This window comes from Centroberyx gerrardi, chromosome 23 (genome assembly GCF_048128805.1).
Source record: "Centroberyx gerrardi isolate f3 chromosome 23, fCenGer3.hap1.cur.20231027, whole genome shotgun sequence".
NCBI classification, from domain to species: Eukaryota; Metazoa; Chordata; class Actinopteri; order Beryciformes; family Berycidae; genus Centroberyx; species Centroberyx gerrardi.
This window is the reverse complement of record NC_136019.1, coordinates 11,138,853-11,201,017: the sequence shown is the minus strand read 5'-3', so window position 1 is coordinate 11,201,017 and position 62,165 is coordinate 11,138,853. Positions and strand designations below refer to the sequence as shown.

The 62,165-nt window shown below is 42.0% G+C and overlaps 6 protein-coding genes across 8 annotated transcripts in view; 3 read left to right on the top strand and 3 right to left on the bottom strand.

Annotated features, from left to right (window-relative positions):
- Positions 1-13,201, bottom strand: part of LOC139911466 (solute carrier family 2, facilitated glucose transporter member 4-like) — a 17,327-nt gene extending 4,126 nt beyond the window's left edge. The window contains exons 1-8 of the mRNA XM_071899001.2: positions 12,950-13,201; positions 9,656-9,751; positions 6,960-7,120; positions 3,841-3,965; positions 3,245-3,360; positions 2,744-2,906; positions 1,731-1,918; positions 998-1,102 (exon numbers count right to left, since the gene is read on the bottom strand). Of these exons, the coding sequence (XP_071755102.2) occupies positions 998-1,102; positions 1,731-1,918; positions 2,744-2,906; positions 3,245-3,360; positions 3,841-3,965; positions 6,960-7,120; positions 9,656-9,751; positions 12,950-12,982 (987 nt within the window). The 5' untranslated portion in view covers positions 12,983-13,201. The remainder of the gene's footprint in view (positions 1-997; positions 1,103-1,730; positions 1,919-2,743; positions 2,907-3,244; positions 3,361-3,840; positions 3,966-6,959; positions 7,121-9,655; positions 9,752-12,949) is intronic.
- Positions 13,202-17,720: 4,519 nt separating this feature from the next.
- tp53 (tumor protein p53) lies at positions 17,721-28,430 on the top strand. The gene is made up of 13 exons (XM_078291777.1): positions 17,721-17,843; positions 18,737-18,907; positions 19,011-19,080; positions 19,249-19,437; positions 20,825-20,999; positions 21,149-21,261; positions 21,924-22,033; positions 22,174-22,298; positions 22,386-22,477; positions 22,595-22,665; positions 23,085-26,204; positions 27,306-27,394; positions 28,323-28,430. Exons 2-11 carry the CDS (start codon positions 18,813-18,815, stop codon positions 23,176-23,178), a joined length of 1,134 nt encoding a protein of 377 aa, XP_078147903.1. The 5' UTR covers positions 17,721-17,843; positions 18,737-18,812; the 3' UTR covers positions 23,179-26,204; positions 27,306-27,394; positions 28,323-28,430.
- A 5,406-nt stretch (positions 28,431-33,836) lies between these two features.
- LOC144537872 (fibronectin-like) lies at positions 33,837-35,447 on the top strand. Of its 2 annotated transcripts, none has more exons than XM_078281743.1 (4): positions 33,837-33,946; positions 34,063-34,332; positions 34,651-34,742; positions 35,008-35,447. In XM_078281743.1, exons 1-4 carry the CDS (start codon positions 33,850-33,852, stop codon positions 35,065-35,067), a joined length of 519 nt encoding a protein of 172 aa, XP_078137869.1. In that variant the 5' UTR covers positions 33,837-33,849; the 3' UTR covers positions 35,068-35,447. The 2 variants fall into 2 exon arrangements, with proteins under 2 accessions (XP_078137869.1, XP_078137868.1); XM_078281742.1 differs by having other exon boundaries at positions 34,645-34,742.
- Positions 35,448-36,258: 811 nt separating this feature from the next.
- LOC139919681 (natural killer cells antigen CD94-like) lies at positions 36,259-40,309 on the top strand. 2 transcript variants are annotated; one of them, XR_013503901.1, is made up of 7 exons: positions 36,259-36,372; positions 37,137-37,232; positions 37,437-37,565; positions 38,227-38,387; positions 38,798-38,922; positions 39,498-39,948; positions 40,035-40,309. XR_013503901.1 is itself a non-coding variant. In XM_071909478.2 (6 exons), the coding sequence occupies exons 1-6, from the start codon at positions 36,276-36,278 to the stop codon at positions 39,613-39,615; spliced, it is 726 nt and encodes a 241-aa protein (XP_071765579.2). In that variant the 5' UTR covers positions 36,259-36,275; the 3' UTR covers positions 39,616-40,309. The 2 variants fall into 2 exon arrangements, 1 of the variants encoding a protein (XP_071765579.2); XM_071909478.2 differs by having other exon boundaries at positions 39,498-40,309.
- A 1,408-nt stretch (positions 40,310-41,717) lies between these two features.
- LOC139919676 (uncharacterized) lies at positions 41,718-46,863 on the bottom strand. Its single transcript, XM_071909472.2, has 9 exons — positions 46,827-46,863; positions 46,244-46,380; positions 45,723-45,821; positions 44,533-44,664; positions 44,005-44,130; positions 43,552-43,680; positions 42,501-42,579; positions 42,349-42,375; positions 41,718-42,241 (listed from the first exon to the last, which is right to left on the bottom strand). The coding sequence occupies exons 1-9, from the start codon at positions 46,861-46,863 to the stop codon at positions 41,718-41,720; spliced, it is 1,290 nt and encodes a 429-aa protein (XP_071765573.2).
- Positions 46,864-49,955: 3,092 nt separating this feature from the next.
- On the bottom strand, positions 49,956-61,836 carry capgb (capping protein (actin filament), gelsolin-like b). Its single transcript, XM_071909456.2, has 9 exons — positions 61,716-61,836; positions 56,216-56,409; positions 54,363-54,517; positions 53,415-53,573; positions 52,687-52,836; positions 52,226-52,312; positions 51,954-52,086; positions 51,226-51,317; positions 49,956-50,977 (listed from the first exon to the last, which is right to left on the bottom strand). Exons 2-9 carry the CDS (start codon positions 56,406-56,408, stop codon positions 50,912-50,914), a joined length of 1,035 nt encoding a protein of 344 aa, XP_071765557.2. The 5' UTR covers position 56,409; positions 61,716-61,836; the 3' UTR covers positions 49,956-50,911.
- Between the last annotated feature and the right edge of the window lie 329 nt (positions 61,837-62,165).

Below are 62,165 nucleotides of genomic sequence, written 5' to 3'. Positions count from 1 at the left end.
ACTGTACAGAACTCAGCTGCCAGGCTTCTAACCAGAACTAAGAGGCACGATCACATCACACCTGTTTTAGCCTCTTTACATTGGCTCCCTGTTTGTTTTAGGATTGATTTTAAGATCTTATTGATTACCTTTAAGGCTCTTCATGACCTGGCTCCAGATTATATTTTAGACCTTTTAATCCCTTATGAACCTTTGCGTAGTTTGAGATCCTCGGGCAGAGGTCTTCTGTCCCTTCCAGTGTCCAGGCTGAAAACTAAAGGGGACAGAGCCTTTGCCATGGGGGCCCCGAGGCTCTGGGACGACCTGCCCGAGGAAATAAGGCTGTCCAAGTCAGTGTCTTCTTTCAAGTCTCTTCTTAAAACGTACTTTTATCAGAAAGCATTTCCTGATTTTACCTGAGCTGCCTCCTTATTGTACTTGATTTTTATTTGTTTTTAATTTCATGTCTATTATTTTAATTTTTTAATTTAGTGTTTTTACTCCCTTTGTGTTTATAATGTGTCTATTTTTATGGCTTTTAGTTCATTCTAATCTCTCTGTGCTTCTAATGTGTTCTGTTTTTATTGTAAAGCACTTTGTAACCGTGTTTTGAAAGGTGCTATATAAATAAAGTTTATTATTATTATTATTATAATTATAAATCCAAGGGTGAAGCTTCGTACCATCTTGACCCAATCAGTGACATTGAAACATCTCGACCTGACAAACCAAACTCGGCCTGTTTGGACGCAGAACTATTCGAGAGGTGGGCGACCCGGAAAGGGCGACCGATATCCCCCGTTATCTTGTTTGCTCTTTGATAACTATGTTAAACAGTAATAGAGGCAGACATGGGTATAAAACAGTGCTGTACACTCTAGCATGCAATATACAAAAGACTGAACCCTCTTGAGAATTGAAGTTCTTTTGTAAAAATGGAGCACATCAAAAATCCCAGATGTGTAAACTGTAGCCACAAAGCTTTCGAGGCACGATGGCGGTCGGTTTGATTACTGACCGAGACGACAGTGAAGGCGCAGTTTACTACACCGGCTCCGATGGTGGCATAGACTGGACTCTGGACTCCCGCCTTCATGAAGATACTGGTGGAGTAGTAGAATATCTGGTCAGAGGAGTGAGAGCGGATTAGTATTATACTAGAATTACACTGCACTGATTCACATTTTTGAAAGATTTTGAGACTTTCTAGATTCATTTCAAACACTGGAACATCATTGGACATGCTCATGCAATGATGCAAAAATATGCATACATATTTCAGATCACACACACACACTAACACACTTTTTTCTTTTTTTTCTTCTCATGCATACGTGATATGTGCTTTTATATCTGTCAAATACATACATACATAATGAAAGAAAAAAAGAAGAAAACAAAGTAATGAAGAAAGAAAGAAAGAAAGAAAAGAAAGTAACAATGAAAGAAAGAAACGTATATAAAATAAACACACTCTGATCCAATTCCAGGATTAGTTCAAATAGGTGTTGCAGCTTAAGAATTGATCTTATTTGGCTATTTGTATGAGGATATATGAACAATATAGGTTTTTTTTTCAGCAATAAGGCTAGATGATGAATTTTCATTGTATTCACATTTTCCTAGCTGTGGGGTCATTTTCCCAGCTGTGTCTATGTGTGTGTGTGTGTGTGTGTGTGTGTGTGTGTGTATGTGTGTGTGAGGAGGGGTGTCACCATGTCTAAACGAGTGTAAAGGAACCGCTGACTCACAGCGTTGATCCCGGACAGCTGCTGGGAGAGCTGCAGCATGATGGCGATGATGATGGGCTGGCGGTAGAGCGGAGAGCGGAAGAGCTCCGCGATGGACACCTTCCTCTCCATGTCCATCCTTCTCTTCTCCTCCTTCATCTCCGCCAGCATGTCCCCCACCTCCTGCCTGCCTGTCAGCCGCCGCAGGCCTGGACAAGCGAGGGATGGAAGGAGAGAGAGTTGAGATGTGTGTGTTCTGATATTTCTATTCTCGTGGCAATCACTTTGAGTTTTGGACCTTCGGAGTGAGGGCATTTTTGCAAAGTGAGGTCATTTTGGTTGGTACTCATTCCTTCAAGGGGCTGGTTTAGGGCTGGGACTTGGGTTAAAGGAATAGTTCACTCCAAAATGAAAATTCAGTCATTGTCTACTTACCCCCGTCAGTCGAAACTCCACTGATGTTCATAGGACACACAGAAAGTGTGTTTGGTGAAAGCCCCCATAGTTCCATCTCAGGCTTTAAACTATTGAAGTTAACAGTTAAAAGTTATCTTTTTACAGCTCCAAAAAACACACAAAATGTCCAACAAATTTCTCCAAACAGCTTGTGCAGCATAATCAAGTGTTTTGTAGCCAAACCTACAGTAGGAAGCAGAGTCTAACGCCAGATGGCAGGGTGCACATTATCAGTGAAGAACATATGGGAGATAATGAGGTAAATATTGTTCTTTTGGACCCACAGTACAATCGTTTGGCTACAAAACACTTGGATTATGCTGCATGAGCTGTTTGGAGAAATTTGATGGACATTTTATGCTTTTTTTTTTATCTGTAAAAAGATGTCTAGCCCCATTAACTTTAATAGTTTGAGAAAAGGCTGAGATGGAACTACGAGGGGCTAACTTTCTGTGTGTTTGGTGTTTGTACGAACTACAGTGGAGTTTCGAGTGACATGAGGGCGAGTAGATAATGACTGAATTTTCATTTTGGTGTGTGAATTATTCCTGTTAAGTGAAGTGATGTCCTGTGCTCACCGCTCTTGGCGTGGTGCTCCTGGCAGCGGACGATGTAGAGGAATCGGGGGCTCTCGGGGCAGAAGGGCAGCAGCGCCATCTGAAGCACCGTGGGCAGAACAGTTACCCCCAGCAGGACGGGCCACAGGTCCTCGCTGCCCAGTAACGACTCCAGACCGAGGACCTACACAGCCAGAGAAGACACACATAACAGCATGAGATGAAGATAAAAAGACTTTTCATAAAAAGATAATTCAAAAAATATGAAGAAGCCTCTCTCTGGGGAAGCCACTTAAATGCAAAAGGGTGAAAATGTATTCATTGTTTATATGCTGCCTGAGAAGAGTGCTAAGCTTGAAATGCGTTGCTTAACCTGCGTGTAGTATAGAAGCCTATCACTGTGTTGTTTGTTCTTTATTGTTTTGCACTTTCCAAGCATTTAATACATTTTCACCCTTTACATGGCTTCCAACCTTTTCATTATGATTTCTGCACCATGGATACCACAGTGTGCGGTCATACCTGTGCTATGAGAATGCCAGTGACTATGGCCAGCTGGTGCAGAGTGCCCAGCGCCCCTCGCAGGCTGGTGGGAGCAATCTCACCCACATACATGGGCGTCAAGCCTGATGCCAAACCTGGAGAGAGGACAGGTCAGGTGAGACACAGAGACGAGTGTCCCTTTAAGGCACAAGGGAGGTAACCGACTGAAGAATGGCTTGGTCAGATCTTGGTCAAACAGTAGCTGCAAATAATTCTTATCAGATGGTGTCATTTTATCTGTCAATCACAGTGAAGAAGACAATACCCAGAATCCACTGGTGCTTAATGGTAGAATTAAAGAGAGATTGCTAGAAGGTCAGTCTCCCTGTAAGGGACTGGATCATGTAACCTGTCTGTTTCTTGCTCCAGGATATTTCTCTTAATCCTTTACAAATGATGCATTTTGAAATAATATACTGCATGAGTATAAATACTGATCTGACTCGTATGTTGTCTTGCACTTGTCATCAACTTGCTTAGCTTGAAGAAACAACAAAGATCACAAAGAAGAAGAAAGAAAAGAAAGAAGAAAACAAAGCAACAAAAAAAGAGATAAAGAACAGCGGACTGCTCACCACAGTAGGCGCCGATGACGAAGCGTCCGAGGATCATCATTTCGAAGGAGCGACTGACCTTGGACATTCCCATCAGCCCTCCACCAATGAAGGCAAACAGGTTGTTTACGAGCATCGCTTTCCTCCTGGAAAAACACACACAAGCATCATTGCAATAATTCAGTTCCAAAACATATCCACATATTACATATCACCTGATGATCATTGTTCAATACAAATGATGAAAATACAGATGATTACATCCTCAAAAACACCCAATTTACTCACAGGAATCCTTGATGTTTTATTTTATCCTAAATGTGACTATTTCATAAATGAATGGGTCAAGAAGGAGCCATTAACTTCAGTAATATTCAATAATGAATTTTATTTTCATGCCAGCAATCATTTTATCAGAGTAGGTGTCACATTTGTAACGATGGATGTCTTATTTTGGAACAAAGCTTGTCATTTATCATCCAGGAAAAGAACATGATCTAAAACTCTGCCAGGATGAAAAGAAGTTGTCTCAGCATTTGAAGAGCAAGATGAGATACCAACCATTTGAAAAAATAACACCCATTCTTACAAAATAATGAATAGCACAAAATTGAAACAAATAATGATAAAGACTGTTGGTAGCTTAAGTCTTGGGTTGACACAGTGCTTTTACAGATCGGATATTGAATGATGCATTTCGGGTAATGATTTTTTTCCCCAAAAATGTACATTCAATGGTACAGTAAACGTACACTTTTTAACATTCAGAGGATGAACGTTATACAAAGCTACATATGTGGTGGCAGTTGAGGAAGTGGACTTACTGACCGATCAATGATATACGTGTCACTTGTAATTAAGCTGATAGATGTATTTTGGATATTTTAGATGTGTGTAAAACCTTTCCAATTTTCCTTGACCTGTGCACAACCTGAACTACACATCATTTACTACTGAAAAGACATTCATATTTTTATCTTTTAGCCTCCAGAGGGCAGTGTGACACAAAAACAAAGAAGACTTCAGTCAGTTGCTTAGTTCCTAACTGCAATCAGTAGCTGTTCCTTCTGTTTAAAAAGGAAAATGTTATGGAAAGTATGTTTCAGTGACACAGCAGACGTAGAAGGAGCAGGTAATCAAATTCTTAATGTCAACACTCAACCAGGCACAAAGACGACAGATCCATATACTGGAACACTTGACTTTGCCAGATTGACTATTGCTGGCAAGGTTGGGATCTTTCCATTTTACTTGAAGCTGTTTTTAGACTGTGATCATGAACAGTCCTGCCAAAAAGTTGTTTTATTGCAAATGTTACTTTCCAGTGCTGTGTAGCGCAGTTACAGCTTGGCAATAACAATGGCAGGAGGTTGATTCTCACTACCTACACTAAAAAAGTACACAGTCAAAATTAATTACTTCCAACACTTCATCTAGTAAAACAAATTGTAAAGCCTCCTTTCATGCTTGTCTCTTTCATGTTCTGCACCAGTCTCTCTTCCCATAGGAAGGCAAAGCTACATAAAGATTGTCTGTTAATGGGGAACTCTATGGCTGCACCTCTCCTCTCACAATATGACAAAACTTTAATCTGCAGGCTTCTGCTGATGCACATTTAAAGCACTTTGAAAGCTCCCGCTGTCTCTCCCAGCCACACCGGTGACCTCTGCCTTTTGAGGACCACCTTGTCCCGACTGCACCCAAGTTAAACACAGTGCAGCCGGCTCCATTAGGATCCGCTTTCAATCAGTGGGAGCTGTGGGCTGCGGCCCGGTCTGCATCCAGGCTCGGGTTACAGCGGGAAACTGGGTCGACGAGGAACAACCAGGGCCAAGTTCCTCCTGAATGACTGGGACTGGGACTGGACACAGGGATCCATTTTGGATCCCTGCAGACGTAGAAAGGAGACACTAATCTGTCATGACTTAGAGTATTGGACATCTAGAGTTCTTTTTTTTATTACAATGTCCAAGCCAAAGATAGCATGGACTGAGGTTTTGCAGAGTTTGGTTGGAGCTGTTTTATTATTAAGGTCAGACAGAGGATATACAGTATATATACCTGTCTGTCCAACAGTAGGTTTGCATTGCCCTTGGTGTATAAGTGAATAAATCAGTGGTACAGATGCATGTACAGCTGTGACTGTGTGTAGTGTCTGCTATGACTTATGAATATCTGACATATCTGATATTGGACTTCCACACCTGCCCTATACAAATGTGTATACTATGGTGTAGCAGGTGTGAGCTAGCAAGGAGCTTCACCTCTCCTCTCACAATGTGTCAAAACTTTACTTTTCAGCAGTTTTAGGGAAATGGCAAAGCTTTAGGATGGGGAGTCAGTTGTCAAGTCTTTTTGCTGAAAAGTGCTGGTAACGTAACATACCTAGTTTGTGTATGTATAATATGTACATTCGCAATATGTACGCTAATAGACAGTCATGTTCCATACAACTGCTACCATAAGACTTCTAAACTTTAATCTGAGGGCAGCTAATTCGTTTGACGTAATTAAGTGTTTACAAGAAACGTACCATTTTAGACTATAATTTACTGACAGTTTGTTATTGGTGCTTTTCATTTTTATATATATTTTTTTTACTCTTTTACATTCTTTTGTCCATTTCTTTCTTTTGTTTTAATTCTTTAATTATTTTATTTCCTTAATTTCTCTCCTGCTTCTATTTTTATGACTTTTTCAGTTGCTCTGCGCATTGCAGCGCATTGCATTTAATTTCATTTTAAAGTAAGAAATTTTGATTGATTGATAAATCCTGCTGTTAGGTGAAAATCTTTATCTCAGAAAAGGACATACAGAAGGAAAAAAGTTAATTTTTGTTTGACTCCTATGCAGTTTGATGCTGTACAATGTTTTACAGATTAGTTGAAGTGCTGTTTTGCTTTACTGGGTATAGGACAGTGAACTGTACAACCTGATAGGAAAGGTGAGAGAAGGAGGACATGACTGTGACACAGCTGCTGATCCACATTTGAACCTACTTCACATGTACAGTATGTAAATCAGCTGAGGCCTGGTGCAGCTCATACAAAAGGATTTCAAAGGTTTTCACAAGCTTGGGTTCATGCAACAGGACATCAACAACAAATGAACTTTCTATTCCAATTACCAATCAGACCTACCTGCCCAGCCACTCGGAGACGAAACCCACGCAGAAAGAGGAGAACATGCCTCCGATGGAGAAGATGGCCACAGACAGGGACCAGAGGGAGGTGAGGGTGCCTGAGGGGATCGGCTCGCCATACCGGTGCACCCAGGTGGCGTTGTAGTCCGCCTCAATGATCTGCACCGGGGAGACCAGGAGAAACCGTGTCAAAGACATGCTAAACAACAGATCACCCCACTAAGAGATCCCTCACAACAGCCCAGAACAGAAAGAAGGCAGAGCAGAATACATAAAGACACATGCTAAGACAAATTGAATTCAAAATGGACCTTTCCAAATACCCAAGGGCACTGTATAAGCAAATTTAAAGATATAATATAAAATATAGAGAAACCCAGAGAAAAGCAATTGTTTAACCTTTATTCATCCAAGAAAGGTTTACTGAGTGTGCGCACTCTCTTATTTTTTTATTACAGTAGTTTGACAGTATTTCTAATACAGTAGTCTGCATCGTGATATATTACCTCTTCACTTGACGTTTCTGTTGGATCTCTGCTCTAATTAGCTAGCTTACTTGTCTCTATTGTGAAATTGTGACTTTAATATTTATGTCAATTAAGCTGTGCCACAGGCTTGTCAATGTTGCTGCAATTCCCTGGTCGATAAAAGTAATAGATTACTTAATGCCCCTTTAATTCCATTGCTAATAAGATCAATGTCAGGGATCGAAACCCACCAAAGCTTCCTCTCCTGTGTTTTCTGCACTCTGTCGCCCTCACTACTTTCCATCTGTCTGACGAAATTAAAAATTGCTAATGATGAGTGAACCGCCCGCTCTTCTTTGTTTAAGCAACATAAATTGCCTTTTGGATTATGCACAGTGCATAATTGAAGGGTTATTATAATGAACACTAAATAAAGGCCTTATGATCTGAGAGAAATGGGCATTGTCTAAATAGTACAGCAAATTGCTCAATATGTCGACAAGAACAGACACTAACAGATAGTCTTTCTCTTGCTAATACGCTTCTATCAACAGGGCCGTCCCCAAAATGTCACCCAGGCAGGTTGACTCACACAGCTACGTCTACTCTGTTCTATTCTGGTTTTAGGGTCTCTGTTTGTGAAAATCCGGCAGCAGAGTCATGTTTTTGGCAGCAGCAGTGACGGGTCAAGGCGAGACAGATTCATCACCAGAGGTCAAAATACTAGAGGCCAAGTCAGAAACAACTGTCCATTCATCTCTGCCTAGCAATATTCTCTGGTGACAGATTTGGTGTGACATACTGTATAGGAAATATCTGAAGTAAGGGTAGATTCAGGGGTGAAAATAATAGAAATAAATTTCCTTTAAGTGGAAGTAATTAGCTGTTTTTCAATAGAAGATAATGCATATTCATACATTTCTTGACTGATTTTTATTTCCCCTTTCCGGTCCTGATAAAAAGGGATAATACAAATATACATACTCATAAATCACATCTGATACATTTGCATAAACAAAACGCAAGCATGCCACTATAGCAGAACACCGCATGTGACTGTTATATGAAGAACAACATGTTTAATGAACAAGGCAAATCAGGTTTTCAAAGATCCATCTGCCTCTAGCTCAGTGTTCGTATTGGATGTGGCGAGGTCCCACATGTGTGTATGGCACCATGTTCCTTCCCGGACGCGTCAGAGAACCAACCATAAAATCAACCATAAACCCCCCTCCCCCCCAACCCCCACAACCAATAAAAAAAAGACAGAAATAGCCCCTCTTTCCCATTACACCAGAGGCAGAACTGTCGTAAAACCTCCTCTACCTAAGCTGAGGCCGATGCCTGAGATGGGGAAGGGTGAAAGGAGGTGTGTGTGTGTGTGTGTGTGTGTGTGTGTGTGTGTGTGTGAGTGAGAAAGAGAGAGAGAGAGAGAGAGAGCAGCTTGTCACAGGATGGAGGGTGAGGAAGAGGAGGAGGAAGGGTGAGAGAGTTTTTGGCGATGCCATGTTTCCTTAAAGAGCATGTTGTCCCATCTGTTGACATAACTAAGACGCATTAATTGCCCCACACACACACACACACACACACACACACACACACACACACACACATTCTCTCTCTCTCAACTTCCTTTCTCTGTAGTCGACAACTGACTCCCCATCCCAAAGTTTTCCTGTTTCCCTAAAACTGTTGTACACTCATTGCATCAGTTGACAGCATCGCATGTCTGGGGCTGATTCCCTCGTCCCACTTTATTTTCTAAACACCGTCGGCACGATCTGACTGACTGAGGATGTTGTGGATGTTGTGGTGTCAAACACGCCGCCTCTTAAAAAATGATGAAACAACGAGAAAGAGCTTAGTTGACTGGAATCAAACGGACGTCTGGTTGAATGTCACCGTATCATCCTCCCGCATCAGCACTTCCATCAGCAGGATCTCTGTCTTTTACAACAGAATCAAACATTACATGACACTGAAGCATGAATCTGAGACGATGCTAAATCCTGCTGAAATTCAAGGGGACACTTCACCCAGACAAGTGCCTCATGTTGAACACCTGACACTTTTAGGGTTGTTCTTTTTTTCCTCAAAAAAAGCTGTAATGCTCAATAAACAACTGATCACAACAAAAAGAACGTCTGACATACACTTTGATCAGTGATTGAAGGATCCTTTTAACTCATTCATTGGCAAAATGCAACATCGGGACAGGTGGTCTTACCTTCTGAGGTGCATTGATGACGCCGATGTTGTAGCCAAACTGCAGAGATCCCAGTACAGCAGTGAAGACTGAGAGGGCAAGGGTTCCAGTCACTATCTGGGGTCCACACACACACACACACACACACACACAAACAAATATAGAGAGCGGAACAATGCATTAAAAACAATATTACTTTGAGAATGATGATGAATGCGATGAGAATGGTCTTTGTAATAATAATAACAAATGAAAATGAAATGGAAACTGTTCACTCATAAAGTCTGTGGCACAGTCATTCACACATGCATGTATCTACATACACACATACACACACACCCACACACTCTCACACACACACACACACACATAGCTCAACTGCACTAATATCTGCTATATATAACTGTGATCCTAATGAGAGACAATCTGTTAAGGGCCGTCCATGACTTCACAGTCTACTTTGTTCTTGGCGCCTGAACTTTAGCTTCCCTCCAGTTTCCCATCATGCCTCAGGCACCTGTCTCCACGGTGACTGACAAGAGGCCCTCGGAGAGATGAGGTCTTCCCTACTGTTTACGTCCTATAGAGACATTTAAAAAACCTCGGCTCTACCAGGAGAGGCAGACAGGAGCTGCTGGTTGTGAGATTTTGGTCAGATTAGTTACTTAGCAACAAGGATTGTGTCGCTAACAATAATGAGAGACTGAAAACCCGAAGTTGACATGGATCAGACAAGATTTGAGCCTCAGATGAGCTCTTTTGGATGTGATGTTTCAGTGTCATTTCTCGACCAAACACCTGCTGTAGTAGAGTTAGGGGGGTGATTTTCATGTTTTATCTTAAATTGGAGGTTTACATCTTCCTCTATGGGATGAGGAAGCTCTACAACACTTGGGTTTATGAAACCTTTCAAAACCCCATTGGATCAATATGCAAGAAATGTATGGTTGTATGGTGACATTTTGGAGATGCAAAGTTTTCACCCAACAACAGCGATATGATGTAACTTAAAAATGGCCCTAGATTTGAGTGCAACTTTATGTTTGACAGGGAAACAGCAGTCCATACACGTGCACATCTTTGTTGTGTACTATCTGAAAAAAAAAAAAGAAACTCTGGAGAGCGATCTGCCCTGTATATGTTTAGTGTTTTATATTTCGCCAACATGTCCAAAATTGTTTTTTCTGTTCTATTCTATTCAGCAGGGTTTGAGTTTGTCTGGGTGTGTCTGTGACTTGACCTTGCCGTGTTGAGTCTACAGATAAGTACTGTTTAGTATTCATAAACCAAAACAAAAGGGCAAGTGTTTGTGTGTGCATGTGTGTGTGTGTGTGTGTGTGTGTGTGTGTGTGTGTGTCCTTCCTGCAGAAAAGGTAGAGCACCTGAGGCGGTCAGTCATGCTCTGTACCTGCTTTTTTTAATAACAGGAACACATTCCTCTTTCAGTGCTGATGCTGTTGTGCATCTAGTTTGACTCAAGTGCGACTCTGACACCTTAAAATGAAACACCGCCTTAAAACACAAGTCACACGTTTCTCTTATCATCTTATCTTAACCCACTCCACTGGTCTGGAATATCGCTCACACACACAAACAAATATAGAGAGCGGAACAATGCATTAAAAACAATATTACTTTGAGAATGATAATTTGTAATAATAATGACAAATGAAAATGAAGCTTATGTGGAAACTGTTCACTCATAAAGTCTGTGGCACAGTCATTCACACATGCATGTATCTACACACCCACACACTCTCACACACACACACATAGCTCAACTGCACTAATATCTACTATATATAACTGTGATCCTAATAAGAGACAATCCTCTGGCTGAATGCCATCTCCACATACAATATAATACTTATACAGTTTACTTTTACATATTATACAGTGTATCGCATGTTGGCGATGTCCATTGCCTGGCATTTTGTTTTGTTATTTTATTTTTATAATTTTTTATTGTTGTTGCTCTTTGTGTTCTTTTATACTTACTGTGAACACCTCAAATGTGTTACACTGCGACCCAAATCTCCCCATGCAGACAATAAAGTTGCTATTCTATTCTATTAATCTAGTACAGTTTGATCATATGTGCATATGAACAGTTTTCAAGACTTGACCAAGACTTCATGGGACGTCCTCAACAGACCTGCCACTGATCTGAAAGGGAGACCTGTTTCATCAACTCAGAGAGTGTTTATTTTTTGCTTTGTTAGAGTTTCCACACTACTGGGATTTATTAAACAGTGACACTAACACTTCTGGACCAGTAAATGTACCCATATCAGGAATACACAGTCAGCCTCCTGTTTATTGTCAGTGGAGCAGCTTCAGGACTTCTATCTTGATGACATCACCAATAAGAGTCTGCTCTCTCTTGTTTCAAGCTTAGGGAGAGACTTTATTATGACCCGAACTGTCCAAGATCACAGGAATAACATGTCAGTTCTGTTTCATGGTGGATCTCATGGGTTTCCTGCCGATCAAACCTACACTCACATCAACCAGGACAGGTACGCATCCATCTGGCCGAGAAATTATAATGAATTGTCAAACAGAGCTGGAGGGAGGGGGCAATACAGGTTTTGTTTATGTGAGTGGTGAAGAGAAACCAGTCGGTCTAGGTGGCATGACGATCCTAATAAACTGCTGCTCAGCTCTGACCTGTAAGCACACATATTTGCCTGGTCAAGGTCAGAACTAAATAAGGGCCAAAGCCCCTTCAGATCAGGCTTGATGTTAGTTTCCCTCCCACTCTTTCTACTGAAACTCACACATCTACTAGTTGTTGGTTGTAGATGGCTGTTGCTCTCTGGGGTCTGGATCACCTAAGTAGCCTATGGTATGGCCTATTGCTGAACAATTCCTTTTAAAGCAAATATAGGCTAGCCTATTCTATGACATTTTTGGGAAGGAGTATGTTGGGTAACGGATAAGAAAATGAGGAAAATAATGGCAATGTATCTTCTCACCAAGATCTTCTCACTTTTGTAATATTTTTATTATCAGGTATTTTTTGCCTGACAAATCAATCAGTGGATTTGTACGGGTTTTGTTTTTTTTTGTTTTGTTTTTTTATTCTATTAGGTAAATGTGTTTCAAGACAACAAAGCATTTAAGTTCTCTTACATTTCATTACTTACATACAATGTACTACAGACATAAACCCGTGCGTAAAATCCCTTTTGAGCCTCAATGGAAATGCGCATGGACTTTCTCACAGTAGACTACACACTTCATCACACCGCTTTTACGCATCAAAAAGAATCGCAGCCAGTTAAATAAATGGTGAAAGCGCTTTGAAATTACCTCCCCTCCGAGCTGCTGAAACCCGGCCGGCATGACTTTGACAGCGCCAGACAGCCAGTCGCAGTCGGTGACAGTTGCGTCTTGTGCCAAATGGAGACCACGTGAAACTCTCCCCAAAAGGAAAACAAGCCCGACTAAGATCTTTGGCACTTCTGAGAAAAAATAACTGGAAAAGTAGAATCCACGTCAAAAGAGGATCCCAAAGTTATGAATCTTCTGCAGCGCGTCTTCCCTTGTTTGAAGTTTGTGTTGTGTCCGTCCAGCCGAGATAGGGTGACACCCGCACACCCACTTCCACGCCTCTCTCCGTGTCCAGGGGGGAGGGGGGCGAGGCTGATCTTGAGGGCGACAGAGGTCGTCTTTTGTGGCAAGAGACGCAAGCAGGAAGCTGTCTTGACCTTAACCACCATTGGCTGAAGCCTGGAAGAGTGTTCTCTGTATACAGGAAGACCAAAATGCTGGGGTGATCAAACAGGCAAGAAGGTCCATTTTTTTAAATTAGAGGGCCAAGGGTTGAAGCATATCACAGGTGATGGGCATGGGCCAAAAACATGATTGCCTTATAATTCTCTGGAGCTCTTTAGCAGGCCAAAGAGAGTTTCGCTGAGGGCCAAATTTGGTCTCCAGGTCCTGATTTTGCAGCCGTGTTACATAACTTCCACTGGTCTTTTTTAAGAACAAGAAAATCTGTAGTGTAGATGCAAAAAAGAAGCAGATGTCCAAACATGATATGTCTCTGATGGCCCACAGACAAGAATGTGGTGCATCTTACTCTCTTTTTTTATTGCTCATTAAGGCACAAGATGGTAATATTCAAATGAACAATTTGATTTATAGACCCACAACTTGTTTGAGATGCATCAGCTGTAAAAGGTGAAGTACTGGAGGCTTCATTATGGGTTGACACCCAGTGTGTGTTGCACAGTGGCTGGACCTCAGACGAACCCAAGCCAGAGTCCAGCGCTGACAAAAGTGTGCTGCCATGACTCAACACTTCTCATTTACAGTAAGAAGGGGCTCGTCTTTGCCAGCCTGGCTGCTATTGTCTGTCTTTTCCAGCGCCCATAAATCCCCTTCTATTTCAGAGCGCATGCCAAAGGGGTCAGGCACCATAGCTGCACACCGCAGACAAGCTCGCCCCCTATTACACACAAAAAAGATTAATCCTTCCCAAGGCAACAGGTGGACCCTAAATTCGGGGCGTACCACTCGAGTCGGGGGCGGAGGGGTGGCCAGCGGGCCGGTGCGTCCGAGGCGGGGATTAGGGGGGTGTGGTGTGGGCGGGTTTGCACTGGGCGGGCAAAGTTAGGATCTGCCAGGAGCTCAATGGAAAAATTTCTGCTCTACATCACTCAATAAAATCCCCCTCTCCCCTCCTCCCCTTGCAGACACACCTCCATCTCACGCCACTCTCTCTCTCTCTCTCTCTCTGGAGTTCCCCTCCCTTGCCTTTTCCTGGGACGCAGGTTGAGAAAGAGGGGTCGAACCTGACACCCCCAGCTGAAGCCAGGGCCCCAAGCACAGTCATGTGTGTGACTCCAACCAAATGTAGAGAAACCTTACACCATTAGGACAGGGGCTCATGTACGCAACCAGGGCTGGATAGTACAAATAATAATAGATTTCCAATTGACTAAAAAGTATGACATGAACTCGTACAGAGTGAGCCAAAAAATACCCAAAAAACAACAGACAAAGAAGTATTCAAAGTACAAACTTACAAAAAAGGATAAATAAACATAAACATAAAATCAAGCTTACACTCGCTCCTTTGCACAAAGATGCACTCAGTCACACGGATACCTTTTTGAACAAAAACAAATCAGCATTATTTCACAGTGCAAATGTCACTTGTGTTGTCCCCAAACTGGACATGCCAATCAGCGTGTGTGTTACTGTTATCTGAAACAAAAGTCACGCCACCTCATGGGCGCACACGCCATGTGACTGCCCTCTACCACTTCCCCAGGTGACCTGGAGGAACAGCCGATGTAAATACCGTTCCTCCTTGTCACGACTCTGTGTGTGTGTGTGCGTGTGTGTGTGTGTGTGTGTGTGTGTGTGGTTAGGGGGGGTCAGCTGGTTCAAAATCATGTAACAGCAAACTGAGTCGTGTGACCGTAGGCAGGTGTTGCACTGTGTGGTCACTGTGCTGTGTGACACCCGACAGCTTTCACACTGAACAGTTGCATCTGTGAGTTCAGCTCACAATCCAGTTGTTACCTGGGAGAGAAAAGCTGAATCCAGAAGTCCAAAAACCTCAGAAACAAGCATCAGCTGTGAGGGATGCCTTATGGTGTTGCCATGTACAAATTTGAGGTGTAATATTTTTCCTCTGTGGTGGGTAAAGTGTGACATATCTGGGCTATTGACTAGTTACTCCAGAAATGAGGCACGGTTAGGTATGGAAAGTCAGATCTGCCTGTGCGACATGCCTGCAGTAATCTTGGACTGAATCCCTGTGCCCTCGCATAACCGCTGGACGGGATTCAAAACACATATACTGTTGCAGCCTCTTCCATGTTCCTGTCCCATGACATGCACACTGTGGAAGAATATCAAATTACGCACTGCATCGCATTAATTCAGTCACAATACTGTGCTACAACCTCAGAAAATGTAAATCAATCGTGCAAATTTAAAAGCGATCACTTTCTCCTCTCTGCACTGGACTTATTTGACCTCACCAACGCCATTTATTGTATCTATATACAGTAGTAGCCGGATCAAGTTCATGGTGGGTTCGCTGGCACCATCTGCGCATTCGCTCAAAGGTCAAACAGCTATTGGTGCCCCAAAGTGGCACCTATAACCGCTGTGCACTCAGAGAGATGGACGAGAACCAAAATTCAATGCATTCTGATTGGATTTGATGTTGCCGGTTTGGGGTACGACACCAATAGCATGGTACGACGCAGCTGCAGCCAACTGAGGTCCGAGTTTCTCTGCAGCGTTTATCTTATCAGCAAGGGGTCATATGAAGGGTGATGAGATGCGATGGCATCCAGCTTGTTAGAGCAGATTATGAATAGCATTCCCAGTGTTGAGTGTAAAATAAACTGATTTCAACTACAAGGGAAAAGTCTAAAATGCAATCTATGCACAGTTCAAAGGCAGAAAGGAGGCCTATAGTTACACAGACTGTCCTTCACCTGGAGGAGCCAGGTTCAACCATCCTTGACTGTCTTTCAGCAAAACGCTGCTCCGTAGCCTACCGTGACCTCTGACCTCAGTGGAAGAAGGCCAGCAAAAACACAATTTCCCTACACTGTCAGAAATAGGGGTACAGTACAGGTCCATTTCTGTCCCCACAGGTACACTTGTGTTACAAATGTACCTTCAAAGGTAAGCTAGAGGTCCTAATTGTGTACCTTTTTTGCACTTAAAGGTACATGGATATTTCTGACAGCAAAAGGTACATGTTTGTATATATGTATGGTACAGGCAACAAGGGTACAAAAATGGACCACGCCTAATGGTACAATATTCACACCCCAATAGGGTACAGTCCCAGCAATAAGTATTTGTACCCCTTTGTACCCCATTAAGTACATTCCTGTACCTTGTTTTCTGAGAGTGTACAAGAATCAATACAGTATCACATTAATCACAGTGATTTTGTTTTGAGTTTGACAGTGAATTTCAGACTGGCGTTGCAAACTCAGAATTTTTGGTTATGGTATTAGTTAGTTCTGTGTCACTGTACTTCTAACAGTTATTAACCACATTACGTGGCCATATATGTTTCAAATCACCCTGGGTAAGGCCAGTGTGACCACAAAGTCAGTCACTCATTCACTGTCAGTGAAGCACCAACAGGCTTGGCTGCCTTGTTTCTTTATTACAGACCTGTTTAAGGTGTTCACAAAAGATGGCTGAACTGCCCAAAAATCACAGGAATAATATGTGAATGCTGCTTTTGGGTGGGTGTTAACAATGCTGTATCTCCACTTCAAGTCCCCGCTGCTTATTGGACATAAATTAATTCAAATGACCAGGAGACTACAATTGATAATGCAGAATAGATTTGTGATATTGTGAATTGTATTAGAATTAGTATTAGTAGTATTAGTATTAGGCTAATACGATATTTATATGTCGGTGTGCAATACTTTTGCCCAACTGATACCAGTGTTTTGTGGATATTACAGTAAGCTCTCTCATTTTTATCGTAAATTAGCATTTCGGCCGTGACGTGCTTATGCTGTCTTCAACTGCTCCAAATAAACTCCTACTTCTGACTTTACAGATTGTAAATACGAATTGTTGAGCATTAAAGTGCCTTTGGTCAGAAATAATGATTAGATTAGATACATTAGATTCATTAAAGAACAGACATGATTTGTAGGAAATGATTCTGTCAAGTGCTGTAAACTCTGATGAACTCTGACAGTGCAGAGGTGAAGTGTCTCACTCATGACTGCCTGACTTGAATTTGCCTCTTGATGACCATGGCGCCCTGGTGATAGTGCTGTGGTAATGAAATGCAAACCTTTTACCGTCAGTTGGCTTTCATATCCTCCGCCCCCTAAACGTCACATTTCGAGAACTCAGGTACCACAGACTATTTATTTGCCCCTTTGTTTGGTTGTTCAAGTGCAGCTCAGCTCGCAGTTGCAATATTTCCTACAGCACCCGAAGGCAGCATGGTTCCGCGCTGTTCCATTTAAACCCAGCAGGAGGAGGGAGCGGGCCGTGATTGGAGCATGGATGTATTAAACTAGGATTGGAGGCCGATCTCTCTCTCAACTCGCACCTCCCCCTGTTTTTTGGGAATCCCCAACAACGTGCTCTTTGCCTCAAAATATTTTTGCTTTTTCGATTCACAGCTCGCCTGCTTTACAATCAACCGTGACTCAGAGGTTGTTTCGGGACAGCTGTAACGGGACACAAGGTAGCTCTTTGATCTCATTCGTATGAGTCGTTGAAGTAAAACTGAGATTTCATTTGTCCGATAAAAAAAGTTTTACGGCAGATTTGTCGGTCGAATTCCACAACGTAAAGCTAACGTAGCTGGCTAGCTAGCACGGTCGTTGGCTAGTTAATTAGCCAACTAGCTCGCTAAAAACAAGTCGAGACCATTTAGCAGAGTTGATAATTTGGTCGTAAAGATATCTCCGCCAATAAATCAGTTTTAGTGATGTCTTAACAATCATTTTAGTACGCGCTGACTTTATCGTCGAATGTCGCAAAATTCATTCAATTCGTGCGGGCCTGTTCAAAAGAAAATGGACGGTGTTTAGCAGGCTTAATTAGCATAGCTAATCTCTCCAAGCTGTTTGTTTTGGTCTGCAGCCGATGATGGCTTATGATTGCGGTCTCGCAAATTAGGTATTGCTCCAAGCATTATGTAGCGCATGTTCTGGGTTATGGCTGTTTATAAGAATATGTTTTATTTAAGGATAGTTCACTAGACCAATGTTAGTTAACGAGCTAATGGGGCCGAATGGCCTACTTTTGTGCTCAAGTAGGAACTCGCATTTCCTGTGTGGCTGGATTGATCTTCATTGAAAGTTGCAGCTCAGTCAGTCTTTTGCAGCTCCCACCACTACAGTATATTCTATCACCGTGTTTCTTTTTACTATCAGTATGAGTGTGTTGTTTCCTCATGTCTGTCTTACTCATGTCTTTTTGATGCCCTTGCTTGTTTTGCTTCCCCTTTTCTACCCAGATCCCCATTCTCCCCCAGCTGCACACTGAACACACGTAGGGTTTCATAGGAATTGAATTGTTGTCACATACCTCATCAATCTAACAGGAGATTCACTTCCTCTTTAACCCCCACAGCCATCCTGCATCTCGGTGGTTCGCCATCTCGGCCTCCAGTCCTCTCCTCAGTTTCTCTCAGCGAGGGCAGGAGAAAATGAATGAGGGATACAGGATGGAAGAGCAGGGGTTCGAGGATCTTCCGAGCCTTCCTCTGAGTCAGGACTCCTTCAAGGAGCTTTGGGAGAGCGTGTAAGTTTAAAAAAAAAAAAAAAAAGGGTAGCCAACCATTTCAGTCTGCATTTTGTTGGGAAAACCACATATTAACAGATTTCTGTGTTTACATTTTTTGTAGTACAGCGCCTTCCATCTCCACTATTCCAACTGCGACCAATGAGACCTGGATGTCTGGTGTGGTTATGTCGGTAAGCTAACATAGCTGTACCCTTTGGCAACAACATTTAGTTTAATTGTTGTTTTGAGAGAGCCTTACATCAGTTGATAATTGTCTATATTTATGAGTTCAAAAAACAAGTAGGCACCATTGGGTTTTTTTGGCAGATAACTGACTCTCTTGTTCCTCTCTCCCACAGCTCATTCCTGACTCCACTCTCCCCGAAGGTTTTGATGAGCGTTTGTTTGAGTTGCCCCCTGATGTGTCTCCTACGGACAGCCTGACTCCCCCGGCCTCCACTGTGCCGACCACCACTGACTATCCTGGGGATTTCGGCTTCCAGCTCCGCTTCCAGAAGTCTGGCGTGGCCAAGTCTGTCACTTGCACAGTGAGTAACTCTAGCCAGCTATGTAATATTACAAGTAACTTGATGGGTCTGAGCTCTACAAATCACTAATACTTAACTTAAATTGGTTTCAATTAATTTGTCGATTCCTCTTACTTTCAAACGGACTGACTTGTGTATTTATTCCAGTTGTAAATTACCAGTAATCTCAGTTCATTATGGCCGTTCACTCTGAGTAACGGAATTTTCCCAAGGGGATTAATAAAGTGATATCTTATCTTATCTTATAAGATCACTTTCACTATCATTTTTATTAATACCTTTTTATCATCTAAAATCACCAGTCTCAATATCAGAAGAACTTGCTCATTCCAGCATTTGGCTGTATTTTTGCTGTGGCCCAGTGCAGTTTAAGGTCTAGATTAACAGGAGTTGCTGCAGCTCATCCTGTAACCAAACACGGCAAAGAGCAGAAGTCTGCTATTTGAACACTTGGACAGAAACAAAAGGGATTCCTGTCGCTTCCCAGGCTGGAAGCGCCATTTACTGCTCAACTCAGTAACTCCCATACGGTAATTCTCATACACAGAGACTCTGCTCTTGTCAGGTGTTGTTTTAATTCACTCCATTTAAAAATAACGTAAGAACACAGGAATTTGATGAATTTTCTTGTTAATTGAAGAAATCTAGTAAATTCCACTGACTGACCGTATAGGTTTTTTTCATCCACAGTAAAGTGATTTGAAATTGCTGAGAGATCAATAACTTTTTTATAATATATCAGTAAAGTGAACCATCTTACCTTGGCGTTTTAAAAATCCATTGTTTCGTATCTCTCATGGTGGCATTCATGTGAAATCTTATTCATTGTGACGATTCGCTAAAATTTAAGGTCTAGATGCCAGTCGCTGTGTTTGAACAGCCAATAGCAGGAAGGTTTCCACGGTGACTCACCCATCATCGCACCACAATTGGTCGGTGTAGTCAGAGGTTAGGGTGCTCTGCCTTTAAAGTCCCACCCCTTGCGACTTGTTCTGTGGTCTCTGGAGAGGTGCAGGCTGATTGCAAAGCACAGCTCTGACATGACGGGGCATGTTCCTTTGCTCCCTTCCTCCAGCACAGACGGGGTTAAAAATGGACGAAAAAGAGGTACAAAAAACAGCTTTTGAATCTGATGAATCTAGTCTTAATGTTGATTTGAAGTTGTGAGTTTTGAGAAGTTGGCGTGTATTTATTTAGCGTTTTTGGTTTATTGAAATAGACTTTGATTTATTTGAGTTGATTTATCTTTACAGATTGGGTTTGAGTCTGAGACCGAAATCTCAGACCAGTGCTTGACTTTTAACTTGCCGCTGTTATCATTCCACCTCACAACTGGTTGCTCTTCATATGTAAACTTACTTCTCTCTCTCCCTTTGCTTTCTTTCAGTACTCGGTGCAGCTCAATAAGCTGTATTGTCAGCTTGCTAAGACCTGCCCAGTGGAAGTGCTGGTGGCCATGGAGCCTCCTCAGGGTGCCCTCCTCAGGGCCACCGCCGTCTACAAGAAGACGGAGCACGTGGCCGACGTGGTGCGCCGCTGCCCCCACCACCAGAACGAAGATGGTAAGAAAAGTGACATGAGACTGCGTGTTTCAGTGAATCTGTATGGTGGAAGAATGTGAATGTGGATTTTTACACATTTTAAACTCCTGTATGAATATAAGGAGAGAAATCACAACAGAGTTTATTCTTTATCCCTGTTCCATGTCTAGTTGTGGAGCATCGCAGCCATCTGATCCGGGTGGAGGGCAGCCAGAGGGCCCAGTACCTGGAGGATCTCCACACCAAGAGGCAGAGCGTCACTGTGCCTTACGAGCCTCCACAGGTACTGTTGCATATTTCTTGTATCTACAGCACTGTAATCATGTTAACCATCATGTACAATTCCCAGGGAGTGCACACTTTAAGCAATATGGCACTTTGGTAGAACATTTTTGCCTTTTTAGCATGCATAAACCCATATGAGTTCATGAACACTCAGCCACCGATACTCTGCTGTTAGTGACGTCCCTCATTTTATTGTTGTTTTGTAAATGAGTAAAAAAAGTCATACTTTAAGTACAAAATGTAAATATACATAAATTACAGCAGTTGAAATCATTTGGGCATGTGAAAGACAATATTCTCCCAAATTGAAATATTGCTTTAAGCCACCTGCATGTATACGTCATGGTATTGTGTAATGTAATGTTGAAGTTGTTCTCAAAAGTAGGGTCTGGACACCCTAAAGGGGTCCATGAGGAGATCCAAGTGGTCCCCAGAAAAAGTCGAATTGGGATCTTGATCAAAAAGCTTGCATTTGGGCATCCTCAGAATTATATAGTTTCAGATTGGCTGTATAATACGAATTCATGTCATAGATGTATTAATTTTATATCTTTAAAGGGTCTACCATATTGCTTCAGCTTATATTCCTGTTTTCTCCAGTTGCTTGATCTGTACCCTCAACCAGCAACACAGTTAAATTAAACTTGTTGTGTGTTTCAGCTGGGCTCTGAGATCACCACGGTCCTGCTTAACTTCATGTGCAACAGCTCCTGCATGGGAGGCATGAACCGCCGGCCCATCCTCACCATCCTCACCCTCGAGACACCGGAGTAAGTCTAGTCTCTGTCTGCGGATGTGGTGGGAATGAGTGTGTGTGTGTGTGTGTGTGTGTGTGTGTGTATCTGTGCAGCCCTACATTACGTTGATATTTATGTTCCAAACGTCTGATCAAACCTCTCCTCCCTCCTAGGGGTCAGGTTTTGGGCCGGAGATGCTTTGAGGTGCGTGTTTGCGCCTGTCCAGGCAGAGACCGCAAAACTGAAGAAGAAAATGCCAACAAGACGCAGAACGGCACCAAATCGACCAAGAAGAGAAGTACGTCTTTGCTGTGCTCCGCTGATTTCAAACGGCTTCCTCCCTTGTGTCCTGTTTCCTAGCTAACCTCGCCTCCTCTTCCCTCAGAAAGCCAGCCTGTCCTTGACACAACTGTGGTGAAGAAGACCAAGTCTGCCTCCAGTGCCGAGGAGGAGGACAAGGAGGTGTTTGTGCTGCATGTGAGTAAACAAACGCACACACTGTATTATGAAGATGAAGCTGGTTGCGTCCATGTCCTTGTTGTGACTCTGGGTTTCCTTTCAGTTTGATGAGCTTAGCTTTGATCTCTCCTGCAGGTCCGTGGAAAAGAACGGTTTGAGATGCTGAAAAAAATAAACGACGGCCTGGAGATGCTGGACAGAGAGAAGTAAGCTGGATATTCAGTTGATCAGCATTTCATCAGAAACCCACTCAGTACATACACAATCCTCACACTCACAAGTACTAGTTCAACATGCTAAATATCGACATGCTTCAGGAAAATCTCAACAGTGCAAACGCTGCAGTGTGTATTTTAGCAAATCATTTAGTCTTGTATTGAGTCTTAAAATTGTATTTTTCTAAAGCAAGTGGAAAAATTCTGCCATAGAGTGCATTAATTTGACTTGCAGTTTCACTTTTTTCAAAAATGTTCTGAGGGGAGGACAGCTATGATAAAGAAAATCTTTTTCTGGCTTTTTGAGATCCACAATCCATTCTCTCAGCTCATGTGTAGGAGTCACCAGGTCTTCTCTCCCTCCTTGTTCCCTTGCTCACTGGGCCTGTCCTGTCTCTTTCCCCCCACAGTAAAAAAAGCAAAGTCGCCGTCAAACAGGAGGCTCCTCTGCCGTCCTGCGGGAAGCGGCTCCTCCAGCGAGGAGAGAAGAGCGACAGCGACTGAGGAGAGGCCGGTTCAACGTTGCTGCCGTTTATCATCATGGAAAAAAACAATCTCATACTTGCCCTCCGAAGCCAACGGGTTTAGATTTCAGGTTTTTATTAGCGATCGGAAGCCCGGATCGACTCCTCCTGCCTCAGGCCGCTTGCAAACCATCTGAATTGATCTGATGCTGTACTGCCAAACTATTTACTGTAACTGTAACTATGATTCCCCTCCTGCTGTTCTTGACTTGATGCAAATGGTTAAGTGTTCAACGCATCATACTGAGGAGAGCAGTGTTCCTCTCTCTCCTTGCATGCAGGTCTTGACTAGGGCTGGGCGATATGACCAAAATCTCATATCCCGATATAGGTCATTTCATATCCCGTTAACAATACATATCACGATATAGCACATTTTCTGTAAATTAAATGAATAGTTTATATAAAATGACCACATGGAAAGGCCTATTTCTTATTACATTTTGAATTATATACTCCAGAGTTTCCGTTATATACATTTTGCAGCGGCGGCCCCCCACTGCAAAATTATTGCCGCCGCTGCTTCAGAATTTTATGAAATGTCATGAAGTCGCAATTACACGACTCTGCAGAGGGCTTTTAATTTGAAACAACGGATACAGGAAGTGGCGACACCCGGCCGAGGCAAGAGGGAGAGAGAGAAAGAAGAGAAGAGAGAGAAAGAAGAGAAGAGACAGCTGGTTAGCTCTTCTAGCAGACAGAACAGTGTTGTACAACAAGCAAAGGCTTACCAGATATTTCCAATACATGTCCAGTATAATCCATACTGCCTTTAAGATCGCTGTTGCAGTAACGGAAATTCACTTATTACAACGTCCAATTTCTCCACCGGCACCATCACTTTCTCCATATTTGTTGTTGCTATGGGAAACGGCCGGTGTCTCTGTCATTGCGATTGGTCGGCTGGAAAAAGCGGTTCACGTCACCCGGCGCTTTTCTGAAAAGTTGAACATTTCTCAACTTTTGAAAGCGCTCCGCTCTGACGAAAAAAACGCCGCTGCAGCGCTTTTCGGGAGCGGCCGCTTCCCATTACTTTTAATGAGAAAAGATCATTTTCAAATTCTTCTTTAAAAAGATGGTATCAAGTGTGATATAACTGCCATATATATATTTTTTTTTTTGGAATGTACCACACTAAGGCCATATGGTCAAATTTTTTTCAAAGTTTTTCCATCTAAAAAAACACAACTTTCCCTTTAATTTGGTACCAAATACATGGCAAGGCGATTCAGGGCGTCTCCTTACTGAAGTGTCATTTACAGTATGACAACAAAACAGATCCTTCCTATCTTGGCTAACATAAGCTTTCAAAATACATACAAAACCTCCAGCGCTTCAGCCCACACAGTAATAAGATCAGACAATAATAGTCGGCAAACTTATATGGATAAAAGTCGCCGCAAAAAGATGCGTGCAAGTAGGCAGGGGTGGAGAGAAAAAAAATACTGGGAGAATCGCGAACCTGCTTGTGATTTCGAAGGTCGAAATCGAACGCTCATTTCGATCGATTTTCAATTTAGGATCGAAATCGTGACCCCTATAAGCTATGTATTAAAAGATTTCAGATGAGTTTGTTAAAATACTTCTCCAATATTTCACCGTCCTCCATGTTTGTTTCTGTTGCATGCCTTCATGCCGTGTGGAAGAACGCAAAGCGTCGTCCAAATGACGTTTTTCTACCGTCACACGATATATATCGTCATATCGCACAGCCCTAGTCTTGACCCCCAATGTTCTTTTTATACCAAAGCCACTCAGTGATTTCAAAACACAAGTTACATTTTAGTTTGTTTTCTCTTGTGTGGCCCTCTTCAGTGACACCCAGTGGTCCCGTTGTGTATTTAGATGGACCGTTTATGCTGGTTTGCGAGCAGCCTCAACCCCTATGATGGAAAAGCTTTGTCCAGAACCCTTCCACACACACACACACACCCCTACACACACCCTCCTCCCCTGGACAAAGCCTCCAACCATGGACCATGCAATTTGTCCCCTTCAACAGCACTTCAGTCTGTGCTAAGCAACCACTCTTTTTTTACACTGCCATATTCTATTAGGTTTGCATAAAGGCATTTTGTTTTTTTTATTTCTGTATCTCTATAGATTATTTTTGGGAACTTAATGTTTTGTATAAGAGGTTTATCTTTCTCTAAATGTTTTTTCATTGTTTTTATTTTTTCATGTTTTTCATTTTGTACTAATTCACATTTTTGTATTCTCTCCATAAGAGGAGGTGCTATCGAGAATTGTTGAATATGATTTTCGCAAATTTCGCCAAAATAAATGTATTATGCGGAACGGAAGCTCTTTTTTCCTCTTATTTAATCCTACAAGTTTACGAATTTTAAAGAATGTAATGTTTATTATCAAAACAATGCAAATATTGATGTAAACAAATAGAATAAACTTTATTGTCCAGCCGAGGCAGGAAATTGTCCTGCATGAGAAGTTGGCGTCGCTGATATTGACACTGGTACTCAAGCTTTGCATCTCTGGTAGCTGCCTTGTTTTTGCAGCACTGTTAGATCCATCACTCCTGATATTCCCTGTTAATACTTTGCATGTGTGTGTTTATGCAAAACCAGGCAGCATCTAAAACATTATTCGTCTGCCCATGCTGAATAGAGCCTTGTGTTGCCAGTCAAATGTGTTTTTTATTACCTGTTCATCTTCCATGTGTGTGGAAAAGGTGTGTACTGTATTATATAGCCAAACCTCATATGGAGAGATCATTTCATCCTCTTCTAGAGAAATAACACATCAGGTCAGAGGAGGCGTCCATAGCCTGGGTGAGTATAGTTGGACCGCTGCAGACTGTTCTGCTTTCAACTGGAGTCAGATTGACTTGGATATGTCTGATGTAAAATAAAGAAAATATTGAATGCCTACTATCTTTTGATTGTAGTTTTCCTCTGGTAAAATTTCATGAAGCTGTCTAGAATCCACTGGAAGCCAATATGGGGATTTTATCTATCCAGGATAAAGTCTGTATGTTGATGTTTTGGGGTAAGTTGTCTTCTTTTCTCAGCAGCGTTAAAGCTCATTATTATTGTTATATATAGCACTGTTTTAAAGCCAAGTTAAAGTGTTTTAAGGGAAACCATAAAAAGGCATACTAGTGAAAAATCTCTTCAAAAGAAATAGTGATTAAATATAAGAACATGAAATTAATTCAAGAGTAAAAGGGGAAGCAAATTCGATAAAACAAAGACAAGCCTGCAAATTTACATTGATTCATTGATGCAAGCTCATGAACTCACTTCAGTTGCATATCTATTAGTGCATAGATGTGCAATTACTTCTTTATCACTTAAGTCTGACAACTTTTTTTATGAACAGATGTTCATAACCCAGTCACTACCCTGTTGTTGTTTTATGTTGCTCACTGCTGTGCCTGATGTGCATAATGTAAGATTGTATACACTAAAATAGTATATACAGTAAATACATCTGAAATGACCGGACAGAAAACAGTCCTGTGAATGTTGTTTTATATGCTCCCCACTGCTGAGGACATTGATACATTGAACAATTCATTTTATACCAGTACTAAACTGACTGGACTGATAATTTCACTATGAATGTTGTTAACTAGACACTAGTGTATTGTATCTTTTCCACTGTTATAGAGGATGTGCACTGTGCACTAGGGGTTAACACCATAGGTTTGAGCACATAGAGTAAACAAATGAGCCATCGGCTGACCCCTAAATCTTTTGACCCACAGTCAATTTGAATAATGGCTTCATCGAAATCTTACAGTCACCAAGTTGCCAAACATCTCTACATATTGATGCTCTCCAGCACTTATTTTAAACGGATTTCCTTGATAAGTGGTATTTTATTGTATTGTATTGTATGTTGTATCTTCTGTATGTTAACATACTGTAGAGATTATAGAAAAATGCTTCCTATATCTTGGATAACTAGAAATTATTTCAAATGTTGCTATATTACAGAAGACTGGAGAAAATTAATATGCCTGCTGATTTGGGCATGAAGACACATTTTCATGGATTGTAATTTGGTTTGGAGTTGGCTGTAACCATGAAATTTGCCTGTGAGATCCCCTGATGTTATTTCCCCTCTCTGTATGCCTCTCCCCAGCTCCGATGCTGCTGTGCTGCGTAGCGGAGCAAGAGTTCTTCCCCCAGAGCAGCGCCGTCACATGGGAGGAGGCCAGGAACCACTGCGAGGTACAGCTATTTTATTTACAGAAACAAAATGAGACCGGAATGTGTACAGATATTTATTGGAAGTGTCAGGATTTGAAAATTCTTAAGGCATTCATGTGTAGTGGGGCATTGAATTATAGCATCGTCAAAATAGATGTTGGCATTCAGTAGAGCGTAAACAACACTCTTCCATATGGCATTCATTCTGTGGACCTGTCAAGATTGCGAAATGTAGTCATTAATTGAATGCAATTATTAGTGAGGTTAATGCTTTTAGCTTCATATGCCATTCTGTTAGATGAGAAATTGTATTGTATACTGTTAATGAAACAGAAATGGAAGTCGGCCTTGGTTTGGTGTTTAATGCATAAAATATAGTTGACCTGTAAGAAATTTAAAAAACATGAATTCAAGAAGGACACTAAAAGTGAACAAAGACATCATATGAACGGTAGGGATGGGACGATATATCGAAATACAATATATCGCAATACAAAAATATGCATCGTGGGGCAGAACAATGAATCACGATATTAGCTCCATTTTATTCTGCTGTAGTAATCACAAATGAGACGGCTCGCCCATCACAATTTCACAAGCTCTCCATCCAAATTATATTATTTACACTTTGTAATGACATTTTTAAATTGTTGTTTACATTTTAGCAAGCCAATGTGCTATTGCTAGAAAGATTTGTGGCTCAGAAATAACCATAATTCTGCACAGTCACACTTTGTTGTCTTTGAACTTTTATTTATTACATCGTATCGTGGTTGTATCGAATCGTGAACCCCATATCGAGTATCGTATCGTGAGATAAGCGTATCGTCCCATCCCTAATGAACACAGTATGAAGTGCAGCAAGCCGGATCAAGGCCACATCTCACTGTTGACTTCTGCTGCAGTGGATCGTCTTTAAACCCTGAATTAACCTCTCATGTCCCATCAGGTCTGTTACAAAGATCTGGTCACTCTGACTCCGGACAACATCCGGACCATCGTCCAGAACCTCAGCTCTGACTACTGGATCGGCCTCCGCAAGAGCCTCAACACTTCGAGCCTCGACACCTCGGGCCTCAACACCTCGGGCCTCAACACCTCGGGTCCCGGCCCCGCCATGCCCTGGTCCCGCTGGGCCAACGGGGATCCCCTCACGTTCCAGAACTGGTACCCCGGTCGGCCCGTGGCCAAGCCTCGCGCCCACTCCATCGTCTGCGGGTGTGGGGGAAACGGCGTGACGCAATTTTCCACAGCTCAGACCACGACGCAATTTTCCACAGCTCAGACCACGACGGAATCCTCCACAGTTCAGAACGTTACGGGATCTTTCACAGATCAGACCGCGACGGGAACTTTCACAGATCAGACCGCGGCGGGATCTTTCAGAGATCAGACCGCGACGGGAACTTTCACAGATCAGACCGCGGCGGGATCTTTCAGAGATCAGACCGCGACGGGAACTTTCACAGATCAGACCGCGACGGGATCTTTCAGAGATCAGACCGCGACGGGAACTTTCACAGATCAGACCGCGACGGGATCTTTCACAGATCAGACCGCGACGGGAACTTTCACAGATCAGACCGCGGCGGGATCTTTCAGAGATCAGACCGCGATGGGAACTTTCACAGATCAGACCGCGACGGGATCTTTCAGAGATCAGACCGCGACGGGAACTTTCACAGATCAGACCGCGACGGGATCTTTCACAGATCAGACCGCGACGGGAACTTTCACAGATCAGACCGCGACGGGATCTTTCACAGATCAGACCGCGACGGGAACTTTCACAGATCAGACCGCGACGGGATCTTTCACAGATCAGACCGCGACGGGATCTTCCACAGATCAGACCACGACGGGATCTTCCACAGATCAGACCACGACAGTCACGCCGACAGAGCTACCAACTACTGTTTTTTGCAGTCTTACTACTAGTGATGATGAGGACGGGTATGTTGAAGACGCTTGTGTGGCCCTGCTCAGCTTTGGGCCGTGGGTCGAGAGGGACTGCTGGGAGCTTCTGCCCTATATCTGCTATGAAGGTAGGACTCTTTTGAAACCATCTTGCTTCCCTGCTTCTTTTTGACTTCACACAGCACAAAAAGCCAGAGGTGTGAGCAAGTCAACTTTCCTCAAGTCCCAAGTCTTTGAGGCACAAGTCTCAAGTCAAGTCAAGTCTAGAAGTAGATTACCAAGTCAAGTCCATGTCATTAATGTCAATTCTCAAGTCTAAATGTAGAACAGCAAGTCAAGTCAGAACAAATCAAATCATTTACACAAACACAAGATGTTTTGTCAAGACTTGAGTCAAGTCATCCAAGTACAAGTCAAAGTCAAGTCCCAAGTCACCAGAACCCAAGTCAAGTCTCAAGTATTCTCTTCATGCAACAAGTCAAGTCTCAAGCAATTCACATTATGACACAAGTCTGACACGAGTCCAAGTTATGTGACTCGAGTCCCTACCTCTGCAAAAAGCTACATTTCGGGTGCATCTCTCTTTGCACTGCACCAGAATATGAGCTTTTCTGTAACGTCACCTAATAAAAGAAGCAATTTCAAATGGGTAGAATTTAAGTTGATGTTCATTCGCACTGTTTTTATATTTTCCCTTTAAACCCTTCCTCCTTTTTTATTATTTACTTGTCCCTGATCACATCCCTGCTCATCCCATGAGCTCACAATCATCATCCTATTTCCCATCACAGACCGTTTCAATGGCAACATCAGTGTGACCGATTTGACCTCGAACAGCGCCGCTCTGAGATGGTCGGCCGGGCCCGGTAACATCAGCAGTTACCGGGTCGAGGTCAAGGGTGACTTCAACCTTACAGTGAACCGGAGTAATTTGACCTATGACCTCGTCAACCTGACGGCAGGCAGCTTCTACTCGGTCCAGGTGTTCGCCATCAAGTGTGAGAGAGACCTCAACCCGCAGACTCACACCTTCTACACCAGTAAGTTTGCCTCGCTTCAGTTCTTACTCTGCAACATTACAAGCAACAAATAGTGGAAGGGTCAAAGGAGCCGTAGTGCCTCGACAATATTCCTGTGACCAGAGAAATAAAAGAGAAATAAAAATAAGAGTCAAGGAGAGGGACAGAAAGGATCTTTTTCTTTTATTGGAAATCTCAGTGGACTAAAACCTGTTTGAGTACCAAAACATCTGTGCATTACTGTTTTTTCTATTTTTCTGCAGGAACACTTTAAAACCAAGTAAGCCCAAATGTTTTTTGTTCCCCATGTGATGAAATCTGGTGACTAGATTTTGATGAAACTTGGGAGGGATGATGCATTTTGCCCTATGATTTGGTCACTGTGTTCTGGCGTTTAAAAACATTACACTGATTGGCCTGATGGGGGCGCTACAATTAAAGGTCTAAATTTCAAACTTAACTGCCATAACTGTTGGTCCAATTATGAAACTTGGAGGGATGATGCATCTTGTTACTGATTGGTCCAAAGGGTGCCTGCATCATTCATGGAGGAAGTGCCGCTACAAACACAGTTCATGATGCTGATAGTGGGAGAGATGATGCCAATATTGACCATAATATAATTTACTTTCACTGACCTGAAGTGAATAGAAGTTAAATAGACAAAGTAATATCGATGCAGAAGACTTTGCTCGTAACCCCGATGACTTATCACTTTCTTTCAGAGCCCGAGAACGTCCACAACCTGACTGTTACCATGGTAACGGAAACCTCTGTCTCCATGAAGTGGAGTCGACCAGTTGGAAACGTGGATTTCTACAAAATTGAGGTCAGGGGTCAACCTGACCTGGAGATTTGTAGCACCACAGAGAACAGAGAGGTCAGCGGTTTAACACCTGGACGCCTTTACACGTTTCATGTCATCACAGGAGTCCAAGACGAGTCCGAATGGGCAGAACGAGTCAGCACCACAGCATATACCAGTGAGTGAAGCGGCCACTGATTGGGCCATTGTTGCTCAAATCAGTGTTAGTATACTAATAAAAGTAGTTAGTATAGTAATAAAACGTACACTACCAGTCAAAAATTTGGACAAACACATTTTTCTTTATTTTTGCTATTTTCCACATTTTAGAATAACAGTAAAGACATCAAAGCTATGGAATAACACACATGGAATTATGCAGTGACCAAAAAAGTGTTAAACAAATCAAAACTATCTTATATTTTAGATTCTTTAAAGTAGCCGCCCTTTGCCTTGATGGAAAGGCAAAGGCTTTGGAAAGAAATTCATACATAGGCATCAACTTCACTCTTTATATTTGTGTAAAAAAACATTTAAGCATAAGCTTTTAGATCAAAATGGCTTTAACATAAACATAGTACATTTAATCAGGTGTGTCCAAACGAAAAGATTAATAAAAGCTGCAAAAATAGTATTAAAGTACTCATACCATTAAATGATAGGGAATTTAAAGGAAGTACACGGTGTAGTGTGGGGATAGAAAGCAGTGAGCTTTATTTAGTTGAGTTTTAAATGAGGAGAGGTTTTTGGAGGATGGTTTACTGCTTATTGCAGGTGGGGTCATGATGATTAACAGTAAACAGGGTTTTGTTCAGTCTGTTATAAATATAATTTTCTTTCTTCTTTTTGCTCCAGAGCCAAGTACGGTGTCCAATCTGACAGTGTCTGATAGTCGGAACATTTCCCTGCAGCTTTCCTGGGAGCCACCCGAGGGAAACACCACAGGCTACCGGGTGACAGCTGTGGACTGCAGTAATAATAATACGTAGGTTCAGTCACTTTGACAGACAGACAGACAGACAGACAGACAGACAGACAGACAGAGAGTTTACATGATCCTTTATGTGCTGAATAGGTTTCATGACCTTGGTGCTTATGGAAACCAAAAAAGCACTGATGTCAGTCAGAAAATATGGTTATATTTCTTCACAGTCACAGTACAGAATTTATTTGACCATATGAATTTCAGGTATATCCACAGTGATTCTTGTAGCATTTCATGTGTGCATGCTAAATAATCTGGAAACTTTAAGAAATCATTGTAACTCAGGTCAACATTACAGGTTTACATGTTCACAACCATTTCTGACGCACAACAAAGCTGTTGCAGCCACTGTTGCACCCTCTTCACGTAAAACTTAGAGTGAGACATCTTCAATTTAAAGAATGCAAACAGAAACAAAGCCATTAGTGGGATTATAATGCTTCAACTGGGATTGCTGTTCTATGGACACTTCTTCACCCACAGTAAGTGACAAAACAAAACTTAAGAGTGAAATCTCCTAAACAGCAGTGAGCAGCGCTCCGTCCAGAGAAAGCTGGACTCACCAGCGTTAGATCTTTGCCTCTCTCGTCTCTTTGGTTTCCCTTGGTATGAAGCATCACAGACCGGCCGGGTTGGTAAACATGAGCGTGCCGTGTGCAGTTTACTGACATTATATTACAGGATTTCTGGGTACCGAAGTTCAAAACAGTTTCCAAACAGTTTCTCCACACTTTTCTTTCTGGTAATAATAAATAGTAATGTGATACTTTATTGATCCCTGCTGGGAATTTCTCTTTTTTCCTGCCTCCTCTCCACAAAGAGATAAAAGCATAGGTTCAGATTCAAAACACCACCATTGGATTTGGTATTAACTGTCTCTCTCATGGCCACTTCAGTAGAGCAGATCCTGGTCTCCCTGCTCACCACACCACCCTGCTGCCGTCATGTCTGACTTCAGCAGTCCTTCATGTCTGAACAGTTGACATTGTGGAGATGCACGGCGGGTTTCACCTGACAGCGGCGGTTGTTTCTCTTCCTAACAGAAAATTGTACAGGGAAACAGTGGGCCAGAATCTGAGTGTGACGGTGACCAGTCTGCAGCCGGGCACCAAGCTGTTGCTCAGCGTCACGGCACTGGCCAATGGCTCTCTGGAGGGGGACGCCGTCACCGTCATCGGCTTCACCGGTGACTATAGACTATTGATTGCTTGATTGATTACAATTTCACCTCTCTGTACACTGTAGTTAAAGCTCTGTGACTGCTAGTTGCTGCTGGTGAGGAGATTACTGGAAAACAAAGTGAAGTGAATGGTGATGTCCACCATTTGAAAAAAGTATGACAATTTCTCTGACCCAGTGACTGTTTTACTGGCATGAAAGTAAAATTCCCTGTCGAGTAAAATAGTAACATGAATTCATGCCATGTAATTATCTGTATGTTTTGAATACTGAGCAATGAACATAATTTTTTCCCAGAAATGATATATATTGACACATGTATAGATATATGTATAGAAATTGATATTAGTGTTTTGGTATTCCCTCTCATATAGTTTGACTGACCCCCCCTCTCTCTCTCCTGGCTGTAGCTCCTGGACCAATTTCGAGTTTAAATTTAACCACAACCGCTAACAGCATCAGTGCTACCTGGAAAGCTCCTGAGGGGAATCATGAACATTTCATGGTTGAGCTCCAGGCGATGGGCTCCGATGACAAAAAGACAGAGAACACCACAGACCATGCGCTGCGCATGGACGGCCTGAAGACCGGGGCCAACTACACACTGACCGTCTACACCGCCAACGGGCATCTGAGGAGCCAGCCGGTGGCCGGCTCCAAATTCACCTGTAAGTGACTTTGTTTTGACTTTGGTCTTTCCAGATTGCATTATAGATGCTGTTGAAAAGGCATTTGAAATAATCGAATGAAGTAAAACTAAGATCAAGTCTCTCTTTCCTTTTAGTGCCTTTGCCGCCTAAGGATCCTAAAATCACATACTTTAATAAAAGCCACATCACTCTTAAGTGGACGGCCCCCACCAACGCGCTCCAGACGGCCCAGTACGACGTCCATGTCCGCACCGACTTCTGGGGCCACAGCTGGAATCGCCAAGTGGGTAGCAACAACAGCTTTACGTTTGATGGCTTGAAAGCAGGAACCAAGTATGACTTTGAAGTGCGAACAAAGGCAGGGGGGCTGATCAGCGAGCCCGTCGGGATATCACAGCAAACAGGTGCGATAATCACACTTTGGTCAAATTTAACAAATCAAATTTCTTTTAACCTGCTTTGAGTATGGGACGGCAGCGGTTTGCCACATAGGACAACACAACGCCAGAGAGACAATCACAGGAAAGTATTTGAAAGTCAATATAGTATGTTTATGTGACTGACAACCTGGCAATACTATCCAACTGCGGTCCGGAGCTAATTACACATTTTACAGCATGAGTACAAATGTCTCTCCTCGCCTTAGCTTCCTCTTCACCTTACATGTCTGTTACTCTTTCTCTCTCTCTCTCTCTCTCTCTCTCTTTCTGTCTCAGAGGTAGAGAGGAGGGAGATCAGCCTGTCCATGCTGTGCTCTTCAGAGAGGGCTCTGCTCTGCGACTCAGACGGCATGCGGGAAGTTATGTTCCTCCGGGTAGGGTCAGTCGCCACATCCAGCAAACACTCATTGGGTCCAGGGGGAAACGTCCTGGGTAGAAAGGAGCAAATTTAAGATGTTAGACTCAGATACAGGTGAACCAAAAGCACAAATCTAATTGGACATTTGTCACTATTTCAAGTACAGTTTGAGAAGGAATGACCCAGCCTCATGTATTGTAGATACAAGTTGGTGCTATGATTTAAAAGAGGATGTCCATTAACTGTTTTTAATTTGTATGTGTTTGTGTGTTTTGATGCAGCTGAGCACGTTTTTCAGCAATCGTTTGAACGACTCTGTCTTCTGGGAACTCAAGTACTGAAGAAGCAGTGCATTGGAATAAACACACACACACACACACACACACAGAGAAAATATATTATGTTATTTGTCTTTTTCTCTTGTTGGGCCTTGGTGGAGGTTTGTTGTTCTGTCTTCAGTTTTCTGTGAATTTGAGCATTTTGATGCTAAAAGCTTCAACATTCTGCTGCCGCTCCTCATGAGACCTTATATAAAATCACTCAGTGTGATATTTAGTCAAAAGAATGAAAATCTCGCTAGACTTTTGTCTCTTGTGGTTTGTAAACTTAGTTGCAAACTTGCAAAGTGTAATAATCTAATCTAAATTTAAACTACTATCAAGTATTTTGAAAGATGATTTCTTCTATGGGAATTGCGATTGTGGTGTTTAGTAATACTTTGGTGAACTTTTCTAGATCAGATCGTAATGACATTATTAAAGACTACAATTTGTACATTCAATAAAAAGTAAATAGAATATACTCATCAGTAGAGTAAAACCCATCTTTGTCCGTGATTCTTTCTTCTACTTGTTTCTTTCATCCACTTTTCTTATTTTCAGCGGCTACTTCCCCAAGCAGCTGTTGTAAATAAGAAAGCGGTTAAATAAAATGAAATACAATAACTCGGCATACAGGAATCACTAAATTTGAGTTTTTGTACTGTGTTTAGTCAGCAACAAACATGACCCGGTTACATCCCTTGATAAGAATCACCTTGACCTGATGGCTTTGGTTGATAATCAGAAGATAATCAATAGGTAAGCAGCAGATCAATCAGGTCAGCAGATAATCACAGAGGGAAGAGAGTTTTTGAAATACACATCAAAACAAAAAGGATGATGACAATTGCACCAGGTTCAAGTTTGGGCCGGCAGATAGCAGTCTTAACTTGACAGTGTGTCCTGCATCGTTCCTGTTGTGAAACACACAACAATCCTACTATCTCCTTGCACACACACACACACACACACACCCCACTGTTTTCATCTAGCCGGGCCAAGTTAAGTGCAAAGTGTTTCTATACCTACAACATAAGCAACATCTCCTGGGTCAGAGAGCCTGCACACCCTGCCAGCTTCCTCCATTCTATTTATGGCACAGTATATGTAAGAGGAAGGGGTGGAGCGATCACATTTCAAACAACAAAATGTATGAAAATGAGAAGAGTGTGAGTAAGTGTCGAGGAGTGTGTGACTCAGAGTCGATGAACACTTCAAATTGAGAACAAATGGGACAAGGAGCATCGAGCGGCAGGATGGATCTGTCGCGGAGAAACCCAGAGGAGGATGCTGAACACACAGGAGAAACACACAAAACACCTGCAGGTTGGTTATAGGTAGCATGTCCTTATCCAACTATATGTGCATTTCTATCAAGAGTTTTGGTCCAAAGTGAGAGATCCAGCATTTTTAAAACAGGACACTTTCTCTTAGAAGATGACTACAAAAGATTAAAACAAAAACTAGTATTTTTTAAGGTGAGCAGGTAACTTGGGTCCCTTGGTTAACAAAATGATAACGCTTTAACACTGAGATATCTCTGATAGGATCCTCTACATTTATTAGAGAATTTGAATAATAAACTCAAGATAATGATTTCCTTTCCAAAATACCTGTACATTGTTTTGGAAATAACTCTCGTAAATAAATCTTGTAATAAATGTTTCCCTACATGTGCTTGGTGCCTTGTGCTGCCCTATAAAGGGACATATGAAACATGTAAACACCCGTAAAAGAAAAAGAAAAATCAATATGACAAACATCCACACAAAACAACAGAAACAAATGCCATCACAAAATTCAACAAGGAAGAGAATGGTACAAAAAACATCAAACACTGTCTTGGGTAAACGTAACACAGTTAGAGGGGAATATCTTTCTTCCAGTTGTTTATCATCATGATTCTTTTACATCTTTACAATTGATTGATTGATTACATTTTGGCCAAAGAAACAGCACGTGGACATCTGTACTTTCTGTTTTATCAAATGATGGCAGACGGGCAAAGTTTGAGGCACAAAGTCCAAACCCAAAACATGCTATAAGATCCTACAGTCACAGTAGATCCTGTTAATCATTTGTTTGTGTAGCGTCCTGTCCGACTTGCCGGCTGGCGGTTCGAGTGGCTGTTTCCTTGGCAGCAGTCATCCTGGTCACTGGACTTGTTTTGACTCTGGCTTTACTTAGTGAGTATTCAGCCAGTCAAGCATAAACACATCTATAAAACTACAATTAATACCTCTGTACCTCTGTTTATCTAAAGTGCACCACAGCACCAGTTATTTAAACCACAAAGAAACCATCTAAAACAATCAGACCATCAATCAAAGTCAAAGTCACTCCAAATTCTTGAAGGACTGTGTACAACATCTGTTTTAAAGATTTGTTAGCCATGAGGACAGCAGCAGCAGAAACGGATCAGACCGCCAACAGTTCTGGACAAGAGTTGAGGAAACACCTGCAGCAATGCCAGGAGGACTGCCGAGACCTGAACCTGGTGCTTCACACCGTCACTCGAGGTGGTTTTATCATTTTTACCTCTCACTGACACACTGTGAAACATCATATCTCAGTAGATCTACTGGCTTCGTTTCCAGTATTTTTCATTCAGGCTTATTGCTTTGCTGCAGTCTAATACAAACTTACAATGTTGACAGGTACTATTAATCTCAAGACACCGAAGATTCTTGTTTTTTTTTATTTTGGCTACATCTTTGATGCTATTTAATCATTGCTGTGGTGTTTCTGCACTGCACTTCCCACAGATCACCTGTCAATCAAACAGTGTGTCCAGTACTGTGACGTTTTGTTCTTTTGTTTCTAGTGATGAAGTTTGACCTTCTGCAGGTGGCGCTCTTTTCTTTGTCTGTTCAGTTGTGGTGGCTATCACTGCTCATGCTAACTACCCAGTTCTTCTTCTGTTTATTCCAAACAAACCGCTGTTGCTACTGCCGGAAATGTTAAACGCATCACTTTTTTCCTGGAAAGATCCACCTGCTACCGGGTGTTTAAATTAGCAAATGTAAAGGTTTTCATGAACTGGGTATCAATTGAATCGCTATTGTTTTACATGAACTAGTAACACAGAGAAGCAAAATGTAAATGTACTTGTATGAAAATGTCACATAGTGTCGATTTAAACCTCTGGTACGGTTACGGTCTCTGTCCCGTTCTGTGCAGACTCCAGGTGCGGAGTGTGTCCAGAGCGGTGGTTTTGGTGGAACGGTCACTGCTACTTCTTCTCCGTGGGACTGGAGGAAAACCTTCAGTGGGACGAGAGCGCCGAGTTCTGCCAGAGACACAACAGCAGCTTGGCTGTGATTACAGACCGGTCAGAGATGGTACTGTGCAGAAAACATACTTTTCAAATGGCCGTAATCAAAACCACTTTAGTCGAGTCCAAGTCAGTCCCAAGATCAGGCCCAGTCGAGTTCAAGTCAAGAAATCCATTCCTATTCAACACCAAAATAGACAATAAACAGGGTCCATGTCCAAAAGGTCAAATTTATAAATGGGACTTAACTTCCATAATAGTGTAGCTAACGCATACCTTTTTAGATCATGTGGTTTTGGTGTGGTATTTTACCAGCCTTATAGAATGAAGTGAGATATCCTTCACTTTGAACTGTTAATACCTTTTCTGACAATATGATAGCTGGCATAGCGGAAGTACTTCTATAAATACACATTTTGCTCCAAAATGTGTCTGTAGCATTTTGGGAATGAATCCCAAATGTTTCCTCTGCTGCAGGAGTTTATTCAAGGTGTGATGAGGACGTTCCCCTACTTCCCCTTCCTGTGGGTGGGGCTGACGGACTCCAAGGAGGAGGGGCGGTGGCTGTGGCGGGACGGGGCGGAGATCCAGCACTACATGCCGTGAGTCCAGATCAAATTTCATCTTTCAAATGTGACATTAAGCGATAGAGATTTTACACACCTGAGTACAAGGCGACAGGTGTGGGGGGAGAAGACTGTAGGTCAATTTGAGCGTTTTTACTGAAAACATTTCTGTACTAGGACCTTCATCAGGTTTTCTTTACAGAAATGGGAGCAAACCGCATTATATTTGTTAGGTTGACCCACAAGGACCAGTCAGGTAACACACCTGATCCACACCAATTAAACAATCAAATTTAATGTGATCATTAAAAATGCTCCTATTGCAAAGTTTCTTTTAATTGTCAAATGTACACATTACCACTAATGTACAGTCTAGCTCAAATCATAGTCTAGTTGTCGAAATCATGTCCTGTCCAACTGTATGCTAGCCTCAATTTATATTATAGTCCTATGTTTTATCTAAACACTTGTCTTTATGTAAATATTTCACACACCAAACACCACTTCAAATTCTTGCAGATAAACTTGATTTGGATTCAGATGCTGATACACAGTCAACTGACATATTAGAGAGACTTTTCTGCTTCAGTGTGTGTGTGTGTGTCTGGCAGGGCGAAGGTGGAGTGGGACGGCGAGGACAGGGACTGTGCAGACCTGAGGGGGGGCGGGAGTCTCTTTGCGGCGGACTGTGAAGCCTACGGACCCTGGGCTTGTAAGAGGGAGTCCTGACAGGCAAAGGGAGCGGTGATGGACACAAACAGTGCAGGGAGCCACCAACATACTGACTTACCAAGGAGGAAAACAAAAAAAAACACACCCTAAAACAGAACTCACGTTATTCCGATGATGGGAATATTTGTGCTATCATGAGTTGAGTTATTGACAGTGAATTGATAAAAGACTGAATGTTTATGTCACTTTTTGCTGTGGACACTACGCAGTGGGACTTTACCCCGGGCCCCAAAAGCCTCAGATTCATGTGTTCATAAGTATGTACTTATATTTCTGTATGCTATCTTGGCTGTCTTCAGTAGTTTGTACATTGAACAATTACAGGTAGTAGTAGAAAAAGTAGTAAAATCCCACTAGGTAATGTCCACAAAGTTGAACTCCCATTTAATGTCAGTGAATCATGTTAATGGCTCCAGACTGAACCCATGAGGATCAGAGGAATACCGTGTCTATTATGTTTTTAAGGTGTTTTCTCTTTAATGATTGTAGTCTACCTAAAATGCATAAGTGTACTGACATTGACAGTAGTAGAAGAAGCATAAATCCTCTAATTGTGTAAAAGTAGTGATACATTTGAATACCTCAACACTCTACTTAAATAACAGTTTCAGAAATTTATACTTACACTCTAATGTGCATAGATTATGATATTGCACCCTGCTGCAGAACTCCAGTTATTTTGATTTTTGAGACTTTTTCCCCCCAGAAAATATGGACTAAGTTGCCACATAACTGTTTCAGGTTCAGAAAACATGAGGTCTGTCTTTGTTGATGTGTTAGTACAAGTGATATGCTAAATAAAAAGATGGGTAAACTATAGGACCTTGATCATTCATGAGGCATCGCACCCACTAATATCAACAAAAATATCTATTTAAAGTTTCAGAAAATAATTTATCTATTCTAATTTAGACCCTATCTTTATATAAATTCCATCAGTTTGATACAGCTACATCCCTGGATAGTGCTGTTTTTGACTTTTGAAGTTGAAACGTCATCTGCAGTCCAAGCATCAACTTTAGCTCATGAGGGAAGTGGCAGTAAATATATTATAGTTATTGTAAATGTGTGACAAGTGTGATCACACATTTACTGTAAGAGCAGACAGGACGATATTGCAGAATCTGACACTTCCACTGCAGCTTTCACAGCACACTCTCACATGTAAACATGTAATGCAATGTTTTCTGTTATGGAAGTCAGAAGTGTAAAGGAAGTGCGTGTCCAAAGAGCTTTTATCAAGAACCCGATATCAGAGAAGAGATGGTTGATATGTGGGTGGTTTCTTGAAACCATCAGATAAGGTTTTTCGTTTAAACAGACTTGTATAGTTGTGGAAAAAATGTAATGCATGCTTTGTAATTTGTTTTACATTTTTATTAATAAGAAGCTACACAACAACAGAAAGTCAGAGATAGATAAAGTACCGGAAAGCATACAGTATTAAAGACAAGATGCATACATTGAATATTTATTATTTACAGGTCATTAAAGTGCATTATAAAGTGCATATATACTGTACAGACAGACAAAAACACATATATCCTTAGACTTAAATCTATATATAACTTATAAATGTTAAAAAACTAAGCAAAGTACATATTCTACTGTATATTTTACATTTAGCTTTCTTGGACAGTATGAGTGGATCAGTCAAAAAGTTTGATAATCTACCTTATCCCATTTTCTTTAAAAATATCTATTATATTTATTTAAAGTTAAGTCATAGTAGTCTGGCTTCTTATGAACACATCTATTGGTATCCAGTGGTATCAGTGCTATCATTGTCTTGAAGCCTTTTAGATTTATTCAGAGCGCTATGCTTGGACAAATTCATTCACTTTTTTTTTTTTTTTCTTAAATCCATCTCTATCTGTAGGGTTTGAGGTCAGTTCAGAACTGAAATGTCCAAAATTTTAAATCCAAATCAGTGAGGATCAATTGAAGTTGTTAATATCAGAGTAGTTCATTTGAGTGGTATTTATGGAAAGCAAATTCCAGTGGCATTCAAAGAAATGCATGTGATTTTCTTCCATTTTATGACCAGATGCTTTCAAGACTTTAAGATGTTTCACTTTAACTTCAAATTTCAATGAAATTTAAACTCCACTTGGCGGGATGATGGTCAGGAGCGTGCGCCCGTCCAGCGGGGCGAACAGCGGGTACAGCTTCCCCTTGAAGGTCCCGGTGAAGGTGTAGATGTGGGACTTGGTGTCGGCGTTGTAGAAGGAGATCTGGCCCTCCTCGTAATCCAAGTAGATGCCCATGCGTCGCGGCACGAGGCCCAACGGCAGCTGCGTCTCCGGCTTGCTGCATGCGTAAAACTGGTGCGTGCTGCGCCACAGGGCCCAGTAGCCCCGCTGCGGCGTCATGGGGAAGCGGCCGTGGCGCTTGGAGTCGGTGGTGGTCAGTCCCACGCGCCAGTAGCCGTTGTTGGCGATGTCCACCTCCCAGTAGTGGCGGCCGCTGACGTAGCCCTCCCAGCCCAGCACGCACGGCCAGCTGTCGAAGCGCTGCGAGCTGTACGGCAGTTCGGACATGGTTATCCCCTCCTGCACCTTGCGCTGGTCGTCCGACAGCTGCAGCCACGGGTGGTTGGTCATGGGGTCAAGAATGACGTCAGCTGTTAGGATGAGGAGAGACGGTCATCATGTTGTGAATGTGATGTCTATTGCCTCACTGCTGTGTGAATATGAGAAAATGTTTGTTCTCAATGCAAGTTGATCTTACCTGCTGCACTGGAAATCCAACTCCACACTGCAAACGGGAACCAGAAAACAGACGTTACATGCTGGCTCAGGCTCAAGGAGGTTTTATATTAAGTTCAGGCTGTGCACAAGTCCTACTGACTGAGGGAAATGTTTTCTAAAATGAGCACACACCTGAGTTGGGGATGTATCTTGGAGTTCCTGCTTTCCAGGTCCGCTGCTTCACCAGCAGCCATAACTGTGGGATCATTCTCTGAAAAGAAAAACAAAAAAAAACAGAAAAAATGTGTGTTAATTCCTCAATTCTACTTGTGGCAGTGTGGTTGGCGTGTGAAGCTAAGCAATAAATTGTTGGACAGAGTGACTCTTTACAGTGAATGCTCTGATAAGGCTGTTAACGGTGACACCACAGGGTTTATGATCGGAATAATAACTAACAGTCTCACTGCACTGTTTTTGTAGTGAGTGATGACTGTATTAATGCCAAAAGGTCATTGCCATGTATAAACAGAGCCAGAAGCGATTCACCGTTTGTGCCAGAAGCAATTCACTGTTACTGGAAGAGTTATTGTGAAAGGTCATTTGAAGTGTATGTGCTCTAACTGAACTTAATCAAACTGAAACCAGAGACAAAACCACAGAATATTTCTTGAAGTTTCAGTCAATCCTGTCCTCCTATCATCTGTGAATCTGCAGATAGTTTATCTGTTGAGTCTTTACTGCCAGTTATTAGCACAAGGACAGCGATGGGAGTGGGTTCATCAGTCCAGTAGCAGATCATGGTCATATAAACTTTATCACCATGTTCATTTATTCATGCTATCATTGAACATGCATCCAAAGAGCAGGGTCCACTCTAATCTGTGTGGATCAGTATATCACAAGTTATGTAAAGCAACAAATTTCATAACTTGGGATGTTCATCTCTGCGGTACGTGTCAAATGTAACATTCGTGTCAACATGTTTCATTCCACAATGTGATATCCAGCATTTTAAAACCTGACTTCTACTAAAGAGATTGTTGGTATGAAAGTAAAGCACATTATGGTTAAAGTTAGGATTAATTTAAAAACCCTTTCTTACAAAATAGTTCTGTTTCTGAGGACAGAATATTGATGAATGAATTTCAGGAAGTTGTTTTTTTTTTTTCCAGAATGGACATATAACATTTTGGAGTGAAACCCTTCATGTATGTGTGTGTGTGTGTGTGTGTGTGTGTCTCACCATGCTGTCCTCCTTGAGCAGAGACCAGGTGATGAACTCCAGCAGAGGCAGGAGGTTGACCAGCCTCTTCTTCTTCAGGCCCAGCAGGCGCAACACTTGACCGAGCTCGTCACTCGGCACGCCGCAGCTCTGCACACACACACACACACACACACACACACACACACGTCAAGACCGACATAAACTGCATGATCTCACACTGTTTCCTTTTCCAAAAGGGCATATCCGCCCTTTTCAAAAACATGACACCTGCACTGAGAATATAACCGTTGGCATGACAGTAAACTCACTATCTACTATATATTATTGAAGTTATTAGGTATCTTGATCTCTGTGCCTACTAGTTACAGGCCAGACAGCAGAAGAGCCATTCAAAATGTAATTTGCCTCTCTGGGTTCTGGTGACAACCATGTTTCCCCCTGGAATTTACTTCAAGTCTTTCCACCCCTCACCTCTGAGGCCCTCTGCAGCTCCTTGGCCCACTCCATGATCCTCATTTGCTTTTCCTCTTTGGCGTCCACCTCTTGTTCCGTCTCCTTTTCACAGCTGTCTGTCGCCCAGGGCGTCTCTTTCAGTAGCTGAGGACACAGAAGAGTGTAGTTCAGTATGGTTGTTTTTGCCTCAAAAGCAAAGTTTGATGTGTGGTTATTGGGTATATATTAAAATTGAGTTTAATCTAATGATGAAAATGTGGCAGAGATGAATGTTTCATAATATATTAGGTGGAAAAATCATGAATGCAAGCATGATTCCATTTCCATTTTAGGAATTTGGTTGATGCTTGTATGCAGAGTGACTAACACTGAGTGAGCAGTATCTCGCTGCTGGTAGAAACACACTGACTGTACCTGTGACCTTTCAGTTACAGGACAGTCTCTCCAGCCTCTGTGCCACCCCCACCCCCCCCCCCCCCCACCCCCCCCCACCCCCCCCCCACCCCACCCCCACCCTGTCACATGTCCCATGGTGTATCTACTGACCTTGTCGACGTGGTGGAGCTCGCTGGCCCACTCCAGGATGAGCTTCCTGCTCTCCTCCAGACTGCGCTCAGCTCGCCGGTCTGAGCTGTGGGCCTCCTTCTTACTGCTGCCCTCCTCCGGGTCGACCTCGCCCTGCAGCAACAACACAGCGTCAGTCAGGATCATACACTCTGGATAAGGTGTTTTACGGTCAAAGCTCGGTAAAATAGGGCAGCAGGTGTTTTTGTTTACACCACTTGATAGTTAGGCTACATATTTCAAAAGGTCATTCTGGTCAGAAAATCCACCAACTGTGGCCTATTTGTGGGTCAAAGCTCAGTTAAATAGGCCACATGGGGATGTTTTTCCATTCTCACAACCTGTCCCTCCTCTAACCTCATATGTAACTCCGACAGCGTCCATCAGATCACACCTGCTGTGTGTTGGAGCCCACCCTGCCTGCCCCAGCCCGTACAGGGCAGAGGGTAACTTAACTGGGCTGTAAAAGAGTCAACGACATGCATCCTATCAGCATCCACCCACTCAATTAACTCCGTCATCACTCTCTGCATGAGCAACCAAGTAATCATTTCCCGTAGCAACGCTTAACCGACCTGTATAATCTCTATGCTCATAAACTCTCATTCGCCCAAACTTGTTCGACCTCAGAGAGGAAACCCCTTACCTGTTAAGTAAGGGTCTTTTTTTATCTTGGCGCTGAGTCACAATTGTGGGTTTTAAAGTGAATTTCTGCACATCTGCAAGCTTTATCTGCACCTATGAACTTTTAACAAGGTAAAATGATCAACCATGATGGGTTACACCACCTTGTTTTCTGCTCTGGTCAGCCTCATAGCCTGTTCACAAGCAATGGACTCTCATCTGAAATGTTTTGTTTGCTTTTTTTTCCTGAGGTGGCAGCAATCTATGATAATCTCTATATTAAAAGAAATTGAGGGTTATAGGAAAATGGGGCAAACCCTCATCAGTATCTGGAGTTCCTTGCCTGGTTCCTCATGTCTACAGGTTTCACATGATGCACATCAGCCCTGCATTTCTCTACTGTCTATTTCCTTGTTCTTTGCCCTCATTATGTATCATTAAATTTGAAAGAGCGCTGAGATTAAATAGTGACTTTGATCTGTCTGCATTCTCTTTCGTTCTCCTTCCTTCCTTCCTTCCTTCCTTCCTTTCTCTCTCTCGGATCCTACCTTGCAGACTTGGTCCACTTGTTCCTTCCAGTGTTCGATGAACTGGACACACTCCTGAAGGCTGCGCAGATCCTTAAGGCCGTTCTGACGGGGATGTTGCTGCAGGACACACAACAGGTGATGTTTAATGTATTTACTTATATTCATAGATTTTTTATGAATTTCATAACCAACCTAGATGTGAAACTCATCAGATTGGTTTAGAAATGCATTCAGCCTCAACAGAGCAGCGCACAAGCAGAATATCGACACACACCAATAACAGGAGAGAAATATCAGTAACAACCAAACAAATAAATTAATTGGATTTGCTTGTCAGAGTGAAAATCAGGAAGGAAGGAAGTCAGGAAGTTGTGTTGGTGGCGTTCGTGCAGAGCACACCTTAAAAAGCTGCACAGTACAAACTGAAACCATTGGTGAGCCTGTGTACATGTGTGTGCATGTGTGTGTGTGTGTGTGTGTGTGTGTGTGTGCGTGTGTGTGTGTGCATGTGCGCTCCTCTGCACAGATGTGTATTGTACCTGTGAGTGTGTAGTCTTGGCGGTCCTGCTGGGGGCCGAGCTGTGGGCCGTGGTGCTCTCCTGCGGCAGGGTCCAGCGCACCGCTCCGATAGAGCTGCTCTGGGTGCTGCTCTCCTCCTTCAAGTCCGAGCTCAGCTCTGGGAGAGAGAGAGAGGCAGAGGAGATGAGCTTCAGCTGTCCAAGTCACTGTTAATGTGGCTTTATAGCTGACTGTCTCTTTCAATTGAGAATGGAGCAAGTCCAGAAAATGAGCAAAACATGAGAGTAAACTTTTTCTTGTTGTGAGACAGAGGAAGTAAATCCAAGTTAGATGATATAAATCGTTCCAAATAGCAAAGAAAATTGAATAAGCTTCGTTGGCTAAGTCCTTATGGAAATATGTCATCATCAAGCATTTACAGCTACAATCTAAGCAATTATTAACACGGATGGCCTTGATATCAGCTTGGATTTAATCCATGAATGATATGAACATTATTTAAGATCCACGCATCACGTAGACTTGATCTGAGCAAAGGTTCCAAATTATCAATCACTAATGTTGCAACAGTATAACAATAGTTGGATAAAGCAAAACACCTACTTTTCTTCAGAATACTCTTCATCTCGAAATGTGGCATTCTTACTCCTGAGAAAGAGAAAACACTTGTAAGATGCCTGGAGCTGTGAAGTCTGATGACTTAACATCACTTAAATCAAGCTTTACCACACCTATACAAATAAGAAATGAAACAGAAACTTTAAGAGCAAATATAAAGTGTAAATATGCAAGGCAGCTATTCTTTGTGAGACATAAACAATGTTACTGTAAAACCTTGATAAAGTTTCAGCCGACTTCAGCTGTACAGAACTAACATAAAGCTTTTGTCCAGCAGAAACTAATATAGAAGCTTTTGTCCAGCAGAAACCTTGAAGTAACCACCAGTATTGCCAAATAAAGAGAGAATTTTGTTACAAATACGCTCAACAATTCATTATTTCTTTCATTGTAAACAATAACTGACACCATCCCTCGTGAATAATTTCTTTCATGGTCCTATGACAAATCCAAACCATTGAAAATGATTTGTAATGTCAATGATACCTGAATGTCAATTAAAAACAAAGCAGACCAATTTTCCCAACTCCTTTTAACATCCAATGTGCCCACAACACAAAATCATTTACACTAAAAATGTATCAGATATCAAAGTAACAAAAAACATGTCCAAAAAATATTAGAATTTAAATATGTTAGTTACACATTAGGTCATATCAGACACATGCCGTCCTAATATTCCCAGAGTTCCCGTGGTTGTTGGTTGTCCTACCTGTTTCTGGAGGAGAGCAGGTGCAGGTCTGCTGGTGGAGGAGACTGGACGTCCGGCGCTGCCTGTCCAACTTATTTCTACCTTTCTGTGTCTCCCTGACCTTTGGACTTTTTATGGCCTCTGAGCTGGCGAGGCAACGTTTCTGCAGAGGAATCAAATATAAAATCCCTGCTGGCTTCCCGGCAGTCGCTGCTGTTTTACAATAAAGGCGGGATGAAATCATCTGTTTTATAACAGTGATAAGAGCAGGCTGAACTCTGGCCTTAGAGTGACGCAGATGATTTTCAGCTGGTATTACAATAGTATTACTAATAATACAATCATATTGATCATATTATTAATTAGTGGAGCTGACATACAACTGGAAGTGTGATGGGTTTTTTTTTAAATATATAAAATTATAATAATCTTTATTTATATAGCACTTTTTAGCATGTTAAAAATGTGTTAAAAAGTGCTTGAAAGAATGAAAAATTGAAAGCAAAACCAGTGCAAGCCAGGTAAGAAATATAAAAGTAGGGCAAGAAACATGAAAGTAATTGATAAAAGGAAGATCAAAAACTATAAACAAAAGATCCTTGTATCAAAGCAAGGCTATAAAAATGACTTCAAAGATTAGGAAATCAAGGCTCGATTGACTTGGTGGTTTGGGGTGAAACATTATCTAATGGTATGATTTCAGTATGAGCTGATGCAATGTTTGCCACATAGTGTGAGAAAAAGAAAAGAAAAGAGCATTTTATGATACAAATATGATTCATAATTAAATCAGGTTAGTCAGATCCAGTGCAGGAATGATTAATTTGTAGTAAAAGTCAGTCAAGGGCCTCATCATTCGCCTCATCAATACAGACCCTGACAGAAAAGCAGACCCTCTGCCTCCTCAATACCAAGATATCAGTCAGATCTTATGATGCCTTGACACACATAATACTGGTGATAGAAAGTGATAGCTGTTATTTACTCTAATCAATCTATCTTTTCCCGTTCTAACATAAACAGCCATAAAAGCTTCCATTTGGCACGCTGGCACACATTGAAGGAGAAGGGTTACGCCATCATGAACCTTCTGTCATAAACTTCATATCATATAAAAACCAATGTAAACATGATTGTTAGCAGTCGTTCAGACGTCACAGTGCAGTGGCTTCACACACAGACACGCACACACACGTACACACACACACACACACACACACACACACACACACACGTTGAAGTACACTGCAAATGAATGCATGAAAAGTGTAAAAAAAAAAAACAGCTATGATTAAGACCAAGATGTTTTATGTTAAAATGTTTTATGTTTGTTTAAATACCTGCAGTTAACCTTTTAGGGTTAGGATCCCCAACAGTGTTTCTGTAACATGAACATGAACTGACACTGGTCACACACACACACACACACACACACACACACACACACCTACACACACACACCCCTTCAACCTGTAGTCAACAATAATAGGCCATAAATGGATAAGAAGAGACGAGACAGTTATTATCTTTGGTGGCCTTGAAGCAACAATAAGATGAACGTTGAGTAGATCCGCCCAAACAATCTTCTTTTAAAACACTTCTGCAAACTCAGCATTTTAGGCTTGCAGTTACTTGAACAGTGGTGTTACCAGTCTCGTTTCCTGTTTTTACTTTTCACGTCTTTTTTTTTTCTCGTTGGATTTCTTACTACTGTTTTTGAAGCACTTTGTAACTGTAAGTGCTATATAAATCAATTTTATTATTATTATTAGATATGCTGTATATGTAGCTTTAGTTACTCTCTGCAGAAGAAAAAACTTCAGTAGTTTTTGGACTAATTAAGTATCAAAGTTGCCAGTTCCCAGTTAATTTTTTAGACTTCTCCAAAGGTGCTGAAAAAAAAGATGCAGGATCTTGACCCTTGACCCTGGTATTCTTAGTGTGGAATGATTTAGCTGGGGTTGAATTTGGTCAAAATCTTGATGGGAGTTCAGTTGTAATTAATTAATTAATGCTAGATTGGAGTTAAAGTTATATTAACAGTTGTTCCTATTGGCTTTCAATGAACACACTAATTTTGACTTTAAAAAATTGATTGTGTGCTTCCAGTCTATGGAGTGTGAGCTTGAAGTTACAGCGGACCCTGATTGTGATCTGCTGTCACATTATCAGATTTATATATGTCGCCATGGCAACAGGGACAACAGAGTTTCAATGAAGGTTATGTAGAAAGCGTTTGGTGATACCATTGGTTGACTGTCATGGGCGGAGGCACAACCGAGCCTCTGGATATCCAGAGCAGAGGTGAAACCAAACGTGTCATAACAGGGGAAATTGCCAGAATTATTATTATGATCATAGCATTTTAATTGCTGGTATAACTGCTGGCAAAGGAGAATCAAACCACTTAATGTACAAGTGGACTCAGTTTGGAATTTATTTTCATATTTTCAAATGCAGGAAAATACATCTATGTTACTTTTAAACAAATGTAAAAAAAACACCCCGACAAATCCAAACTCATTCACTGGAATCTTCTTGGCTTTAAAAACAACAATTTAAGACTTAGATTTAGAAGATTTAACAGGAGTAGGCGGTCTGGTCCTCATGATGAAAAGTTATGTAAAAATAAGATACAGGCGCTTTTTTATCCCTCGTTAGCTTTATGCTCACTCTCACAAGAATTTACTAATTTGACCTGTTTCCTTTAAGGCAGACTCAGGAATATGAGGCACCGTCGGCTCTAAAACAGTAAATTCTAAGAGGAAGACAATCAACTTTTCCAATCACAACAACACCTAAAGATCTGTGTGACAGTGCTGATGGGTGACATTTGAAAAAAATATCTCAGATTTTGTTTGGAGATGAAATAAGATGAGATGAAAGAATCCCGGTGAGGAAACTGTGTTTGTATATATATATATGAAGAGTTTTGTTCCAAAATGAGATTTCCACCATTTAACCCACCCACTCTCCTATATTGACTGCTGACATGAAAGTCAATTAACACATTTGCTTATAAAACAGACAGAATCATTTATGTTTTTCCAATATTGCCTGATGAATGTCAGGTAGCAACATTTTTTCCAAAATATAGCAATATAGCTTTTTGAAATGAAACCCTTCATATACTTATATGCATATAAAAGTGGCATCACATCTCTGATTCTACCTAAGTCTAAAACAAGCAATGCTCCGTTAGTGCAGAACCTTACAAATATGTACATACAAGTAGACGCATATAAAAAAAACATGAATGTCGATGTGTATCAGATGCTGTCGTTTTTTGACAGAAGACTGAGATATTGAGATACTGAGACTGTTGGGTTCAAGCTAATTTCTCATGAGTGCAAGATATGTGAATTTCCCCATGAAATGTTTAGTTCCAGTTCTTGAAAAATTGCTTGAAGATGATGGTCTCCCTCCCTTGTGGCAGGATCTCCACCTGAACAATAGAATACAGAGTTTACATATATTTTAACTGCTGATTGTATACGCATAAAGCATTTACAGTACAGCAAATGGTTTCATTTAGTGGAGGTGATAATCCCAGACCTGTAAAATATCATTTAACATCATAACAAGCTGCAAGTTTACAGTAAGGATGAGAATGTATCTGGTTTTCCTTTGTACAGTTTGGCACCAGACAGAACAGTTGCTACAGTAATGTCTAATCTAATATCTAAGGCTCACCTGTGTTTTCATCCTGGGGTAGTTCATTTGCTGGATGAAGTTATCCGCCATCTTTAGGGCCTCCCTCTTCTCCTCAGCATTGGCTCCGCTACCTGTCGGCCATCAATGAACTAGATTGGTACTTGTGGTTGAAGAGGTGCAGCCATGTGCTGCCATTCATTCTTGTACAGTATGAAAATCAACTTCCACAGACTTGAGAATTACCGAGCCTTAATTTGGTTTTGTCATCATTTCTCTGTTTTATTCTTACTTTATTGTGCCTGAGTTGAGTGTTTTCATTTCAGTGCTGCGTTACGGTACACTCTGCTTTCTGTCAAACACCTGACGCCCACAGCAAGAAATGGAAGTCTTAACCAGGAAATAATCCCTCAAAATATGTCGCCTTACAAACTTTACTGTCACATCTGTGTCTTTTTATTTGAGGTGTCTTTGTTAGCTGAGACAGCAGTTAATTTCAAGCTAAGTTTGACACCATAAAGTAAATAAAGTAATAAAGTAAATGTTGAAAAAATTAGTGAATGGACTATAACTCAAAATGACAGGAGAGGAAGAGATGGCTAAACTCTGATATCTCACCTCAGTCTCATCTCCCCATGAAAGTGTTGATCAACATTTTTCACAATGCTTGTAAAACAATTCATTCAATTAGCTACTGATCAAACAACTGTCCCCAGGTATGCTTTTCAGGAGGCAGAGGTTTTCTGGTTGGGGGTCGAGTATTTCCTCACCTTTCCAGACGAAGATCTTTCCGTTGGCCCCGTTGTCCAGAATGAAGCAGTCGTCGCGCACCAGCAGCTCCTTGGCAAATGGGCTCTTCTCCGACACTTTGGTCATCGTCATCGAGCCTGTCGCATCAGACACCTGTGGAGCAAATGAACACAGGGTTTCTCTTTTGTTTGATTACAAAAAGCAGGTTTAACACAAAAACGTTTTTAGACACAAATATAGTAATAGTTTTGGCATATGGATGCAATATTGACTGTTTGGCAAGTGAAGCTACCTTGTAGAGGGAGGCAGAGTTGGAGGCGTCTGCTTTGCTGTCCTCCTCTGGAGTGCTCTCTGCGAGCGCTGGCACCGGGCCCAGGACCTGCTCATCAAGAGAGTGGGGATGTTTATGTAAGCAAAGCTGACACCAACCTCAGAAACCTTAGCGACTGAAAAAACAGATTCGGAGCTTTCTTTGGGACTGATTTCTTCTAGTGTCACTTGATTTCAAAGCATTTTTTATATTGACAACCATTCTGCAATGGATTCTGATGATGGTGGTGAATCACAGTAAACATTAATAATGTCCTCTATAAGTATAAAGTATGAATTAAGTGACTGTTATTGAAGGGAAGATTCGTAAGTGACTATCAACCTCTTATCTTAGTCTACCAAGTCTTTAGAATTAAATGAAACATTTGAATACACTGAGGCACAGCCTGCTGAACTGAGAGGACAACTGTTAAGAGAGTTTACCTTGAGCATCTCTGGTGGCTCCTCCCCCTCGCAGATGTCCACGATGCGGGCTTTACCGTGTCTGTCTGTGTCACGGATCAGCGAGGCGATCTCGCGCACTTTCTGCTTCTCGAAGATGTTGGCCTGGGAGCCGATCCACGACATGATGGTCTGGAAGCCGAGGAAGCAGCATGAGATCATATAAGTCTGACAGTCTCACTGCATGTTTCACAGCAAACCATTTCATTTTTTTCAATATAGCTACATGGCATATTTTTCATTTAACCTCCTATATATTAGGCATACAGATCTACTCAGATTTAGGGAAGTACCAGGAGAGTCTACTGTTACAGTTGTCACTTTGACTTGATTTTCAAGATCAGATTCAAAAGATCAGACTTGATGAGGCCACATAACTGTATGTCCACACTAGGCTTAATTACAGCTGTTATGCTTCTCCTGTTGTATTTATTTAAATCTGTACCTGCATTACTTACTACCACTTTCCCTTTTCATCTCCTTACACTGCTTGTATTCCCATTGTGGCTGGATTATGTTAAAAAAATGTAGTAGTAAATTCAATCACAATGTTAGCCTGACCACTTCCATATCTGGTTTTTGAAAGCAATGTGAGCAAAATACATTTTTTGTATGTCCAGACCTGTCACTCAGCTGGATCGAAAGAGAAAAACTTTCACTGAAATGTGTAAAAACTGTAAAAGCTGGATTTGAGGAGTGTTTTCTCTCACCTCGCCGAGGTCGAGGATGAAGCAGTCTCCCTTGTTGAAGCTCTCCCAGGACAGCTCCACCTCCTTGGCACGGATGTTGCGCTTCCCTTTGATCTGGTACAGCCTGTGCACCGTCCCCGAACCCTGAGCCCTCCTGAAGCCGGACTCCACGCCTCCCTCCTGTGAGGAAAGGGGCATGTTCAGTTGAAGGCAATATCATTTCCTTCCCAGGTACTGATTACAGAAGTGTCTGACTTTTATTTAGAAGTGTCTGACTTTGTTTTACCAGGCCTAACATGGCACGCATGGAAGCCGTGTGCACACGAATGCACTTTGGCACAGAGAAGTCATAATATCGTGGATACTGTAAAACGTTTATTTGTTTTCAAACAATAAAAAGATACTCTGATATGAGTGATATGTTTGTTTTTTAAGTCCAAGTTTTTGATTTCGGATCGAAAACCTCAGATGCCTCAGAATGAAATATCCCACAATGTGAAACCACTTGCAATTGTTACATAATTAGTACAATTATTGGAATTTCTTTGTGGGTTTGTGGTTTTGCAAGTGTATCAATTATAAATTAAACTGTACAAGGCAATCTGGTGTGCACGCATGTGTCATAAGGTGAAAACCTTGTATCTCCAAATTGTCAAGTTTTGAGGCTGCTTTTAGAGAAAAGCAGCCTTGTTTTTAGCTTGATCACCATGCATTTTTGAGTTTATCCAATGGGGCTTGAAAGGGTTTCATGATTGCCGATTTTTTCAAACCCATAGAGGACCACATAGTTCTTCAACTGGAGTTACAATTATTGAATACACCAAAATTGGAGTTACAAGGTTTTCACACGACGACAGCGATAGTCTCATGAATTTCACCGGTATTTCAAAGTTTTTCAGTCATCCAAACATTTCACTAGTTCAAACAGCCTCCAGAATTAAGGCTATCCCGCTCTTGGCTGGTCCCCACCTTGTAGCTGACCCCTCTGGGGAAGAGGATCATGAACTCCGGGGACTCGTAGCCCTGAACCTGCCGGTGCTGAATGGGGTCGCCACCCAGGAAGTTGTCCAGCTGGGTGGCCAGCATGGCACACGCCACCTGCTCGTCCCGAGACGACTTCTCACCTGCCAGACACAGAAACAGAAAGAATTAAGAAAGCCAGAAAATGTCAGTTAAAAAGAATGAAAGTGTTACTCAGATCGCACTTGGTATGTCAAGTTTTTCAGGCAGCGACTCCTTTCATGGTAGAGGTGAAAGAGACAGAGCAGATAAAGAAAAAAAGAGAGAGGAAGTGACAGAGAGAAGAAAGAGAAGCGAGGATAGAGACAGAAGAAAGAGAGAGAGAGGAAAAAGAGAACAGGTATCAACAGCGAGGTCAGAGAGGTTAAGATGTCAAAAAAGGGACGCGGTGAGGGAACAAAGAGGCGCTGACGGGCGTGATGGGTGATGGGTAGTGAAGACAAAGGGGATGAGAAGAAACAGACAGACAATGACAACACAGGGGTCATGGGTTGTGAGGGAGGGAGGGAGGGAGGGAGGGAGAGAGGGTTCGGAGAGATGCATGCTTGAGCAGCGAGAGAGCCCTCTCCGAGCTGTGACAATCAGCTTAGTGTTACCTAAGCACCGGATACATGCTGGAAACAACAGCCACATTTGAGTACTGTAACAGTCCTCCTGCATTTTTAACGAGCCCTGCTCAAAACCTGACCATCCCTTTTCCCTCGGGAGTTCTTCCCCCCTTTTGTATCTCTCTCTCTCTCTCTCTCTCTCTCTCTCTCATCATCCTCCCGTCCCGCTCCATCCAGCCTCTCTCTCCTCACACAATTACGCAATGGGTCAGCGTTGTGTCTCATGTGTCATCACCATTAGCGGGAGGGTTATTAGCTTTTCAACCGCAGGCCCTTAATTAGGTGTGTAGTGCTCTCAGGACGTTGGCTAGCACTTTGGCTAGACCGAGTTAAGCCTAAAAGACAAGCATCCCTTATCTCCAAGTGATGTGGCGCTGAGTCACTCCTGCCTCCTTAAGGATGGAAACACCTTTCCACTCCAGTCAGAACAGCAGAGTCACTCCCCATCTCTTCAAACACAGACTCTCCCCACTGAAAGATATCCCCTTGTCTCTTCTCATCTCTCCCTTTTGCTCTTATTTTGTTTCTTTTCCTAGCAATTCTCACTCCTGGAAAAGAGAGCTTTCCATGTGCTTTTCTTTGATAAATAAAAGGAATCTAATTGAATCTGTTGTACAACATCAGTGATGGATTTAATTCCAAAAAGAGATACCATCAGTTGTAAAATGTGCCACCTACTCAGACACAAAGGCAAAGGCTCACTATTGATGTATTAGCTATCTTAAGCCCTTTACAAAAACAACATTCTCAAGGATCAAATATACTATACCAGTCAAAAGTTTGGACACTCCTGATTGAATGTTCTATGTTTTTCATTATCTTAAAGCCATTTTGATCTAAAGGCTTATGCTTAAATGCTTGAAATTTGTTTCTTAGACAAATATAAATGGTGAAGTTGATGCCTATGTATGAATTTCTTTCCAAAGCCTTTGCCTTTCCATCAAGGCAAAGGGCGGCTACTTTAAAGAATCTAAAATATAAGATAGTTTTGATTTGTTTAACACTTTGTTGGTCACTGCATAATTTCATTTGTGTTATTTCATAGTGTTGATGTCTTTACTATTATTCTAAAATGTGGAAAATAGTAAAAATAAAGAAAAATGTGGTGTGTCCAAACTTGACGTGTACAGCATTTTGTAATGAAACCTCTCATATGTACAGTACATAAACACAGATGTGTCTCCAGTCTCTCACCTATCCACATGTGCAGGTCGGCCCCCAGCTGCCCGCGGTTCTCCAGCACCAGGTAGGAGTCTCCGTTGAAGAAGGCTCCCACCTCCGAGCGATCCAGCAGCACCGCCTTCATCTTCTCCACCCTCCACACCCGGAGGCCCGGCTCCCGGATCTCTGGCCCAAACTGCCCCGGCGCCGCCTGGAATCGGAGCATGCTGCATGGAGAGAAGAGGAGGAGAAGGGTGGTAAGGAGGGGAGAAACTGGCTGAAAAAGTAAGTGTGAATACTTATAAGTGTGTAGTTGTTTCTGTTTGGGGCTGGATGCAAGGCTTTGGTTGAAGTAAGGAGAAGCAAAAGCAGAAGTTGACCCACACAGTCCTTACAAATGAGGGAAGTAGCTAATTTGTCACAATCAGAAGGCGAGTAACTATTAAGAGGAGGAGAAGGGTGGTAAGGTGAAAAGGGGAGGGAAGGATCGGTAAAAATACGCAGCAGAGAAGAGTAGGTATGGAGAGATTTGGCCCTAAGTGTACGGATGGAAAAGCTTGGGAGAGAATCAGGGCAGGGAATTAGGTTTTGCTTTTGCTAAAATAGGACCGTTTTGCTATTTTACCTGCCAAATATGATTTTTACAATGGAAAAGGGGGAAACAGACCTCTGAACATTTGTCTTATCAGCTGCCAAAGTGACTGGTAGGTTCGCCAAATTTACCCTGGAGGTTTCTCCCATGGAGGGGGAGAAACTGGCTGAAAAAGTAAGTGTGAATACTTATAAGTGTGTAGTTGTTTCTGTTTGGGGCTGGATGCAAGGCTTTGGTTGAAGTAAGGAGAAGCAAAAGCAGAAGTTGACCCACACAGTCCTTACAAATGAGGGAAGTAGCTAATTTGTCACAATCAGAAGGCGAGTAACTATTTCTTTGACTTCCTTTCTGACGTCCGGGACAAGGAACAGAGTTAGAAGGTGGCAGCTGGATTAAAACAACTTCAACTTTACTATGATAAGAAAATCTCTACTGTTCTGCGCATGGGCTGAAAAATGTGACTTTTGAGTGTATGCCAAAGAAAGTTTATGAAAGTGTAACTGCAAAGACCTGGATCCGAGTCAAACACCTACAAACCACAATCCCCAGAAGAAAGACAGAGACAAGGATGTGGTTAATGTGATGAGCGCTATTAGTTAGAAGAGAAGAACCAAAATGAGGGGTTGTGTTGCTGCATTAGCTACATGACATCACTTTTATGCAACACAACACCAGGCAGACATACCAGCGCCACGCTATTGTCATTGCACAAAATAGGGCGCGCCTATACGCAAGCTGGATCATGTCACATATGAGCATGAGCCAGGTATAGACTTGAATCACTCAAGTATACACTTCTCTCTCTCTTTCACACTTATCTCACCTTATTGCACAAGAAGAAAGAAGAAAGAGAAATGTGTCACCCATCTATATACGTCTCTCTCTCTCCTACTATCTTCTTTCACCATGTCCTGCTATATTTTGTTTTACAGAGAAGACAGAGAGAAAGAGAGAGATGTATGTATATAGAGGAGTCACTCAACTATATACCTCTCTCTCTCTTCCTCTCGTCTCTCACTCTGTCCCACTATGTTTTCTTCTGGCTACAACTGCCAGAATTGAGATACACACAGCTCTTACTTTCTGGCCTCTCTCCTCATCAAATGTGTCCATGTCATGATTTCCAGGTAAGGATCAGAGTAAGCAAATGATAAGAATCACAACTCCAGAGTTGCAGATTTAAAAACCAGAACTAAAAACATTCATCAACTGGAACACATAATATTGTTTAGATACCACTGGTCCAGTATCACTTTTCAAAAGTGTTATTGCTCTCATGCAGAGAAAGAGCAATGAAGGCCTATTTGGTTTGCTTTATCAGAGAAACTACACCCAAGAGCAAATGTCCAAACATAAACAGACTGCAATGGAATGCACTTCATAGCTGTTGTAAAATGCATTACTTCATATTTAAATGTTTGATGTGCAACTCCATGCTTCTGTAGATATATATAGATATATATATAGATAAGTCTTCTTTGGATGATAATGCACAAACATTTGAAACCTTATATGGTTCCCACAGTGCAGCTACATGAAACAGTATCTGTTGAGGTTTCCGTTCTGTCAAACAGCTGTCGATAAAAACAGGCCCTGTGCACCACAGGGGTTCTGATGTTTTCAGTATCTATTCTGCATCAATATAATTGTTGCAGTCTCAAAGTAAATAAACATTAAAGACAAACATATACTTCCAAATAACATGGGTGGAGCATTAACTACATCTTCCAAGATAATTATTATTATTACTCAGCAGTTTGTTTCAATTTAGCTGCTAGACAGGCGCCAGGCAGCAGCCTTTACTGATAAAGGAGGAATGGAGCAGAACGAACGTGGCTCAGTGTAAATAACCTCAATCGGCGTGATTATAGTGATTACAGTCGATTGAGGACACAATAACTAGGGACACTAATCCACCATATCTGATGCTTCCTCCAACTCTCTTACATTGTGTGTGTGTGTGTGTGTGTGTCTGATCAGAAAGGATGTAAACTACAGTGCTGTCTCGCACCGGCAAAAAATGAATGCAATGCAAACTTTGAGGCAAAATCTTGATTTATCTCCAGACTAAAATACAAATACAAAACTACTCCTCAGACAGCGGGAAAAATGAGAACCTATCAGAGCTACGTGTTTGCTTTGTGGCAGATCGCAGAACAGAATCACACTGCACAGGATGTCAGCGCCGGCTCCACCCTTTTCCTGCTGTCACCAGCGGTTTCAAAGCCACGCACGGTTTTACAGTTTCCAAGTTACTCAATCGTCTACTCTCTCCTGATATCTGATATCATAAGTAATATAATTTATCTCCCTCCCATCATTTTAACGAACCACGGCCAGTAAAGAGGTGCCGTGTTTGAAGACATCAAAACAAAGGAGTAAAAGTGACTGTCAAAAGAAACAGAGACAGACAGAGAGACAGTAAATATTTGAACGCATAAAATGGTAGGTAGGACAGGAGCGAGGAGAGGGAGGAGAGGAGAGAGAGAAAGGGCCGACGGCAGCACATGCAAGGGCCCTCGGGCGGGTTAGGGTTACAGTGCTTAGACAGCCACTTGAAGAGTAAGTAAGGGACGGAGAGAAAAAGCCCCGATCCACTTAACTGTATGTTCTCCCCTGGTACCTCCGGCATGATGCCTGACTCCGGCTCCATTCTGCGTGTCCACTGGAGTGTGTGTGTGTGTGTGTGTGTGTGTGTAAGGGATCGAGAGGGCTGGCGAGGAGGAGTGTTTGCGCTCACCTGGCCTGGTTAGCTTATATGTGGGAGGTAACTGGAGCCGGGGTGATGATACCCGCGGCCCGTGGCTAGGACGCCGTGTGTGTGTGTGTGTGTGGTGGTGGGGGGGGGAGTCGGGTTCCTGGTTCCTGGCTAAAGCTAAACACCAAGCTGATAATTACTGGGACAGTTCCCCTCTTCCCCTCTCTTCTCTCCTGACTCCAACTCTTCCTCCTCTGCCTCGTCCCCGCCTTTTGTGCGGCCCTGCGCTCTCGGCTGTCTCCCCGCTTTCCATGGACAGGGTGAAGGAGAAAGCGACAGATAAGAGTTGAAAGGTTGGAGACCCTCTCTCTCCTTCCCTCTTATTCTGCTTCTTTTCCCAGCACTCGCTCTTACGTTATTGTTCTGACTTCACGGCACGAAGGCCCTGACCTTTGCACTCCTTATTTTTCCTCGCTTGTCATTTTTGGTGATACAGGAATCAAATTGTGTTGGTCAATTTGGATAGGAGCCTGAGCGAAATGCATAAAAAAGTATACTGAACAAAAATATAAATGCAACATGTCAAGTTTTGGTCCCATGTTTCATGAGCTAAAAAAATATAAAATATCCCATAATTTTTTCCACAAAAAAAGCGTATTTCTCTCAAATCTTGTGCACAAATTTGTTCCCATCCCTGTCAGTGAGCGTTTCTCCTTGGCTGAGAATGGTTAAAGTAAAATTGTTGCATGTTGCGTTTATATTTTATTTCAGTATAAATGTAAAAAATAGGACTTCTTACATGTGCTGTTGATCCAATCACTTACTATGAGGTATTAGTATGAAAGAGATTGATTCTTAAACACCCCTTTTCTCTCTCCACTAATCTCTTTAAAAAGCATTGATTTCAAATTACAGTTTAATCACTACCGAGGGCATTCATCTCTATAATCCAATCTAATGACTTTCGGTGGGGAACAAAGAAAGGAAGGAAGTGAGGAATAAAGACAAAAGGGAGTCGTTTCTTGTCTTGAGATGTGGCCAAAGAGAAGGCAAGGCAGGCCGAGAGGTTGGGAGAAAGAAACTGGCCCTTTGGCCTTGGCCACTGGGGCGGTTAGTGGAGTCTGGTTAGATGATGAAGAGAGAGAGAGAGAGAGAGAGAGAGAGAGAGAGAGGGGTAGAGATGGAGACATAAGGTCAGAGATAGGGTACAGGGGTCACTGAACCAATCAGTCATTCATGCGTTGTTAACCAGACAGAAATATGAGAGCAGACAATATGCAGGCAGACAGAGGAGGCGTGGAGAGACCTGAGAGCAATCTGTCGATTGACTGTGTGTGTCTGTGTGTGTGTCTGTGTGGTGTGTGTGTGTGTGTGTGTGTGTGTGTGTACAGCTCGGTGTACTGTATGTTTATGAGATTAAGAGACTGAAATCAAGACAGTCCGATAAAGACGGGGGGAGAATTTGAGAAGACCAGTGGACAAAGAGGAATGAGAAAGCAAATATAGTGCAATACGAATCATAAAAGTACCAAGGTGGGTACCAAAGAAACTAATGACAGTCTGTCATGAAAGATTATATCATATATTATGATGATATATTATTTTTCTCTTTTTTTTTCTTTTTTTAATTTCTTTTTTCTGGTCTTATTTTACTCTTGTGAAGCACTGCTTCAAGGTGCTATATAAATAAACTGTATTTACTTACTATACTTACTATAAGACTGTACTGCTACAGCTATGGGACAATTTGCCTATTAACCTATATTAATAGCAACCTGACTGCACTAAAGGCACAACACTCTAGGCTCTCTAGATACCACTTCCACACTCAACACTAAACCTCAAGTAAGTTATGAAACAGCTGTAAAATCGAGACCATGAACACGCAGGCAGTGAGACAGACAGACACAGGGTGGGAAGAAGAATATGAGACTGATAACAGAAGATTTTAGAGTGAAGCAGAGAGGGAGCGAAAGAGTGTGGGTGGAAAGATGGATGTTACAGTGAGTGGAGTCACCAGAGTGAAACTGAAGGTTTACTGTCCCGCCCTGAGATTCCTCTGCTAGTTTCAGGAAGGAATGTCAGATGTGCAGATTTGGAAAGGAGTGTATGGGACGAAAAATAAAGGGAAAAGAAAAGGAAAGGAAAACAAGAAAAGAGGAAAAAATGGAAGAAAGGGTAAAATTGACTCTGGGATTGTAAAGCAGAATATGAAGTAAAAAAAGTTTTGTGGTTGGACTTACCTTGCAAAGTGAGGTGGAGGTATAGGAGAGAGCACGTCCGAGCAGAGAGTGGAGAGAAATGCAATCAGGCAGGGACAAACGCGTCCTAAACACACAAACTCTCTCTCTCTCTCTCTCTCTCTCTCTCTCTCTCTCACACACACACAAAACATGGATATTTCCTGCCTCTGTCTGCGGTCTTAGCCCAGCCCCCTGACTCACACACAAAAGCAACAAAAAAGTGCGGAAACTTGACTGAATAGGAACTGAGGTGTAAGCAGAATTTAAGTTAAAACCAGAAGGACAGTAAACTAGGCTAATTTGAGAAAAACCTTGTTCTATTTGGTGGAGTGGCTCATTTCTTATCCTGTTTATCATCTAAGTCTTTTTAGACCTTGCCTCAGTCTTTTAGTTTTTTAAATCCTGAAGGCAGAATAGTTTAAGCATTTTTCAGCAAAGCCCACGCAAAAC

What these genes read in the sequence shown, in the direction of transcription:
- tp53 (XM_078291777.1), top strand. Translation starts at nt 18,813, where the DNA reads ATGAATGAGGGATACAGGATGGAAGAGCAGGGGTTCGAGGATCTTCCG. An exon ending in CCACCACCAGAACGAAGATG is followed by an intron (nt 21,000 to 21,148) that starts GTAAGAAAAGTG and finishes TTCCATGTCTAG; the next exon opens with TTGTGGAGCATCGCAGCCAT. An exon ending in AGGAGGTGTTTGTGCTGCAT is followed by an intron (nt 22,478 to 22,594) that starts GTGAGTAAACAA and finishes TCTCTCCTGCAG; the next exon opens with GTCCGTGGAAAAGAACGGTT.
- LOC144537872 (XM_078281742.1), top strand. Translation starts at nt 33,850, where the DNA reads ATGGACGGCCTGAAGACCGGGGCCAACTACACACTGACCGTCTACACC. An exon ending in GGCCGGCTCCAAATTCACCT is followed by an intron (nt 33,947 to 34,062) that starts GTAAGTGACTTT and finishes CTTTCCTTTTAG; the next exon opens with TGCCTTTGCCGCCTAAGGAT. An exon ending in CGGGATATCACAGCAAACAG is followed by an intron (nt 34,333 to 34,644) that starts GTGCGATAATCA and finishes TTTCTGTCTCAG; the next exon opens with AGGTAGAGAGGAGGGAGATC.
- LOC139919681 (XM_071909478.2), top strand. Translation starts at nt 36,276, where the DNA reads ATGGGACAAGGAGCATCGAGCGGCAGGATGGATCTGTCGCGGAGAAAC. An exon ending in GCTTCACACCGTCACTCGAG is followed by an intron (nt 37,566 to 38,226) that starts GTGGTTTTATCA and finishes CGTTCTGTGCAG; the next exon opens with ACTCCAGGTGCGGAGTGTGT. An exon ending in GAGATCCAGCACTACATGCC is followed by an intron (nt 38,923 to 39,497) that starts GTGAGTCCAGAT and finishes TGTGTCTGGCAG; the next exon opens with GGCGAAGGTGGAGTGGGACG.
- LOC139919676 (XM_071909472.2), bottom strand. Translation starts at nt 46,863, where the DNA reads ATGCCACATTTCGAGATGAAGAGTATTCTGAAGAAAA. An exon ending in GAAGAGTATTCTGAAGAAAA is followed by an intron (nt 46,381 to 46,826) that starts GTAGGTGTTTTG and finishes TCTCTCTCCCAG; the next exon opens with AGCTGAGCTCGGACTTGAAG. An exon ending in AAGTGGACCAAGTCTGCAAG is followed by an intron (nt 44,665 to 45,722) that starts GTAGGATCCGAG and finishes TTGTTGCTGCAG; the next exon opens with GGCGAGGTCGACCCGGAGGA.
- capgb (XM_071909456.2), bottom strand. Translation starts at nt 56,408, where the DNA reads ATGCTCCGATTCCAGGCGGCGCCGGGGCAGTTTGGGCCAGAGATCCGG. An exon ending in CCAGAGGGGTCAGCTACAAG is followed by an intron (nt 53,574 to 54,362) that starts GTGGGGACCAGC and finishes CTTTCCTCACAG; the next exon opens with GAGGGAGGCGTGGAGTCCGG. An exon ending in ACCCCAGGATGAAAACACAG is followed by an intron (nt 50,978 to 51,225) that starts GTGAGCCTTAGA and finishes TCTATTGTTCAG; the next exon opens with GTGGAGATCCTGCCACAAGG.